At 36.0% G+C, this 72,089-nt stretch overlaps 1 protein-coding gene and 1 pseudogene across 5 annotated transcripts; both read left to right on the plus strand.

Annotated features, from left to right (window-relative positions):
- Window positions 1-14,877: 14,877 nt before the first annotated feature.
- Window positions 14,878-38,291, plus strand: LOC149841032 (ABC transporter F family member 5-like). 5 transcript variants are annotated; one of them, XM_090003544.1, is made up of 10 exons: window positions 14,878-14,957; window positions 16,006-16,622; window positions 17,957-18,298; window positions 20,520-20,657; window positions 20,760-20,939; window positions 32,328-32,483; window positions 36,651-36,752; window positions 36,867-36,995; window positions 37,909-38,013; window positions 38,089-38,291. In XM_090003544.1, exons 1-10 carry the CDS (start codon window positions 14,942-14,944, stop codon window positions 38,182-38,184), a joined length of 1,881 nt encoding a protein of 626 aa, XP_089859670.1. In that variant the 5' UTR covers window positions 14,878-14,941; the 3' UTR covers window positions 38,185-38,291. The 5 variants fall into 5 exon arrangements, with proteins under 5 accessions (XP_089859670.1, XP_089859667.1, XP_089859669.1 ...); XM_090003541.1 differs by lacking the exon at window positions 14,878-14,957 and adding an exon at window positions 15,202-15,528 and having other exon boundaries at window positions 15,631-16,622; XM_090003543.1 differs by lacking the exon at window positions 14,878-14,957 and adding an exon at window positions 15,202-15,528 and having other exon boundaries at window positions 15,631-16,622; window positions 37,919-38,013.
- Window positions 38,292-38,781: 490 nt separating this feature from the next.
- LOC149841033 (cytochrome P450 78A1-like) lies at window positions 38,782-55,015 on the plus strand (annotated as a pseudogene).
- The last annotated feature ends 17,074 nt before the right edge of the window (window positions 55,016-72,089 follow it).

A 72,089-nucleotide genomic window follows, 5' to 3' on the forward strand; every position in this document is an offset into this window, starting at 1 on the left:
TGGTAGGTGCTCTCTCTCTCTCTCTCTCTCTATATATATATATATATATATATATATATATATATATATGAGAGAGAGAGAGAATTGAACATATTAGGCCATCTTTTCTCATTTTACCCTAGGCCCTATAGTTTTAAATGTTTTATGATAGATCTGAACCATTAAATGTGTTTAGAATGCTCGATTTAGTGAGAATCTACTTTTAGATCATGTTTTTTCAACAAAAAAATATATTTTTATGAGTAGGAAAAAATTGATGCCTTCAAGGCATTAATTTTGGATCACCTAAAAACCATGTTAGGTCACATTCCAGTAATCCAAAAGCCGGTTCCACTAAACAAAACCTAAAGCTCACATCTATAGTGTTAGATGTGAGAAAAATACAAAAAATTATGCTTTTTTAAGGGTCCTAATAGGGACAGAACAAGAAAACAAGGTAGAATGAGCGCATTACTCCTATATATATATAAATAAATAAATAAATATATATATATAAGAAAAAGTGGTAGCTGTCTACTATGAGCAAACATGTGTTTTTGAATTATTTTTTACAAATATGACCTTGAAGATGTGTTACACATGAAAAACAAAACTTGGAACATGTTTTATGATAAAAAATATGTTTTTTTTTATATTTATGAAAGTCTTAGACCATCAATTTTAAAATTATTTAAAAACCTACATCTATGTTGCAAACTGATGACCCAAGAGTCAATTCCTATAAAATCAAGCATATAAAACATATCTATACGCTCAGATTTAAGGAAAAACATGAAAAAATCTTTCAAAAAGCTCGGTAAGCTTAAGGTAGGACATAAAAGTAGTAGGCAGCTATCACCTACTTGTATATATGGTAACTCAAATATGTTTAATGATATCAACCAAGATTTTCATTGGCTTTTTATTTTTTATTTTTGAAAATTTCATTATATGGATGTGATCTAGCTACCTGGTTTTATAGAAAAAGACTCTTGGGTCATCCAATTATGATGTATAAGAAGGATCTTTTAAGAGTTGAAAATCAATGGCTTAGAATTTTTATAAATATTCATGCATAAAAAATTGCATTTCTTGATCTAATTACGATGATCCAACATTCGATTCCTAACAAATTGACCACATCGAATAAATCTACATGGTAAAATTTGTGAAATAACCTATGAAAATCTTGATTCATACCAGCAAACATATTTGGTTGGTTTATATTCCAATTTCCCTATATATATATATATATATATATATATATATATATATATATATAGCTCCCTACTACTTTTTTGGTTTACAAAGCTTTTAAAGTTTTTATTTACTTGTTTTCCTTTAATTTGACACGTGTTTTACATGCTTGATTTTATAGGAATAAACTCTTTAATCATATGATTCGAACACCCAAATAGGTTTTTAAAATATTTAAAAATCAGCGATCTAAAGATTTCATAAATATTCAAGGCTTAAAAAATCATGTTTTTTTTTTATCTAAGAAACATGATCCAAGTGTTATTTTCTAGCAAATCAACCATGTTGAACATATTTGCAAGACCAAATTTGTGAAAACAATATGAAAATGGTCATTCACTCACAATAGGCTGACTATAGGCCAAAAAACTGGTACAAAACTATCACTTTTCATATATATATTAGTAATGATAGGGTGCTCCTTGAGTACCTACTCCCACCTAATCAAAGCTTTAGATTTTCAAATTTCTTGAACTTGTTTGTTAATCAGACCCTATAGATATGATCTACAAGCATTATTTAGTAGAAAACAAGTTTTGGATCATGTGATTATAGCATACAAGTAGGTCTTTTAAGATTTTTAAAAATCATGATTTACAATGTATCAAAATTTTATGACTTAAAAAATCCTAATTTTATATCTAAAAAACATGATATGAAACTTTGTTGAATACATCTATAAGGTCTGATTGAGAAGATGCAACCTACAACTATTATTTCTAGTATATGAGAGTAGGTACTCCCGGAGCATCGTAGCATTGCTCTCTCTCTCTCTCTCTCTCTCTATATATATATATATATATATATATATATATATGGGTAAATATTGGCTACTAATAAATCACTTTTTTCTTCAAAATGTTCTAAATTTTTATACATCAAATGTGATAGATGTTGGTTGAACTTTTTGCAATAGTATTTTTAAAAGATATTTTTAATAAAATATTTACAAAATCATCAACCAAAAATAATAAAAACCAACTTTTCATTTTCGTGGCGAGTACGGGTCGAATCCTCAGGGAACAGAAGAATATTCAAATTAATTCTAACAAATTTCAATTCATTAATATCATAAAAGTTTATAACTAAATTAAAACAGCTACAGTTAAGTTACAAAATAAAATTTAAACAAAACAAATCTTAAACTAAGTTGATCAAGCTTCTCCAGATCGCCAGGAGCATTTCTGTCAATTCACCACACATGCATTCACACTCTCATTCTGAATACACCTTTTGACCTGTTGTAAACTTATCAACCTAAAACAAAATAAAATACAAAGTTAGTAAGTAATTACGATAATTGAATCTAAAAATTACACTAGAACTAATTCTAAAATCAATTACTAAAATTAAATTACAATTAAAAGTAAAAATAACTAAAATACAATTTCTAATTAAACTAACTAATTAAATGAAATCTAACTAAGCTATCTACTGCAAATATACTAACTAATATTATGTAGAAAAATAGAAAAAACTATTGAAAATCAACTAATTATGAAATGTCTGTTTTACCCTCGATGTAGTGCAAAATTGAAATCTGATAAGTTTTCTAAAATAGACTGTCTGGATACCCAAACAGAGTCCAAATTTGATAATTTTTCTTCTGTTCTCTTTCTGACAGATTCAAGAATCTATCAGATTTTATGGATTTCAAAAATTCATCTGGGAGCTCCAAATATAAGCGTTTCAAGTTAAAAAAAAAATTAAAACATGCATGTCCCGAAATTAGAATTTCTAAAAAATCGGTTTTTGCAAAATGCTAAAAAATCAGACCAAATCAACTCCAATTAAGCTGATTTTTTGTCTGATGAAAGTTAACACTCCAATAAAGAGAATAGAGCAAAATTTTTAGAAAACACAAAAAAATGCACATAAAATGATGAGTGCAAAATGCGGTAAAATATGATTTTGAAATTAAGTGCACTATTCACTTTCACTAATTCAATTCATGAACTAATAGATTAGGCACATGCAATAACAGTCATTATTAACCCTAAGACTAATTAAATAATAAGAAATAATATTAATTATGTGAAGGGAATGAAATCAACAATAACTACCTACGTTACTTAAAAGAATACCAATTAATTCTACAATAAAATATTAATCTACATGCAATTGCTACACTAACTTGAAATAGAATGCAACTATGAACTAAAATAGCTAAATCAATGAAGTATCTAATCCTAATACAATTAACCTAATGTAAACTAACTAATGAACTTGAAAAATAAAAAATAAATTTAAAACTAACTTTAAATTAAGGTTAAAAACTAACTAAACCTAACTAGCATTAGTTAATATAATTAGGACACTAAGGGGGACGGTTTTAAATTTGAATTTGACCTAGGCATTCATGCCCCCCTAGGTGGACCCCACTAGGCCTAACTACTCATTAATAAAACAACCAAAAGAGAAAATAATTGAAACCCACCAACTAATACATTGCCAAAATTAATTTAACGAAATAATAAATATGTAAATAAGAAAAGAAGGAAAACGTCTATCTATCCAAGATTGCCTAAATTAATTACTAAAAACAATCACCTATTCTAATCAAAGCACGTCAAATAAAATATGGAAAGCCCAAAATTCAAATTAAGAACTTATCTAAGCCTAACGCACGGTTTTTACAAAATCTAAGCAAGTCAAATGTTACTAAAGAAAATATGCAAAGACAAACTAGCTACCATTTTTAACCTATCACGTTGGATACTTATTAAAAACAAAAATGAAAGAATCAAAAGGTAATTAATCTACCATTCAAACATATAAAATCTACCTAAGGCTAAAGACAACCATTAAAAAAAACCTACCTAAGACCACACGACACGATTTTGGAACTCTAATGCCAAGTCAAAACATACTAAAAAAATATATATGCAAAATTACCTATGCTATTCTACCAAAAGCTAACATTTACCAAACTTAGTACCAAGACTCAAATGCTAATTTACTTAAAGGCTGAACAAAGAATTCAAAACTACCTAAAATATAATTCATGATTTTGAAATTCATATCTAAATAAAAGTCAAAGCCTACACCTCTAATTACCAATGAAATCCTACCAAAAGTGAGTGTTTACTAAAATTACACAAAGACTTAAAATTTAGAAGTCAACCTAGCACTTTTAATTTATGAAAATTACCTAAAGCTACACAATACAATTAAAGGGCTTACCTAAAATATATTACACAAGTTTTACAAACCCTATGCAAAAAGCCAAATTGCTAAAAACAAAAGATACTACTTTTATATGCCAACCTAATGAGTACTTGATTAAAATACACTACCTACCTCTAGCTACTTATCCCAATTTAATATATAAATTTTACCTAAGCTACGTAAGAGATTCAAAGACTTACTTAAAATATTCACGATTTTGAAAAGTTCTAGTCTATTCAACGTCAAAACAAATTTTCAACGAATTTCACTAAAATCTCTATTCTAACCTAATATATTACTTGATAAAAAGTATATTGCTCTAAGTCTAACCTAATTAGATGACATACAAATCATTGACACAACAAAAAAAATATAATAAAAATTATACTACTTGGCTAAAAAAATGATCAATGAAATCTTAATGCACTACTTATTTTTTCTCTACTTAACTTAAATATTCAACAAAAAAACTACTTAATCAACCTAATGTTAGTTCACCATTAACAACTATAAAAAAAACAGAACTAAAGTTAATATACTGAAAATTTAAACCTAATGAATTAATATTAACCTAATCGACTATGTCTAGATTAACGAATATACATCACTACACTAACTAATTAATTTCAATTACTTCCAAAACTCAAACAAACTAAAAGGTTAATTAACCTGCTGTTAAAATGGCTATTAAGATCAGAATTTATAGAATAAAATTAGTAATGACTACAAATGATTAATCACTAACATAACAACTATCTAATATGATACACGCTAGTCGGCTGATATGAACGTGGAACATTGAATTCAAGATCCACTCTTGCTTTAAAAAGGGTTTGATCTTGACAGAGTTTTTAAACATTAGATACATAGATGTTGGACTGACACGACACACTAGGGATTGACATATGACTGGACCAAGAACTTGACATTTGGGTTGACTCGATCTATACTAGAAGAAAGGGGTAAGAGGGAAGACCAACCTCTAAGGCGATTCGACGAGGGAGGGGGTAAGGTAGAGCAATTGATGGAGATTGGATTCACGCCTAGCACAACCTTGAACGTCTATGCACTGGATCCTTGCTATTGCACCCGTCCGGAAGGCGATTCAAGAGACTTAGAAAAAGAAGAAGAAGGCCGCGTGGGAGAGAGTATCAGCCACTCCTCATGGATGTAGATGACACACTGACAGAGAAAACCTCCTTAGGTCTGCACTACCTGCAAGTACACAACATAAACACACAAGAAAGAATGACAAAACACAGTGGAGGAAAGAAAAGGAGGGAGAAGGAAAATATGATGAAAAGAAAAAGAAAATCAAGTCTCTAGACTTAGCGTATAAACACAAAAGCCTCTTTAGGGCCGCAATTGGAATATCGTAGCTCAAGTCTCTATGTCTTACCATATAAACATGAGAAGCCTCTTTCAGACCGCGGTTGGAAACAACATAGCTCAAGTCTCCACGACTTAGCGTATCGGTAGCCCATGAATCAAAGCAAGATCTCCTTGAGCTTAGCTTAGCCATGTAGATACAACTTGGGTCCTTTGCTCGATCGGTCCAACAGTGTACCGATATCAATACCTTTCACAAAGTTATACATGAATAATAATAACATATTCATTCATTCATTCATTTATTCATTGCTGAACCTATAACTAATGCATTATTTCGACATTTACTCGTTCACCCCTCTAGCACACAAGAGAGCTTAGCTTCGACGTTAAATGAAGTCATTTGGAGGTTTATTATGTTATGTATTTTGTATACTCCAAAGGCCTGAGTGACCCTATTCGTAGTGGGGCAACAATTTTCATGTCGGGAGACTCTCACCAGGCCATTTTGGATGCATCCTTCTACTGTTGTAGCGGGGTTCAATCCCTAGATCTTAAGGATAACTTGACCTCCTAACCCCCAAGTGATAGTAGATCACCTGAACTCTTTGGTCGATAACATCATGCAAGACACTCGAGGTGGTATCATCACCATCATGCCACGATGAGCATAAGTCCTAAAGGAGTTCAATGACATAATCTTTCTTATTAGAATGTCGAGTGCCACATAGGCAATCCAATGCATTCAATACCAAGGGAACATGTACTCCAAACCCTACTCAGATTTCTAAAACACGGGTCAGTTCCTATGTAGTCAAAGGACTACCATTATGATTTATTCATATGTATGCAAGACCTCGCTCTCAGCATCTACGACATTCATGAGTGCTTCACCCTTTGTGGGTGGACAACCAACTCTAGCACAATGACCCTTATGAGTCTTGTTGTAGACCAGTGTTTCACGTGGGCATGCATAGACAACGATCTCTTTGGATCGACTGCTCAGCGTATGTAACCGCAATGAGCACTGGCCTAATCAAGGCACTACAACTACTTTAGCGCATTGGCCCTTACGAGTATAGTGCTCGTTAAGGCAAAAATGGAATGAGCCATCCAGGCAAAGTTCTGACAATGGGGGTATCATCATGCCATTCATACTAGCTCAGGCAAGTATTTTGGCAGAAATCTCGACAACATTTTCTCTCTTTGATGAAGAAAGCATGACATTCCTTTTTACTATGAAAGTTAACTTGTCAAAAATTTTGGTCGCACCTCTTCTATTTGACGGAGAAAGCGCTATGCTCTTTTAAGCTCATTGATCATGTTTTTATAAAATTTGGTAGCACCTCCTCCCTTTGACAGAGAAAGAATTACTTTCTGGGGTAGATGCGCACTCTTGTGTGTACTTTGCATCTACCATGATTTATTGAAAACTCATGCTTTAGTTAGGCCATACGCTAGTGACTTAGATGTTTACGTAAAAGCAGTTCTGCACAAATTGAGAAACCTTTTCAATAGGATTTTTTTTTGCCAAACATCTTGAACAGGAAAGGGTATTTGGAATCACTTTGGCAACAAAGAGTAGTCTTCGTTTGTACTTTTATTTATGAGTAGCTATATTTAGTAAAAGTGGGAGCCTATGCACATAACATCACGACAATAATATTAAAAGCATATGTAAGGCCCGACAGGTGAAACCAAATTAAATAACTTGCAAAAAGCAGAAGCCTTGGCACTATTCGGTGCAAGGGCAATACTAAATGCATATGCAAAGTACATATATATTTCAAAAAGCGGAAGTCTTGGCACCATTCGGCATGACAACAATACAAAATTCATAAGCAAAGTACATATATATTACAGAGTAGGAGTCTTGAAACCGTTCAGCGTGATGATAATACAAAATGCATAAGCAAAGTACATATATATTATGAAAAGCATGAACCTTGACACCATATAACATGACAATAAGAGAAAATGCATAAGAAAAGCATCTATCAAGAAAAGCCAGAGTCTTGGCATAGTTCGGTGTGCAAACTTACCAAGGATTGGCAGTGGTGGCTCAACGAGGCATTAAGGCTCTTCTAAGTCATGGCTAACACATCCTTTACATTCGGTACAATCACAACCAAGAGTGTCTCTTGCAGAAGTCAACAGTGCGGTAAAACAATGAGGTTTAGACCAAAACTAAATTGGACCTAGTTTAGGTCCAACTAGGTTCGAACCTACCTCAAGTGATCTAGGCTTGGTCAGATGGGTTAGACCTAGTCAAGAAAATGTTAGAGGAGATCAAGCAATCAGGGATAAGGGGTTTTGTCCCAACTAGGTTCGGTCTAGGTCAGGTGGGTACAAGCTCACCTTAAGTAGGCTCAGTCTAGGTCAAGTGAGCTTGACCTAGGCTAAGATCAAGATAAGGAAAGTGAGAGAAAAGCTAGCCTAGTAGGTCAAGTTGACTTGACCCAACTAGCCTCAACCTAGGCTAGGCAGGTCCAAGCTCATTGTAAGTGGGCTTGGTCTAGGCTAAAACCAAGAGAGAGGAGAGAAGGGAGAGAGGCTAGAGAGAGAAAGAGGAGAGAGAGGGGGGATGATTTCTAAGAGGGGTCATCTCTTATTTATAGGCAAAAATATGGATCTTGGATCCATATGGGGGTTGAGTCTGATCCAGATGGCTCGCCTGATTTAAGATCCAAACTTAGTAACAAAGTAAATAAATGACATCTATGTACCTATGGGGCCCACTTAATAATTTCATGAGATATTTATGTGGGGCCCACAAGATATTTTTGGTGAGATATTTTTGTGGGGCATATATGATATTTTTTTGGACCTCGCATATTTTCGAGGTTTTGCCAATATTTTTTGCGAAAAGATATGAGTATACCATTTTCTTTTTATCGATGAGATAAAGCAGATTGGCTCGTTGAAATCTTCTAATTTTCTCTAGGGAGCGAGTTATGGCTCCTCGACAGTTTGAGCATATATCTCCGAAGATATATATGTCATAAGTGTAATTAGCTCATTGAAATTCGTTTGTTTTCCATTCTGGGTTAATATGATAGTTTTACATAAAATACCTCTTAGTTTTATTCAAAAATTTTACTAAAAATCTATGGGTCTTCTAAATTCAGTAATGAATATTGGTAGTATGACAATCCACAATTTATATTTATGCAACTTCCATAAGGGTAATGTGTGTGTGTTGGCCTTGTGTCAGTGCCATAGTGGTATGATGTGGGTTGGCGTTATGCTGATGCCGTGACAGTACGTTGATATTTGGCTTTATACTGGTGTTAGTGTGGTATAATGCAAGTTTGACTTCACATCAAAGCTGTGATGGTATGTTGTATTTTAGCTTGATGTTAGTACCTAGTGAGTCACATTGTATGTTGGTTGGATGTCAGTACCATGAGGGTACATTGTGTTGTGAAAAGAAGCATTGTGGTTTAACTTAGGAGTTTATTGAGGCTCGACCCTAGGAGGACAGGGTCAACACCTCTTGTGATCTTGTTGATCTACATTGGGGCCTTTTTGTTAAGTGTTGTTGTGTGTACCATATCTTGGCCTAGACCTAAGTACCATGGTGGTACCTTATGGTGTTTTTGTTGTTCGTACCTAAGAGTACGTGAATGTTCTTGTAGCTAATACCTAAGGGGTACTGTGAGCTTTGGTGTAGGGTGCCAGTACATAGAGTTATACCATTATGTTGGCTGTATGCCATTTTTTTGTAGCGATAGTTGTTTCTTGGCCAAGATACTAGTATCATGATGATACGATATGTGAAGAGTTAGCTCGGGTTCCCTTAACCACAAGAATATGATGCATGGATGGATGTTATGCTATAGTTGTAAGCTTATGATGATTGAATTGCACCACCCGATATCAATGACCCTTAGTTGGATCTTCTTCTCTTGGATTGAGATGATTTGTACTCGCTTATATATGGCTTGAGTTTGGAAGTCTACGCTAATATTATCTTGAAGTTTATCCTTTGAAATAAAGATTGTTGGAGCTGGGGTTAACACCATTATGTGAGAGTCGACTCCTAGCTTGTGCTGTGTAGTCTGCGGGTCGACCTCTGTGCTGGGAGGGTTGACTCCTGTGTGTTATAGTTTGTGGTTTAGACCTGAAGGTTGACTCCTGAGAGTGAAATGATTGACTCTTCCATTGTTAGGATTTGAGTTTTGGCCTTAGGGGATTTTCAACCGTAGATACTTGTTATGCTAGTCTTGTGATTCGTGTTAAGTATTGAATTATGCTGAGATGCATATAGTCTCACCCTACTAAAATTAATTTTTAGGGTGCTGTAACAGGTGAGCAGATGGTTCAACATGGAGGACTCAATGGTTTCTATGACATTGTACATGAGACTGCTTCTAGAAGTTGGTTTTGTTTTTGCACTATGTTGTGTTCAGTAAACTCATACATTGTGAAATGAATGAAAAGTATTTTTTGTATCAAAACCATGTGTATTAAATTTGAAATGTTTTGGGTGTTGACTCGATGCCGGAATGGTACGTTAGGATTTAGTTTAAGGTCGGTGCCGTAATGGTACGTAGAGAACATAATGATGTATTTTATAAAAAAGTTTTGGGTTTTGATCCAGTGATGGAATGGTATGTTAGGATTAACTTAAGGTCTGTGACAAAATGGTACATGTGAACATGGTAATGTTGACCTATAGCTGGTGCCGTAATGGTACGTAAAAAAAATTGTGATTTTTGCAAAAATATGCAAAGTATTTAAATATTTAAGGTCCTTGTTTTGAACCCATATTCAAAAAAAGGTTTTGAAAAATGAATAGTTTTATGTTGTGTTGTCCTTTAAAAAAAAAAAGAATTTCAAAATGAGTGTTCAAAAATGGAAAAAAATTTGGGCATCATATAAGGTCCGCAAATCAAGAAACAAAGTTAGCATCGAGTTTGAAATCAAGATCACCAAACTTACCTCCTCTCCTTCTCATGGTTTTCAAGATCCCCATATTCCCTTCAAAGAGCGTGTATTCATGGCCCTATAGACCCCCTTCAATTTAGAACACTTTATAATGTCCTACCATGGTCACGCGATGGACCAATAAAGCAAAGGTGCAAAATCCAAGAAGACTGAGGCCATGACCTCTTGGCCTCGCACCTACTGTAGCCATGAGAAGGTTCCTTGGACCCATCATAGATGGTTAATGATACGAAGTGGGCAATGAGAACATCAATGCCCCCTGTGAAGCAATATTGAAAGAAAATACCTTCACTTGGATAGAAGGAGTTGAGCTCACTTTTAAAGAACTTAAATGAGCCATATGAATGACTCTCTTGCTCACCATGCCCGAAGTTTCCAAGGTGCTCATTGCAGAGTCCAATGGTTGTGACATCGGAAGAAGAGCCCAATTAAAGCTTGAGGGTCACCCAATGGCTTTCAAAAACCTCGCTAATCATGCCAAAGTCCTTTGATGAACATGAAGAAATTAATTGTCTATGAGCTAGCACATGAGGAAAGAAGACCATATTCTCATGAGAGGCATTACATGAGCTTCTAAGGTGTCGTGGATTGATGTGCCTCAACCTCACCCTAGTTAAAATGGTTAATCAAATTATCAGAATACTATCATAAATTTTGATGCAAAAAGGGCTTTAAAATTCGTAACACCCACACCTTCCCCTAGTGAGCTGTGAAGCCCAATTTGAAAATATTTCTTGTAAATTGTAATTTGAAATACAAAAATGTAAGAGGAGCTATAGAGAAAATTTTGAGAGAAAGAAGACCACTGAGAAGGGTCAAAAAGCTCATCCCCACTGTCAAGTATTGGGTGAAGAGGTCATCTAAGATTCTTACTTTCTGCTGAGTTCGAGATCACGATCTCTTCTACCAATCATTCCTTTGGAATGATTTCAAAGTGGGTCTCAAGGCCTTACAAAGACCCATGGGCGAGTTGAACTATCCCGAGATGAAGTTGTTATGGGTCATTGATCCCTCCTATAATTGTCTTGAGATGGATAAGGTTGAGGACTTATCTCAATCCGATCCTCAGAGGGGGTCTTGTGATAGAAACGACATCCAAAGCTACAAGAAGCTTGAAAGAAATGAGGATCGTTGTGAAGAGTAATTCAAAGATACCAAAAATTGTGAGGATGGTTTAACCATGGCCTCACTCCTCCATGAGGGTGAGCACATATCAAGGCTCAAGCTCGTATCTCAATGAAAGCATCGACAACGAGGAAGACAACTTGAGGGTGTGACTCATACTGTTTGGATTAAACCCATTCACTATTTTTATCCCCGATGAAATTCACAAATGGATCCACCAGCAGTGAAGTGAGCTTTCCCCTCTAGAGACTTATAAATGTAGATAACTTGTATGTTGGAAGGACACACGGGTTCTATGCGATATTCAAGGCTGGAAGACGGTCTATCAAAGAATATGAAGTGGTGTACAAACCTTCATGTTCGACTTCAGAATAGATCATTGCCTAGTGGACTAAGCAATTTTCAAGGGAGAGAAGATGATACAGTTTGAATTTTGACATACCCCACTATGGATCCATTGCCCTAGACAATCAAAGCAAATCTCAGTGTGGAAGACCTCAACCCACATCCATTGGCCCAAATGGATCAAAGTATGACTTATTCTGATCTAGGTCCATATTTATTAAACTAAGGGAGTTAGATGGATCCAATGCTCCAGATCTAAGCTCCAACCAAGCTACCTCAGCTAAGTGGGACCCAAGCCAAGTGTGGAAGGTGGCTGAACCCTTCTGTACCAACCTGCATCCAAATAATCCCCCTAATCTGCAGCTATGTAGTAGAACTCTCCAAGAGTGTTTAATAGGTCCCTGTAAGTTAAACCAATGCTCACCTTAGCTCAAACCCATTTGACCCAAACTGATTCTAAGAAACCAAATAGATCCTGCTTGCTGTGAACTGCAAAATTTGACCTGACTTCCTTGAGTCATATATCTCTAATCAAACCTAATCTAAGCCTGAGATTTTAACCATATCCCTAAAAAATCACTCTTAGACCCCAACCCAGTAGATATCTGTTTTTTCTACTTAATTCTACCGGACACAAAACACAGTCCAAACCCAGTCTGAACCTAATTTCCTGAAACCTGGTCTTAAGCTCATAAATCCCGAACCAAGTGAAGTTTGACCCTGATATTTTAATAGGACCTACTTCTACGTGTCCTAAAATTCTTTGTAAATTTTCAGCTTTTTATCTGTTGCAATTTGGGCATACTAAACTTTTTACCAAAACCTGTTAGAATCCAAACAGAACCTGAGCTTGTTTTTAACCTCGCCAACCTACCTAGATACCCTTGAACCTAGACCTACCTCGTGGCCCCAAAAAACGTAACACTAACTATCTCATTTTGGTTTAGGTTAGTCCACTTGTGTCAAGATAATCTTTATCCTTCAGCCGGGTCAAACACAAGCTGGGTTGTGAAACTCATCTTCGAGGATGCAAATGGTTCAGGTTCAAATTAGACATCTGACCAGACCTGAATCCATTTGGTCAGATTTGGTAGCAAAAGTGGTATCTGGTTGATAATATATCAGATCTGAATTGGGATGTTACATCTGAATACAAACCCAAATTCATGTAAATGTTACATCAGATTAGCTATTTAAGACAGAGTTCCAGATTGTGTTTTAACCTTTTCCATCCAAATCAGAATATGAAAATTCTCATTAAATGAGATTCTACAATACCTAGATCCGAAACGAATCCAGCCCCTTTACATCTTTGTAACCACAGTCACACATGCTAAGCTGCATCAAATTGGTTGGTTCCATTGGGCTCATCTGACACCCATGAGGACATCATTGCCTATCTGATGAGTATGCATGCAGTATTGTCAAAAACTAGCTGCAGAATTGCTTATAGCCTCACATTTTTGGGTCCACTGAAGGGGTCCAAGTAGCTGATACAATCTCTTTTCCTATTTCATCACCACAATTTATTTATCTACAATATTGTGCAAATTGGATGGTTGCTTAGATGCCCTTTCTAACCACAACTACAAAACTGCCATTATCCAACAGCCCACTTCTTATATACCATTTCGTTGTGCGACAGATTGAATATGTGACACCTATGTCCTTAGCAGCAGCACTTGTTGGCTATTATTGCTTTCCACCTGCGTCACAGTCTTTCTCCAATTTACCTTCTTGTGTCTCCCCTTATATACTACTACTACTAATGAGGATCACAATTCAGAAATGATGTGTCGTGTCCTTTTAGGTGTGTACATGTGACATAACACTTACAGTGGTTTTATTAAGCTTAATAAAGGAACTGAACTGTGATGGTTGTTATCAGTCGTCTTGTGTTAACCACGCCATATCACAAGGATACTGATTACTCGTACGTCATGCCCTCTTGTGTTCTCGTTTTAGTGTGATATCATAGAAAAACTAGATATTTAACGGCCCGTCCATGTATGGCCGGGCCTATATAAATCGTTTATATTAATTTTTATGGTAAATAATATATATATATATATATATTATATTATAACTTATTTTTAAAATATACAAGTAAATAACTAAAAAACATAAATACTTTTTATATAGCTTATACATATTTAAATTAAAATGGCCTATCCATATTGATAGACGTAAATTATGCTAATTTTTTTTATGATAAATAAGATGAATAAATACATAAAAAATGTATGCATTTTGAACACATTTTGTTTTGAAAACGTTATGCGTGGAGCTCGCCAACCCTATGCATGAGTTTGTTTTTTTTATGACTGAAGAGAAATGAGGGGGGAGTGATTTATGGATATATTTTAAGACAGAGTTCTCATCACTTACAATTGAGAGAGAGTGAGGGACTTTTTATTTTTTTATAAAGAGAATTTTATATGACAATTAGGAGAAAGAGAGAGAGTTACATATCTTAACTCTGAGTTTTTGAAACATTAGAAGATACCATGTAAGTAAGATTATTTTTTTCAGCCAATAAAAAAAGTCTTTCTTTTAAAAAATTATGTAAAGACTGTTAAGAACAAAACGCAGCAACAAGACCGTTGCATAAAAGTTAATCCCTAAATTCAACAATCAATACTCAATAATTCAATATATTGACTGCACAAAACCTTTAACAATTTCTGAATCTTTTTACAAAGACGCTGGTGGAGCGAGTGGGTGGATGCCGTGATGCACATTGAGCTCTCTTCTTCTTCTTTCCTCAAGTGTGGCTCTGGCCCGTTCAATGCCCCTCAAGGAAGGTTTCATTTTTTTCCTTTTTTATTAATGATTTTAGATGGAAAAGGCGAAAACGAATAGAGTTAGTCTCAGATTAGTATGTTCTTATGTTTTGGTCAGCGATCTTTATGTAACATATTATAATGACTGCCACCACCAAACGATGAAACCAGGTTTGATAATGGTTTCAATTGTACACGACACCCTTTTCCTGCGTGATTGGAAATGAGCCTCTTATATAATGGAAACGGTTTCTTTTGTTTATGAGATGAAAAATTGATGCTTCTAAAACCAGTTTCATACCAGTACCTGATACTGGTACGCCTGAAGCGGGGAAGGAATGGATAGAAGGAGTTTCTGTGCAACTGTGGTTGATATTTGTGCACAGGGGGCAATGAGATCAAGGACATTCAAGACAATTTAGGCAACCTAACCCGCAGCAGGATCATATCATATGCCAGCAAGGTGGCATGCCTATAATTTTCATTGTTTACGAGGGTACTGCACCAGCACCTTGTCTTTTCGAACGTTGATACGTCGACAGACTCGAGATATAAGAGCGAAAGTGAGTGAGTGGCGTCGTGGCGGTGCGAGGTACCGAGTCTCTCTGCAACTCAACCCTGGGTATTGCCCCTCCAAAACCTAGAATTTCTTCACTAAAACCCTAATTCTCAATTGGGTATCCTCCATTTTCAGCAATAATTCGCCCTTCTTCCTTCCTCTCCAGCGTTTTCTTCAGCGCAACTCGTGGTGACGTTCTGCGGAATTTGGAGGGAAGGACAATGATGGACATCGTCTCTTCCTCCAAATTGGCGTGCATTGATCTCAAATCTTCATTTTGCCCCAACCCCAAGTTGTTAGAATGCCGGAAAATCTCACCTAACCATCGGTTTTCTAACAATCGTCGCCTTGTTTTGGCTCAAGCTAGGTTGAAATTCCACGATGGTGGTGTTGTTAGGAGCTCTAAATTCTCCATCAAAGCGAGAAGTCCTAGATTTTCGGCGGTTGCGGTGGAGATAGCTACAACAACCGTGGATGAAGAGCTTACGGATATCGAATCGTTGTTTTCAGGCAATTCGAAGAGCGAAATGCCAACGAAGAAGAGTAATAAGCAGTTGGGTAGTAGTGGGGCTTCTAGCGTTTCTTCCGGGGTTAGATTGGAAAATATAAGCAAGAGTTTTAAGGGTGCTACTGTGCTGAAAGATGTGAGTTGGGAGGTGAAGAAGAGGGAGAAAGTTGGGCTGGTGGGTGTTAATGGTGCCGGGAAGACGACCCAACTGAAGATTATCTCCGGAGAAGAGGAACCGGATTCGGGGAATTTGATTAAGGCAAAGCCCAATATGAAGATTGCATTTTTGACGCAGGAATTCGAGGTCTCGCCCACTAGAACGGTGAAGGAAGAGTTTATGAGCGCATTGAAGGAAGAAATGGAGATCGCTGAGAGGATAGAGAAAGTTCAGAGAGCGTTGGAGAAGTCGGTGGACGATTTGGTGTTGATGGGCAGGCTTTTGGATGAATTGGACTTGCTTCAGAGGCGGGCGGATGCAGTTGATCTTGATGAGGTCGAGGTGAAGATTAATAAGATGATGCCAGAGCTTGGGTTCTCTTCGGAAGATGCTGATCGGTTAGTTGCGTCATTTAGTAGTGGTTGGCAGATGAGGATGTCGCTCGGGAAAATTCTTCTCCAGGTATTTTTCATGGACATTCCTTCTGAATATCTAAGTTCAATTTTGTGGCATCAATGCTCTTGGTAACATAGCTTCAAACTTCACGCTAAAGAAGATATGTATACAGTATAGCTTCAAACTTCACGCTAAAGAAGATATGTATGCAGTAGTTCTTTTTGGCGTAGCATATGCATGCTCCATGTCTCAGGCATATGAATGTAGTCAAAAGTATTTTACTTTACATGAAAGGTATTATAACGGATTGTCTTATATACGTGAAACTTATAATATATTCATCAAATTTGTCTCTTATTGTTGCATACTTTGAACAATTGGGCTGGAGACCCAGTAACACAGTCTGTGATTAGATATTGTGTTTATTTGGGGCCACATTTAATTTCTTGGTTCAGTAAGCAACAAAGAACTGTTGCACGCTTATGAACTGAGGCACACTATAGAGTTATGGCTGCTGGTGCATTTGAAGTATCTTGGATTTGGCACTTCACTCCATCAGAAACATAACTGGTCAATCCCATAGTGTGACAATCATAGTGCCATTGTCATTGTCGCTAATCCAGTTGAGCATTGAAAACTAAAGATATTAATCAACACTTTGTTCGTGAAAAGGTCGAAGACGAAGTGATCCTTGGTTTATGGCAAGTAATCTTCAAGTGCAGATTTATTTACAAACATATTGACTGCTTCACGATATTGGATGCTGAATAGTTAACCATGCATAGTTTGAGGGGGCATGTGAAAGATGTTATCACTTAAGCACCATATTTGTCTTTTATTAGTTGTGGCTGAGCTGTTTTATATGCAGCATAATCAAGAGTATGTACTTGGTCACTGGAGGCTCTCAGCTGTGTGAAGGGTTTGGCTAGCCCATGATTCTATGGTCTTGGTTTTCATATGACCTGTTTGACTTCACTTTGAAGGGTTAATCCTTAGTTTTTATACCATTCTAGGTAGAATTCGGGGAAAACGAGACAATGAAGCTCATGGTTGTTAAAGAAGGTTGATTTGTCGGCACTTAAACTGAATATTTTAAAATTTTATAATGGATTTTATGCTTCTGTTATGGTTATCGGCTGCTAATTTTCGGTGCAGTTTCTTATGTTTTTGCCAAAATGTATATTTTCATGTTGAAAAATAGTAAAATACTAATAACCACTGTTTGTTTGGTTCACATTTTCTTTTTCTTTTTCATGCATCGTCATAATGTAGGTGCTGAAGTACATGCATAACAATGGGACATAAATGAAATAAACAGCTCTCACTCTCCACACCTTAGTTCTTCAAAATCATATTTACAATTTATCTTTGAAATCACATATAACCTTTTCATGCTTCAGGAGCCTGATTTGCTTCTTTTGGATGAACCCACAAATCACCTTGATCTGGACGCAATAGAGTGGCTGGAAGGTTACCTTAATAAGCAAGATGTACCAATGGTTATCATCTCACATGACAGAGCTTTTCTTGATCAGCTATGCACAAAAATTGTGGAGACAGATATGGGTGTTTCTAAGACATATGAAGGAAATTATTCTCAGTATGTCTTGGCAAAAAATGCATGGATGGAAGCTCAGTATGCAGCATGGGAGAAGCAGCAGAAACAAATTGAAAACACAAAGGACATTATTCATCGCCTGAGTGCTGGAGCTAATTCTGGTCGTGCATCAACTGCAGAGAAGGTACTTGCATCTGTTTAAGCTTTAACATCTTCTAGTTGTCTGTTATTTAATATTGGTAGGTTGGTAATGCTTTTTGTTGCTGCTTGCTGCTAGTAATTGAGTGATTGCAACTTCATTCGAAAACTCTTCATAAGCACTTCTACAACATATTGTGTGCTTGATGTTACCTAACCAGTGTTGAGAAATGATGACTTGATGTGCAGTTGTGTATGTCGACCAATTTCGATAGCTATTCAAGTCTAAGGTTGGTGTAGCTCACATGCAAGTGTCTAACTTGTATAACTTGGAATAATTTGGAATTTGGGATGATTGACTGAATCATGCTATGTATAGCGGACCATTCTCTTCAAGTTAAATGATTGCCACCATCTAAGTTGATGTCAATCTCAGAGCAAGAGATCGGGATCCAAACTGGTCCTCATTCATCAACCCTCCTTGAGCCTGTGGAAGAGCACACATAAAACATGATATCTCATGGGTTTCTGAAAGTATCTGAATAGCATATAGTACATAATGCCTATACATGGTCCCCATAATGTCTTCAGATATACTTCCACACACTCCTTAAATTCATGTTCAGATGAACAAAGCAGATTATGGCTGATGAGATAGTAAGATGAAGATAATTCAAGTTAAGAAATTTGATAACGAAAGCCCTAAGGTTTGTATGAGTGCTGTGTTATTTTCATCTGTTAGTGTGTCCTTGCTTGCTGATTTCTTTGCGTTCATGAAAGTATTTTCATATTCAATATATGGATGTAATTCTCAAAAACAAAAAGCTAGCATGGTGGTGGCTGGTAAAAGAGCTGATTCGCTGAATGAACCGAACAGGGGATGCTCGTGACTCAGCTCATTTAATGGTGGATTGAGCTCGTGTTTGTATTTAGCGAGGCCGAGCTTGAACTCGGCCAAACACGATTGGGCCCGTGTAAAAACATTTCATGTTATTTATACAGGGAATATATATATATATATAACACTTAATAAGTCATATTTTATGTATATATTTTCTATGCATCCTTCTCTTTATATATATTTTTTATCTATTCTTCTTTTTATATATTACACTTAAAATATATATTATACATAAAAAATATATATTTTATCTATACAAATTCTCTGAACACCCTGTGCCCGGGCTTGACTCGTTTGAGCTAAACTAGCTGCTCATTCCTCGGTCACCATCTATACAAACCGATCATGAATGAGTTCATGACGAGCTGAACTGAGGTGAGTCACGAGCTGCTCGGTTTGTTTACCAGCCCTAGTGGTATGCAAATGTTTGTGGGAAAGAGAGTATTATGTGTTCTTTTGGAAACTTGAATGAGGAGAAGACAATATAAATGCAAAAGACTTATTCAGGTATACGAAGTATCACATTCGTGAAAGTATTTTTGGATGCAATTTTCTATAATAACAGGCTAGGGTGTTTATACTTAAGTGTTATGTGAAATGAGAAAATGTGACCTGTTCTTTTGAAACCCCAAAGTTGTTTGCATAAGTTATAATTGCCATTAGAGGTTCAGAGGAAGCTACTTTCGAAGCTCTTAACCATAGTTTAAAAACTCGCCGGGTCAACCCGCTGACTCGGTTGACCCAGCCCGGATCACCCAATCACTGGGTCAAAAACGAGTACAAACTTGTTTTGAACAAAACCCGGCCGAGTCATAGACGAGTCAGCCGAGTCATGCATATATATTCGTATATAATATATTATATATAATTACATATATTATATGAAATATAATATAAATATTATGTATATTATATATAAAAATATGATTATACATATATTAATAAAATTATACATTAAATATATTATAAAAATATCATATAATGTATATTATATATAATATATTGATAAAATATTATAATATATACATATATTTATATTTTTTATATAAAATATAAAGTTAACATGACCCGGCCGAGTCACCGAGTTGACCCGGCCGAGTCACAGGTCATTCAAGGACAAGCTGAGTGACGAGTCAATGAGTTTTAAAACCATGCTCTTAACCTATGCCAAATAAGTTTGTTATTCTCCTTTCGGTTTGCAACTTTGCATAAACTTTTATGATGGTGATGGTTTATTACATAATTCCACATGCAAGCTTTTCTATTTTCACTGCTAACCTCTATCGTGTCAGTATTACTGAACCATTACCTGCTATAATAAGCCTCGGTTTTTTGTTTTCCCTCACAATTTTTATATTTGTGACAGAAACTAGAGAAGTTACAAGAAGAACATATTGAGAAGCCATTCCATCGCAAACAAATAAGGATCAGGTTTCCTGAACGTGGGAGAAGTGGGAGGTCAGTGTTAATGGTCAAAGGCCTAGAGTTTGGCTATGATGATAAGGTCAACATATGACTTGCAATACAAACTTACCATGTTGAGTTCTGTTTTAACTTTATTTAGCTTTACTTACTGTTACTCATCCACTGTCTTTCCGTGGTTTAGCTTCTTTTTGACAAAGCAAATCTTTTCATTGAGAGAGGTGAGAAAATTGCCATTATTGGTCCAAATGGATGCGGGAAAAGTACACTGCTGAAACTTATTGTGGGTTATGAGAAGCCAGAGGATGGTGAAATTTCGATTGGGGAGCATAATGTTTTACCAAATTATTTTGAGCAGAACCAGGTATATAGAATGTGAAGAAACTCTGAAACTTTACTTTCATCATGTATGACATTTGTGAATGGTTCAAGATTTTTATTACTGTTTGTCTTGCAGTTGGATTTATGTGCCTTGTCTACTAGGCTCATGTTTATCTACCATCAGATTGTAATAAGATGAGCTCCTATATCACCACCAATGAATACTTCAAAGAGCTCCAACCAAAGTATTGAAAATGGACACTTACAAGAACCAAGAAAGGTTTATACACAAATACCCAAAAAAGGGTATTCAACAAGAGAAAAAATGAATATTATTGATTATGAACCTCACAAAAACTACACATTTTAGAGGGGGCAATGCCCCATATTTATATACAATAGAGGGCAAGAAGGAGAGAGTTGTTGGACTCCCAACGGCTTGGCAAGGAGAGAGTCTTTGAGCCATTGGTAGCCCAACGGCTCTATGAATTTGACTTTAGTTAAACATTGACTAGTCAAATACAACCTAAAAAAGTCCTAAAAAGTAAGAATAAAAAAAGAAAAAATGCTTATACAAATAATACTAAAAGAAAAAATAAGAAAATAGACAACCTTATAATACATTATTTAACACTCCCCCTCAAACTTACTGTTGAATAACCAAAAGTTTGTCTAAGAGAAGAAAAATCTAGGAGTTGCGAGAGGTTTGGTAAAGAAATCTGTCAATTGATATTATGAAGAAACATAAGGAAGATCAATAATGCCGTGTAGAAATTTCTCTCGCACATAGTGACAATCCATCTCAATGTGCTTGATTCGTTCGTGGAATGTTCGATTATTGGCAATGTAACAACAACAAACAACAACAACTACGCCTTCATCCCAAAACAATTGGGGTCAGCGATATGAACCAAAAAAGAAATTCATTTTGGGTCTTCCACATGAATCCTTTTCCTCCAATCATTTCTATCCAACGCCATGTCCTCGGTGAGGTTCAAAGCATTCATATCCTTTCCTATCATCTCCATCCAAGTCTTCCTAGGCCTACCCCGACCTCTTTTAACTAATATATTTTCCCATTTCTCCAACCTTCTAACTGGAGCATCATTAGGCCTTCGCCGAATATGTCCAAACCACCGTAAACGATTCTCTCGCATCTTATTTTCAATGGGTGCAACACCTACCTTCTTACGTATCTCTTCGTTCTGAATCTTATCTTTTATTGTATTTCCACACATCCATCTAAGCATCCGCATCTCAGCTACACTCATTTTTTGAATATGATGTCTCTTGGCAGCCCAACATTCCGTACCATATAGTAAAGCGGGTCTAATAGTCGTCCTATAAAACTTTCCCTTCAACCGCAATGGCATTCTACGATCGCACAGCACTCCAGTAGCACTTTTCCATTTCATCCACCCAACCTTTATCCTATGATTTACATCTCCATCAATTTCTCCATACTTTTGAATGATGGATCCCAAATATTTGAAATAATCATTCACCGGTATATCTTGCTCACCAAGCTTCACTACACTCCCATCACTACTTCGTTGCTTACTAAACCGACATTCCATATATTCAGTCTTACTCTTACTCAACTTAAAACCTCTAGCTTCCAATGTCTGTCTCCATAATTCTAACTTAGCATTAACCCCAGCTCTAGACTCATCAATCAAAACAATATCATCAGCAAACAACATACACCACGGTACATTTTCTTGAATTGATCTCGTAAGCTCATCCATCACTATCGCAAATAGGAAAGGACTTAAAGCAGATCCTTGATGTAACCCAACCGTTATCGGAAAATTGGTTGTCACCCCTCCACAAGTGCGGACATTGGTTACTACTCCTTCATACATATCTTTAATTATACTAATGTACTTGAGAGAAACACCTTTCTTCATCATTGTCCACCAGAGAACGTCCCTAGGTACTCTATCGTATGCCTTCTCTAAATCAATAAAAACCATATGCAAATCTTTGTTCCTCTCTCTATATCTTTCAATAAGTTGTCTAAGAAGATGTATAGCTTCCATAGTTGATCTTCCAGGCATAAAACCAAATTGATTCTCCGATATCATGACAACCTTCCTCAACCTAGACTCAATCACCCTCTCCCAAAGTTTCATAGTATGACTCATGAGTTTTATACCACGATAGTTTGTGCAATCTTGTATATCACCCTTATTCTTATATAAAGGCACCAAAGTACTCTTCCTCCACTCATTAGGCATCTTATTTGTTCGCCAAATCAAGTTAAAAAGATTTGTCAACCATTCTAAACCTTTCTCTCCCAAGCATTTCCAAGCCTCGATAGGTATACCATCTGGGCCAACTGCCCTTCTTGATTTCATTTTCTTCAAAGCCTCTGCAATTTCTTTCTTTTGAATCTTGCGCATGAAGTCACGATTTATCTCATGAAAAGGAATGGAGAAGTCTCCAAGATCTTGAGCATGACTATCATTAAATAGCTTATCAAAATAATCTTTCCATCTCTCCTTAATCTCCTAATCTTTGACTAAAACCCTTTGCGTTTCATCTTTGATACATCTAACCATACCCAAATCCTTCGATTTCCTATCTCTCATCTTTGCAAGCCTATAAATATCCTTCTCGCCTTCTTTGGTATCCAACTTGTCATAAACCTCCTTATATACCTTAGCCCTCGCGTTTCGAACAACTTTTTTAGCTTCCTTCTTTGCTATCATATACTTCTCCAAATTCTCATTATCACGACTCTTACTTAGATTTCTATAACACTCTCTTTTAACCTTAATAGCTAATTTGACATCCTCGTTCCACCATGATGTATCCTTACCTAGTGGTGCACCGCCTTTAGACTCACCCAATACCTCTTTAGCTACTTTTCTCATACCACCCGCTATCTTATTCCACATTGATTCTGAATCCTCCTCGAGACACCAATCAACTTCCTTAACTACCTGCTCTACAAACATTCTTTGTTTAGCTCCTTTCAGTGCCCACCACTTAATTCTAGGATCTATCTTATGTCTATCCCTTTTGCGGCATTGTCTAATTCTAAGATCTAAAATTAAGACTCTATGTTGTGTAGCTACACTTTCTCCTGGTATAACCTTACAATCGATGCAACAACCCCTATCTCTCTTTCTAAGTAGGAAAAAATCTATCTGACTCGTATTAACCCCACTTTTAAATGTTACTAGGTGAGACTCCCTCTTCCTAAACCAAGTGTTTGCTAAGATCATATCATAGGACAAACAAAAATCTAAAATCCTTTCTCCACTTTCATTTCTTTCTCCTATACCATAGCCTCCATGGATATTCTCAAATCCATCCCTACTAATGCCTACATGTCCATTAAGGTCACCGCCGATGAAAAGCTTTTCTCCATAAGATGTCTCTTGTACTACTCCATCTAAATCTTCCCAAAATTGATGCTTAATGGAATCATCTAAACCTACTTGAGGTGCATAAACACTAATAATATTAATAATATCCGTACCTAATACTAATTTAATAAGTAAAATTCTATCACCCTTCCTACGGACCTCAACTACATTATCTATAAACTAACGACTCATAGCAATCCCTACTCCATTCCTATTCCTATTTATTCCTGTATACCAAATCTTATATCCCCAAGGTTCTATCACTTTAGCTTTCTCACCTACCCATTTGGTCTCTTGAAGACATAAAATATCAATCTTTCTCCTACACATAACATCTACTAACTCTACCAACTTACCAGTTAAAGACCCTATGTTCCAAGTGGCTAACCTAATTTTATGGTCTTGGACTAACTTCTTTACCCCCACCCGTCCAACAAAGTGAGGGAACCCTTGCCTATTTGACACCACACCCGGGCGCCGGTGTGACGCGTCGCTTCTGGGCGACGACCTAGCAACCCTTGCACATTTATCACTGCCTCCGGCCTAGAGAGTACAGCGCGTCACTCAGTAGGGAACGCCCCAACGAAATTCTCATATTGGTTCATTTTCATAGGATATGACAAAGTTTTTATGCTAGCTGTCACAGGCCTACCGCAACCCTCCTCCTTTATCCGGGCTTGGGACCGGCAGTGTATAACTACACAGGCGGAGTTGATTATTGGCAATGTAAATATAATTTTTATTGTCGCAGCATAGTTGTGATGCCCCTGTACTCTGAACACCCATGTTATGCAACATCTTCCTTAGTCAAAGTACTTTCATATTGGTTGTAGTCATGACTCTGTATTCTGTTTGAGTTGATGAGAGAGAGACTTTCTGTTGCTTCTTGCACTTCCAAGAAATTAATGATTCACCTAAAAATACATAGAAACCAGTAGTTGAGTGTCGGTTATTTGGATCTCCTCTTCAATTTGCATCAGTATAAGCAATTAAATCTAAGGAGGAAGAAACAAACGAGAAAAGTCCTCGAAAAACAGAGGTTTTAATATATCTAATAATACATAAAACAACTCACATATGAACAGTGGTATGAGCATACTGAAATTGGCTTGCTGTGTGAACGACATGTGCAATGTCAGGTCTTGTAATTGAGAGATAAGACAATGTCCCGACAAGTTGTCTGTAAGGTGTTGGATTTTCAAGTAGTTATTCATCATCAATCTTCATTTTGACATTTATAACTTCGGGAGTGTCGACTTTTTTCTCATTGGAGATATCAGACCTGTCAACAATATCTACAACAAACTTAGACTGAGTCCGCAAATAACCTCTAGAAAACTAAGCAACTTCTATACTAAGATTTTTTTTTTTAAAAACCCAAATCACTCATTTCAAAGTGTATTTTGAGAAGTTTTTTAATATTTTCAACTCTCTGCTTATCACTTCCAATGATGATCATGTCGTCTACATTAGAGGACAAAGATAATAATACTTGCATCCAAAATCTTAACAAACAAAGTTGTATTAATAAGAAAAGATTGAAAACCAAAATCGAGCATAACTTGACTAAATTTGTCATTACCAAGCTTTGGTGGCTTGTTTAAGACCATACAGAACCTTATTTAAACGAAGAGCCTTTCCTTTAAGAATATTAATGCCAGGTGGCAGTTTCATATACACTTCTTCAACTAAGCTTTGAGAAACACATTTTTGACATCCATTTGATATATAAGCCATTTCTTTACAGAGGCAAGAGCTACTAAGGTCCTAACTGTTGTCATTCTACCAACTGGAGCAAAAGTCTCTTTATAGTCTATTCCATACTATTGAGAATAGCCCTTGACAACTAATCTGGCCTTATACCTTTCAGGAGTTCTGTCACTCTTGGTTTTAACTTTGTACACCCATCGACAACCTATAGGCTTTTTGCCTGGTGGAATATCTTGAATAGTCCAGGTATTCACCTTTTTTAAGACATTTAATTCGGCTGTCATTGCTTCTATCCATTCAAAATGTTCCTTTGCTGCAGCATAGTTAGAAGGTTCTATGTAGGAATATATTAATACGATGTAGGCTTGATACTTAGGTGAAAAATACTCATAAGAAACAAAAATTTTATGAACTTTTGACACTCTAAATGACTTTTTTGTTTATATTTCTTCTTGTTCTTCATTACTAGTATATTTTTTGAGAGCACATGGTTGTTCTAAATTACCCCACCTAGAGTATTGAATACAATCTTGATTATCATGAAATGACTCTGTACTTATTATGCCATTTTTATCTTCTTGGCTTTCATCAATATCACACTCATCAACCTTTGTAACTAAATCTAATAAAAAAGAATACTCATTTATTTCCTTAGAGTTCGCACTTTTAAAAAAATTTCATTTTTCAAAAAAGATATATTTCTTGACACATATAACTTTTTAGTTTTAAAATTAAAACATCTGTAGCCTTTTTGATAATTTACGTATCCTAGAAAAACACAAGAAATAACACGAGAGAATTTGTCATTTTTGTCAGAAAAAATAAAACACTTGCATCCAAAACCTAGAATAATATGGAATTTGTTTGAAAAGTTTTCCAGCAGGAGATATATTTTTCAAAGAAGAAGATGGCATTCTGTTAATAAGATAAATTGCAGTTAGAGTGGCTTCAGCCCAAAAAACTTTAGGTACTTGATTTGTAATAAGTAGAGTTTTTGTTGTTTCTATAATATGTTTATGCTTTTTTTCAGCTAAACCATTTTGTTGAGGGGTATAGGGACATGATCTTTGATGTGTGATACCATATAAATTTAGATAATCTTTAAATTCTTATGAAAAAAACTCTCTCCCCTGAATCAATACAAAAGATAAAAATATCATTCTTAAATTAATTTTTGACTAGATTATGAAATATTTAAAAGTGTGGGAAAACTTCAGATTTATGCTTAAGAAAATAGATCCAAGTATGTCTTGTAAAATCGTCTACAAAAATTAAATAATACATAAAATCACCTTTTGATATAACAGGTGCTGACTGACGATTCTGCACTCGACAACCACGAGAGGAGAAGGAAACATTACATCCATAGTTAGATAATTAAGAAACAAACAAAAGATTTAGGTTAAGTTTATGAATATATCTAATTTGTGGAATACAAAATCTTTTTGAGTTTTGAGAAATATTTTCAAAACTTCTTATTCTTTTTATCTCAAGAGATGTTTCATCAGCAGTAAAAACATTTGACCCACTTGAGTTATGACATTCAGATAACATATCAATATTTGGCCTCATATGAAAAGAGGCACCTGAGATTTACCAAGATCGGAGATGCCGAAAGAAGAGACTGCAACTCCAATGGATGAAGATGCTCATTTAAGTAGAGGTTGAAGTGCTTTCACTAATTGAGTTAAGGACATGCTTCCAATGAATGGTTCTCTCGATTCTTGTGGAGGTCCCACAGAGGCAACCTTCTTCTCATAGGGCTTCTTTAATTTCGGATAATATGTTTTCACATGTCCCAGTTCATGGCAATAGTAACAAATGACTTTCTTTTTTTCAAACTCATTTTCTTGTTTCTCATCATTTGTCTTCCCATAGTGTGGAGGTTTGTAGGTACAAACATAATTTTTCGGTCTAAATACGACTAGGACCGAGTCATCATCACACTTGAAGATTTTCTTTTTAAGCCTATTTTCCTCCATGTTTAATTCTTCTATCGTGTCTTCTATTGAAGGCACTTTCTCTCGATGAAGGAGAACAAATTTACTTGATTCAAACTTCAATCTCAATCCATTAATAAATTAGAAAAAATACTCTGTATTTATTTGATTTTAACGAAGTTCTATGTCTTCCGAACAATGTCATTTTGGTTTAAGAAGAGCCAACTCTTCCCATAATTCGGACAAGCTATTATATAGTATTATCTAATGCTCTTGTCCCCTTGAATCATATTTCGTACTTTATCTTATAAATTGCACACATGTGCAATATCTTTAAGAGAGTACATTCTCTTAAGATAGTCTCATGCATTGTTTGCATGTTCAAATTTCGCGAGACTTGAACACTTTTTGATATCAACACTACTAATGAGCCAAGACATGATCTTGGCATGTCTCATTCTCCATGCCTTTCACTTTTTTTCGTAAGAGATGATGACCTTATTTTTCTCAACCTCCGTAAGAGGTATATATTTTTTTCACCTTCTACCTTTGTAAGGATTAGTTTGGGTTTCGGATTGGTTCCATCTACTAATCTCCACAATCCCTTTCCCCATATAAGGTGCTTCATAATTGAAGCCCATGTTACATAGTTGGAATCATTGAGCTTAATAGGTTTAATGGTGACATTATCATTGTCATCTATTTTACAAGGTTTGAGAAGGGAAAAAGAAAATAAGAAGAGTGGAGAAGAAGAAGAAAAGAGAATAAAGTGAAGAGAACGAGTACTCCACCACCAGTAAAAGGTATGAACACTTCTTCAATCTTTTACACGACCGCGATCTCACACGCACTTGAATAGGAATTGCAAAAGAGCTTCACATTTTTTTCAAATTTTGAATGGCATGTTTCCCGATGTACTAAAAGCAAAACCTAGCTTGATCACCAAGCTTTGATACCATGTAAGAAGATGAGCTCCTAGATCATCACACCAACAAATACTTCAAAGAGCTCCAACCAAAGTATCGAAAATGGACACTCTCAAGAACCAATAAAGGTTCATACACAAATACCTAAAAAAGAGTATTCAACAACAAGAGAAAAAATGAATATTATTGATTATGAACCACACAAAAACTACACATTTTAGATGGGGCAATGTCCCATATTTATATACAATAGAGGGCAAGAAGGAGAGAGTCGTAGAGCCATTAGGAGCCCAACGACTCTATGTATTTGACTTTAGTCAAACATTGGCTAGTCAAATACAGCCTAAAAAAGTCCTAAAAAGTAAGAATAAAAAAAGGAAAAATACCTATACAAATAATACTAAAAGAAAAAATAAGAAAATAGCTAGCCTTATAATACATTATTTAACACAGATTACACACTCACTATATCAATTAACCTTATCTATCTACGACATTGTTCCTCACTAGATATGCGTTTGGTCTATTTGGATGTGCCAATATGAGTTTACTTGTACTGTGTTTAAATTTATTAGCTTTTGGTTCTGGGTTTGTCTCCAAGCAAATCATGAAGGATATTTTAAATATGTATGTTTTGTGTTTGTACACCTGGCATTTTATCACTTACTCTTGTGCATTAAATTTTATTTTTTTTCATTTATTTAAGAGCTGTTTATTCAGTTAATGTCTCTTTTCAGTAATTTGTCTTACATTATTTGCAGTCCTAGTTTAGCTTATGTATGAAATATCATGTATTTACTATCTTTTGGCATGGCTTGAAGAATCTGGTAAGCAATTCTGGAAACGATAATGTCTTTACATTTTGGGATCTATTGGTTGATGTTCATGTCTCCTATTTAATTTTATTTTGATTTTAAGGGTGTAAAAATGCTACATATATCTTTAAAAAGTCAGTCTCCTAAACAATGAAAGTTATGCTGTCATTCAGACTTCTGCATTTGGATATAAATGAGACATGTCTGCTTATTAGAGTATCATTATTTTCATTATGTCTTTTGATATGTATGATGGGGCATTAGGTGCGTGCACATGTAATGTTTCTTTTATTGAAAACACTGTATGACAAAAATCAGTCCATATATCAGAAAAAATAATTTATTCTATTTTGTATGACCATTTTATTCAGTTTAAACAAGACTATGAGCTATTTGAATGACATATATGGATAATTCTTTCTTCATCATGTTTCTATTTTTTGAGTTGGAGGGTATGTTGTCCCTTGGTCACCATTCATCATGTTATTCGACATTAAGGTCTTTGTTTTCCCTTAGTAATGTAATCCAGGCCCTAGATATGATATGATAGTTGGAATCTAACAAGGGTATAAGCCAAGGTGGCATATGTTTAATGGCTGGCTTTTGTCATGTCTAATGCCTTTAAATAAGACAATATAAACATGGTAAATGATGGAGAAATTGATGGAGATGTAAACCATAGGATAAAGGTTGGGTGGATGAAATGGAAAAGTGCAACTGATCGTAGAATGCCATTGCGGTTGAAGGGAAAGTTTTATAGGACGACAATTAGGCCCGCTTTATTATATGGTACGGAATGCTGGGCGGCCAAGAGACATCATATTCAAAAAATGAATGTAGCTGAGATGCGTATGCTTCGATGGATGTGTGGAAATACAATACGTAAGAAGGTAGGCATTCCATCCATTGAAAATAAGATGAGAGAAAATCATTTACGGTGGTTTGGACATATTCGGCGAAGGCCTAATGATGCTCCAGTTAGAAGGTTGGACAAATGAAAAAATATATTAGTCAAAAGAGGTCTAGGTAGGCCGAAGAAGACTTGGATGGAGATGATAGGAAAGGATATGAATGCTTTGAACCTCACCGAGGACATGGCATTGAATAAAAATGATTGGAGGAGAAGGATTCATGTGGAGGACCCAGAATGGTTTTCTTTTTTGGTTCATATCGCCGACCCCAATTGCTTTGGGATGAAGGTGTAGTTGTTGTTGTTGTTGTTGCTGTTGTAAACATGGTAAATGGAAGACATCAATCTATCAAATTTGGTGTTTGTGCCATGTGAACTTGCAAGTTTCCATCATTGTGGTTTCAGGAAAACTTATGGTTAAAACTTAAAACCATACCAATAAGTAGTATTTATGAGTGGTCTTGCTTGTTGTGGAGCAGTCAAGCAGACTAGACGAGTTTTTTTTGGAGAAAGCAAAAAAAGATCTGAGAACTTGTACTTTCTAATCACTGATTATTTTTCTGCATAAATGGTAGTGTAGTGAAATCTTGACTTAGTATGTGATAGACGAGACTTACTCATACAGGTTGCCTAGGTGTAGGGTGTGGACTTGGCAAGGGCTGGGCATCGCAATCTACAAATATCACAGAAATTGAACATAAGAAAGCCTTAAAAAATTATGATTTAATGAGAATATGATCATACATTGACATGGAACCATCTAAAGATCAAATAGATAGATTTGTCCCTTTTGTCTAGGGGAGATATGCAAACTAGGCAAGCTGAGTAAATATAACCTTGATATTATCGACATAGGAGAGAGATAGGCGAACTTGGCTGGTTGAGTAGTCTACCAAGGATCCAAACAACTAGGCATTCCCTAATTTTGCATTTGGTGGCATTGCTGATCTGATTCCTTTTCTGGTGAGATTTTACATGTACATCTATAGATTTTAAGATTGTGTTTTTTTTTAAAAAAATTATTCAAAATGTCAAGAACTTTCCATGTTTAATTTGTTTGGGCGTTCGCTGTTGACATCATTCTTTCCTTTTTATTCTGTAACTACTTTTACACAAGTAAAACTGAACTTTTCATGAAATTTTATTATTATTTCACATGATATTGGGTTCAAGCAAACATAATTCATCTAGTAGTCCTAGTTTCAGTGCTTTCTGACACTTAGTGATACATGTATTTAGCTGTTCCTCCCACATTGATCCATAGGCAAAATCACTATTTGTACCTTCACACATCTTTCATACTTTATCGTAAATGTTCCAGAGGATTGATATATAAGGATTGGAATACAGCAGGAGAGAAGAAACATGTACTAAACCCACCCTGTCCCTTACCTGATCACACACCACACATACATACTCACATATGCAACGTTTACATGTGTCAACAGTTATATATTTATATGTTATATATTTATTTATATTTATATTTATATTTATATTTATATTTATATTTATATTTACTTATATGTTTATCTCAGGCATTATCGTATGCATTTCTTGTCAGCATCCAAGATATTATGTTCTCATTCTGTTGGAGTTCTCTGAGATGCATTTGTTACATTTACATAATTGATTTCTGCTTTTAAATTGTCTATTAACATGCTTGGTCTTATCATAGGTTGCATTATAGTTGCAATCAACTTTTCATGGCATCATTCATGGTTTAGTTAATCTTCTTGCACATCTTCATCAGGCAGAAGCTCTAGACTTGGAAAAAACAGTGCTTGAGACTGTAGAAGAAGTTGCTGAAGACTGGAGAATTGATGACATAAAGGGACTCCTCGGTCGATGCAATTTCAAATCAGACATGCTTGATAGAAAAGTCTCATTTTTGAGTGGTGGTGAGAAGGTAAAAGGATTGTTTCAGCATGATATTCCATTTTCTTGGAGTGTCATTTATGTTTCTTTTAGCACAGGTTTTACTACATTACTGGTAGTTTGGAAATCACTAATAGTTGATCCTTCTTCTTCTTGAGTCTTGTCTTTTCTTTTCTCTTGAAAATGAGGGAAGAATTATCTTAGTGCTTAGCACCTATTATTAATGTGCTTTGCATATGTTTTGCTATGGACATTCTAAAATTTCAAACTTTAAGTATTAGTTTTTTCTCCTAAAAAATCAAACACTGCTGTGGCGTGCCTAAATTTAAGCGAAGCATAGAAATTCTGAAATTTTTTTACCACTATGATGCTCTTCTAAAATTGGATTATTTTTCTTGACCTTTTCCATCATCATCGAAGGCCACCAATAGTGTTTCCTTCACTCCTCATGCTGCATGCATTTCAGTTGCAGTGGAGATGTGAGGTCTTGGTTTTCTTTCACTTAAAATGCACCTGAGTAACATACCCCATACCCATATCCATGTGATGTAAAGAGAAACAGTGGGTCTTGTATTCTGGAAACCTGAAATAAGTTGAAATCTTGGATTTGTATATTATATAAAAGAAACACTTCTAACTCTTGCTCTTATGATTTTTAGCTTCAGGAAATGTAAAATTTAGAGCAGGAAGCACTCATCTCATATATTTCTATGATAGATTTGTCAATTGGAATTTGGGACTACTGGAATATGAATATGACATGTTTCATCTCATCTAGCTTTATCCTGACTTGATAGTAACTGGAGTTGTACCAATCTGAATCTGCCTCATAAGCTTAATCAATTCAGCTAGGCATGGTTGAAGTGCTAGTCAGAGCCATAGTCATAGATTTGGGCGATATTTTCAGAATATCATGATAATATCACCGTAAAATCAGCAATCAATGCTGAAGGTAAAATATAACGACATTTTGAAAATATTGGAAATTTAAATATATTGTGATATTCTCATGATAATATTGTGATATTCTCGTGATAATATCATGATATTATCTGTTATTTTTACTTTTTATTTTTATTTTCTACATCTTAGATATGTTTTTCTTCTCTTTTACATTTTATTTATTTCTTTTATTATGTGTATTTTATTATCTAAACATATTATTTTTTTATATATTTTTAATTTTTTAAGCCTCAAGATTTTCCCAAGATTTATTAACCTAACCTATATTACCTTCAGAAATGTCTAAATTGGAAGGTTCTCCTATGTGCACTTCTTCATTTAAATTTCCATTAATAAAAACATTTTTTACGTCCACTTAGTAAACGAGCTAGTTTTTATTATAGGCTATAACTAATAAGGTTCTAACAGTAGTCTTGCGAGCTATTGAGTCTGAGGTTTCTTCATAATCTATTATTCCCTACTCCTGTGAATATCCTTTGCAACTAACCTAGCTTTCTTTCTTTCAAGTTGGTCCATGGAAATCTAGGATTTTGGCAGGTCGTGAGGCCCACAACAACCTTCTCAGATGGTCAATTTATCTCTGGACAACACTATATTGGATAAGGATCAAGTCTAACAACAACATGATCCAAATGATAATTGGATCTAGATCAGGTCCATGATCTAAATAATAATTGGATCTAGATTGGATCCATAATCCAAATGACAATTGGATCCAGATCAGGTCCAAGCGACCATTCAGGTCTGATCTGGATCTGGAAACGGATGTGAGGGGAAACGATTTGAGAAGTGAGTGGGAAGTGTGTTTTCCCCACGCTTCAAAAGTGTGCTTCCCCCCTTATGAAGGAGCTTCACCTGCACATACAGACACTATTGTAATATTATTTAATAACTTTTTAATAGTTTTAATGATATTTTAACAAAACACTTTTTAGATGTTAAAATATAAAAAATTTGTTTTCTGTTGATTAAAAACTTAAAAATCCATATCCTCTTGTCTTATTTTAAAAAAATGCTTTGAACTTGTGTATAAAAAAAGATTTTTTTATTGATTAAAAACTTAAAAAATCCATGTTCTCATGTCTTATTTTACTGAATCTTTTGAACTTTATGTAGAAATTGTGTTGTTATAATACATCCTTGACTATGGTCATTGAATGTATTATATAATAATCTATATTTAAATTCAGGTGAAGAATAAAACATATTTTTGTGCTTTTATAGAGTTTAAAATGAAATTAACTCTCAATATATCCTGACTATGGCCATTGGTATATATTTTGAGCCAATTTTAAGTTAAACTCTAATAAAAGAAAGAAATATTTGAAAATATGATGATTTTTGAAAAGAATCCAGTGTGGATCCAGTGTTATTTTATAAAAGATAAAAATACTAAGTCTTGTTTACATCCCGACTATGGCCGTTGATGTAAATCATCAACTTAGGATTAATTTACCTCTTACGAAATGATGCACGTGCCATTCGTGTTTCACCATTATGAGATTTTGAAAAAATAAAGGTAAAAAGCATGAAAACAAGCAATTTATGACATTTACAATGTTCATTCATTCTAATCTAATAGCTGGAAATATAGAGATTTTCATTATATCTAGCTATTACAAGTTTTGAAATTGAAATTAAGAAGGAATTTTAACATTTTACATAGGTTTCTTGCAAAAGACAGAGTTAGCAAAAAATGGAGAACTTAGAGATATTATACCTAAGCTCATTGCATAGAGTTCACTATGATGAAGATGTGGGTTGATGAACTAACTGAATGCTCCTGTAAGAATGATAGTGGATATATATGAAGAAGAGAGAAATGAAACATTGCTAGAACATAACCCTGTGTGGATGTTATTAACCTACACCACTATTTACTTAGGTATTGACTAACGAAAGTTATTATCTACAAGATGCAATAATGAATTACAAACATCACAAATCCATAATTACATGTATATTATATAGAAAATATAGACAAAAGAAGCTTAACAGGGATATGCTCTGGAATGCGCAGGTGGCTGATGCATTTAAGAATACAGCTTAGTGCAAGTGTGGGTAAGTATGGAGATGTTGTAGTGGTAGCCATAACTGCCATGGTTGTTGGGGTTATGCTGAATGCAGTGAAGCTGTTATAAAAACAAATGATGTGCAAACTTAAAGCTTAGAGGAAAACATGAAAGTGTTGTGGGGTGTAGCTGTTGGTGGTATACTGTAAAAGGAAACCTTCAGTGATGTACTGTAGGAAGGTGTGAGTATTAGTATGAGTATTAGTATTAGTATTATAACAATGTAGCAATTTTAAACAGTTTGCTTATTATATAAATGATAAAAATACAATATGTAAAATCAGATTGATGAAAAACTCAATCACTAGAGAAGGAATGCTGTCAATTATCATCAATTCTAGGTTTTGAACTTTTCTTTAGACGGTCACCCTATATATATAGAGAGAGAAAGAAAGAAATTGGTAGCTTCTGACACGTTGGGTGCGAAATGATACGTGCTAAATGGGTTTTTCTACCTTTTTAGTGTTTTATTTCGCATTTTTTACCCCATGAATGTGTTGGGCATTGTTGATTTACAAGAAATCTATACCGGCATCATGTGTTTTCGATGGAAAAATGATATTTAGAGCCTAAAAAAATTACAAAGATTTTGGACCATTGATTTTTTGAACCTTATAAAAACCCAACCATGTCTCAGAGTCGAACACTTCAAGAGCTTATCCCTATAAAATCAAATACATAGATCACATTTATATTGTCAAAATTTTAAAATAAAATAAGAAAAGGTTAAAATACTTATTTAACATGTTCATTTTGCACCTAAGAGCAGCTACAAATCACTCGTATAGATAAATTGGTAGCTGCTGACATGTTAGTATTGGCTACTAATGAAGGTACACAACTAATAAGCTATAAATCATAGTATCAACTCGATTTTACCACATAGATGTGTTCAACATGGTTTGTTTAGGTCAACAAAGAGATTCAAGTTCAGCATTTTTCTTAACAGTCAAACTTGCTTTTAGGAAAACCTGAGTTTCAAACACAGAAAGGAAAGCCAGTTGCTTTTAGGGCTGAATTTAGAATTTTCACCTGTCCATATCATGATCTGCTTGTTCCTTGGAATAATAGCTTATATCTGTCTTTACTTTTTGGAAGGTATTCTTGGATCTTCTTCCGTTTCCCATATTCTGCATTCTCTGATTCTTGCCTTTGTTTTTTAGGCACGACTTGCTTTTTGTAAATTTATGGTAAAGCCATCAACTTTGCTTGTCTTGGATGAACCAACCAACCATCTTGACATACCGTCAAAAGAGATGCTTGAGGTAAAGTTTATCACATCTTTTCACATGGATTGTCTGTTTTTTATCATCTTCCAAGTTTTGGATATAAATCAGCTTAACTTAAATTTTTTTTTGGTGCTTCCTTGATTCCTATAGGAGGCAATAATGGAATACAAGGGCACTGTGATTACAGTTTCCCATGACCGATATTTTATAAAGCAGATAGTTAATAGAGTAATAGAGGTCAATGACAGAAAACTGCAAGACTATGCAGGGGATTACAATGTAAGTGCATTCTGTCACCTGTTGGCTTTGCCTCTTTCTGGCTTATCATCCATGACTGTCAATAATATGTTTTGCTTTTTCTATTGCAGACCTTTTGTGTAAAAAATGTATTATAATCATGTTACATTGGTGACATGTAGGGTGTGTTTGTGTGGCACAGAAAAGGTGTCATTCCCGTGGTAAATGATACCTTTCTGTGGCATCCATATACCTACAATGTGTTTTTTCTCAGGGAAAGGAACCAACCTACCCCAATTAAAATATTTGCTCAGCCACCAGTTTTCAGTGGAAACAAAGTCTGATGGTTGGGTAGGTTGGTTTTGAATGCGTTCAAACCGTTTCTATGTTAATACTTTGGCTGCGATAGCATAATTCGCCGTGTTACCGGCATCATGCAATAGCACTGAATTAAAGGCTACATTCTTTTTTCAAGATATGAAGCCTCGCTAATATTTTTTTTGTAGTTTGTACCTAAATTTATTTCCCCATGATGAAAAGGTATAGAGCTTGTTCTTCCTAGACAAACTATATGGAGAAGAATCGGAGTCATCAATTGTGCACAAGCTTTTACAACTAAGTTTCGTTTGACGTCAGGATATTGCGACCATGTTAGGACTCTGTAAAATAGTGGAAGAAACCCATGGAGTTGTCAAAATTGGATTACCATTTGAATTCGGATGCTCTTCTACAGAACCCTGTTCCAGAAACAAATGTACCTATGGATTGCAGAACATGAGATCTGGATGAAGAAATTTGAAAGATTGTAGTTCCAGACAAAACTGAAAAAGAAAAGGGCCAATTTATTTCTCGGCACCTTTTAGGCCTTCATTAGATCACATTTTTGCATGGTGCATATTTTCAGCTGATCTAACATGTTCATTAACATAAACTGATTTTGTACTCGTCATTGCAGTATTATCTAGAAAAAAACCTTGAGGCCAGAGAACGGGAACTTACACGCCAATCCGAGCTGGAGGAGAAGGCGCCTAAGGTGAAGGCAACATCTAAGATGTCCAAGGTACATTTGCTGGCCACAGCCTGCCTGAGAATAAATGTGTATGCAATGTTTAACATATGACATGAAAAACTGCAGGCTGAAAAGGAAGCGAGGAAGAAACAGAGAATGCTGGCGTTTCAGCAGGCAAAAGCGAAATCAAAGGGACTTAAGAATGCAAAACGGTGGAACTAGACACACTATCTGATGCAATACTCGATTCTTTCTTTTGTAATTATCACTTCCCTGTATATACGTGTTGTAAAGTTGCATCAATGGCAAAATTGGAAAGTAATTTTTTTTTGGGGATCCTTTTAGGACGTGGATATTTGGTTGTCCACATTAATGCTTGACAATTGTTACATTTAGTTGTTAACCACATGTTAGATTTACTAGCTGTGGCCAAGCCATGACTATTCAAGTAACTCCATGGGATTCGAACTTGAGAGCCAGCGGTGCAGACAGAATTGGATATAGTCGGCCAGCATATTATTTTTGGATTCAGATCCTAAGATCTGAATTTGCATTCTTGTCGGAGATTGGCTTAATTGGCTACGCTATCCCTGCCTTCCCGGGCACCAAAACCCTGGAATTGTGTAATGGGTGGGCTCTGTTATCACTGCTGGGTGGTGTCATGGTGGCTTACTGACAGGGGCACCGCCTGGAGGAACGGCCGGAACTCTCGTGCAGCCGTTCCCATCCCGGGGCCCAGGGGACTGCCCGTCATAGGCAGCCTCCATGCCCTCAGCCGCGGTTTGGCTCACCTCATGCGAGGTGACAGAGTTGAGGGAAATGGTGCGCGAGGGATTCGATCTGATGGGTGCTTTCAACTGGCCGGATTTCCTCCCTTGGCTCGGCTACTTCTATGACCCTCACTGCATCCTCTCCCATTGTGCTGCTCTCGTCCCTCGCGTCCGCAACTTCATTCGCGGCATCATCGGTGAGCACAAGATGAAAAGGGCTGATGGCTCTAACCTAGGGGATGATGCAGACTTCGTGGACGTTCTGCTCTCCCTTAAGGGAGAAGAGAAGCTCAGAGAGGACGACATGATTGTTGTCCTTTGGGTATCTTACCTATCATCTCTTCCCATCCCATCAAGTATTTTCTTTACTAATTTTTTTGGTTGCTAGATTCCATTAGATATGAGCACCGTGAGAGGGTGTTGTGTGTTCTCCCTCGAAGATGCACAGTTTTCTACCGTGCGTGTTCGGGGGTCCGAATGAGCGCCATGTATATAAGCATATGGGGTTCGTATCTCCGTGTGTGTCAGCATCACTTAGCATTGGAGTCTGGTGCGGTTGTAAAGACTTAAGTACCCTTTTTTCCATCATTCTCGCCATGAAACGACGGTTCGAGAAAAGGATAAAAATGTCCTTCATCCAGAAAAGAGAGTTCTGATCTTAACTCTTCTAAAAGTCCAAACGTTATGTTTCCGCCCTAAGCAGTAAACTCCTATGCTGCCAGTGGATCACTCTTTGACGATGCACCATCTGCTGTAACATGAGCTCTCTTTGATGATGCACCCTTTATTGTCGTCGGAGCACCCTTTGTCGTTGTCTGCTGCCGCCGGAGCACCCTTTGTCGTTGTTTTGAGTCCAGGTTCTCACCTTGGTTTTTAGCTTGTGTTACAACACATTGCCGCCTTTTCGTTCGTGCCTTGTGTTACAAAACATTCCCGGGTTCGTTCCTACCTCGTGGAGATAACTATAAATTGATCGACTAGTTCGATCATTGGTGGTCATCATAGGGGCATTTGTCGGCCATCTCTTTTTACAGTCTTCTCTTCTTCTTCATTTTTGTTTGGCAGAATAGAAAAAAGCAATGACACACAAACATTCCAAAAAATGACTAAGGCGTTGTGAGTACCTTTTCATGTCATCATGCTATTGTTGAAGAACGTATGTCGTCACGAGTGTCATTAAGGCATTGTTTTGTTATTGCAGGTGGATGTATTTTCGACAGTTGGAAAATTAAAGATATTTATAGGGTTGTGGGACCTGTTGACAAGAATGCTTGTTTATAGAAGTGAGGAAGGGCCTCTACCCCATCCGATATCGTCCATTCACTCAGTATATGCAATGTACCGCAAATCGCGATTGTAGTAACATAATACCGATTTGTGAGATATTATATTGTTTGTTAATATTGATTTGTAAGCTACTATATTGAATTTTCATATCGATTTGTAATATATTATATGATATGTATATCGATTTGTAAGATATTATGTGTTTTGTAGTATCGATTTGTAAGCCATTATGCTGAATTGCCGTATTGAATTGTAATATCTTTCAAAATTACAGATGATGATCACGCAATTACGACTGTAGTGTCTCTTGTACGGCCAGATGCACATCATTGCCTTTGTTTATGGCATATCTTTCAAAATGCAACAAAAAACATATGACACATATTTAATCAGAAGACAGGGTTTGATAAAAAGTTTATAAGGTGTATACTTGAGAGCGTAGACGAGGTGTCACCTTTATGTCTGATTTTGAGGAAATGATTTAGATGTACGACCTTGAAGACTGTGTATGGTTAAAAAATTTATATGCAGACAAAGAGAAGTAGGCATTAGCATATGGATGCAAATAATATCAATCCATCTGGTGTTGATGAAAAGTGCCACATAGCCTCCCGTTACCAACAACTATGTAGGGCACTTATGCATATTATAGATTTGGCATCGAAAAGTGTCAAGAGACTCACTTGAAAATGTGCAGTTAATTCACCATTAGTCTGTTGCAGCTCATAAAGAGCATTCTAAGAAAATGGAAGCGAACAACAAAGGTGAAAATCATGTTTTACCTAACCTACATGAGAAGTTGCGCCGAACCGTAAACATCATCTTCAATAAATCAGGAGTCAATGTTGTAGATTATGATAGAAATATTCACCTAGTGAAGGATATTAAAAGGAAACCTACCTCTGATCGCAGTCGTTGGAGGATAAATGGTACACTAGAATTGGTTGGCAAGAAAAGGTCTAAGAAACAACCAACCCCTAAGCAAAAGCAACCAAGCCCTTCGCATGAACAGATATGTAATACATTATTATATTACTTTCTAAGTATTTTGCATTACGTGCATCTTATCAATATCTAACTTGTGTAATTTCCAACATGCAGCAATACGCTACAGACATGCACTCAAACGTTGTGGCCTTCAATCCTCCCGACCAGTTTCAGTGTAACAAAGACATCAGTTTTACAAGTCTTTTGGTATGTAATCAATGTTGGAAGGATGTTTGCATTTCTTGTTAAACTCAATATAGTGTCTTATATTGTTTTGTTTCATGATAGACTCGGTTCAATTCAAATGTGAGCAATGTAACATAAGAATCACGTGTGAATTCTTCAGCTACATAATTGTATTTGATTGTCTTTTTTGCATGTTCGATCGTTGTAATATGTATCCTTCACATGTATAAATCATAAAAGCAAATCGTGATAGGACAAAAACTGTTATTCTATGAAACTTAAAGAATTTTGGTTGTAAGTCGATTTGTATTTATCGAGTTACCTAGATTTGTAATTTATCAATAAACATCATCGCAATTTGTTTTTTCTTCCTCTTTTTCATCTTTTATGAGTCATTGTGTAAATCGCGATACAAATCTTTTCCGCTTTATGGTCGTGGTTGTACAAATGGTTACAGTGAAATCGATTTGCAACTGTTACTTAAACCGGTATCAAGTTGTAAATCGATTTGTAGTTTACCAATAAACATCGCGTCGATTTATTTTTCCTTCTTTTTCGTCTTTTATCAGTCATTGTGTAAATTGCTATATAACATATCGTTGACATAAACAAAGCCTGTAAAAGCAAATCGCGATAGGATAAATCTTTTCTGCTTTATGTCCGTGGCTGTATAAATCGTTACAGTGAAATCAATTTGCAATTGTTACTTAAACCGGTATCAAGTTGTAAATTGATTTATAGTTTACTAATAAACATCATGTCGATTCGTTTTTCCTTCCTTTTTTTTGTCTTTTATCAGTCATTGTGTAAATTGCTATATAACATATCGTTGACATAAATAAATCCTGTAAAAGCAAATCGCAATAGGACAAAAATGTTTTAGCCTTTTATCAATGTTTGTGCAAATCGTTTCATCCTTTTATCAGTCATTGTGTAAATTATAATGGTACAAATTGTTTCGGACATAAGAAGAAGAATAAAAAAGTAGGAGAAGAAAAAAGAACGACCCGTGCGTAAAACCCTAATCTATGTAAAACCCTAATATAGATCTCTGTAAAACCTTGTTCTATGTAAAACCGTACCCTACCCTACCCGACCCGTTCTCCAGGTCTAAAACCCTAATCTGTTTAACCTCTCTTGCTCTTTTTTGCGGTGGTGCAGCTTCTTCTTCTTCAATCCTTTTTTTCTCCTCCGTCTTTATCTTCTTCTTCTTCTTCTTCTCTCTTGTATTTTTCTTTCTTTATGCTTTTGTGTTCCTTTTACCTATACTGATATCCTAGTTGTTTCACGTCGTGGGGAAAGATCTAGATAATATCCTTCGCAGTTGGTGGTTAGCTGATTATGGTGGTTACCTTTTTTGTATATATCCTTCGCAGTTGAAAAAAATATCTGCCTAATTGTTAATATACTTCATGACAAATATGCTACAGTTGTGTGAATTCATCTTCTCTGCATGTTGGCATCAATACCTTATGCAGCTTTGTCAGCTCTGCCTCCATACTTCTCTATAAAGTAGTACACAAGAGTGGTGAGGAAAATGGTGTAGTGGGCTGCAATTACTAATAAGCTTGTTTGCTTGCAGAGAATGTATCATCAGTTGTACATAGAATCGCTTTGTAGCAAGAAATGAACTCGACGATGAACGTGGGTTTCATACTGATGATGAACGTGGGTTGCAATACTAATATTTTTTATAAGTGAATGTGGTTGTAAATCATGTGGATTTGTAGTTATGAAGTTACCGCGACAACGATATGTCTTTGTTTGTGTTTGTGAACGAAATTGATTTGTATTTAAGAAGTTAACTCGATTTGTATCGTTGAACTTATCTCAATTTATACTTTACTAATACGTCAGTTTGTACCATTGAATCAGTCATTGTGTAAGTTATTGTAGAACATATCATACAAATTGCTATAGCACGTAGCCTTCATACGATAAAATTGATTCAGCCATTTATCAAATTTTATGCAAATCGCAACAGGAAGACCGTAAAAGCAATCACGGACATTACAACAATTTGTTCACTGGACAGAACGCTAATCACTTTTAGGATTTTCATTTTCAAAGGGCAAACATTACAATAATTTGTTCACTGTACACAACGCTAATCGCTTTTAGGATTTTCATTTACGAAGGGAGAACATTACAATGCTTTGTTCACTGTATACAACGGTAATCACTTTTACGATTTTCATTTATGAAGGGTGAACATTACAACGATTTGTTCATAGTATACAACACTTATCGCTTTACAATTTTCATTTACGAAGGGTGAATATTACAACAATTTGTTAATAGTACACAACGCTAATCACTTTTGCAATTTTCATTTACGAAGGGAGAACATTACAATGATTTGTTCACATAGACAAAGTTCGCAAAAACAAATCGTGATAGGACAAATACTATTTGCAAAATGACGTCTATGTCGAAGACAATGATTTGCCTTTGCTATAAATAAGAGTCCAACTTATTCCCGTGTTTAGTAAAATTGAAATTTTATTTTAACCCAGAGAGATTTACATAATTTGTATACAGTCTTACAAAATTTGTATACAAAATTTGCATACACAGTCTACAAAATCTATTAGAAATCTCTATACATCATATTACTTCTGGGGGGTCGCGTCGCTCATTGTCTTGTAAGTATTCTTGCCGGTTGAGTTTTTTTCTCTTCCGCAATTAGAAACTCCGTCAATTTTTTGCATAGTTCTGTGCGAAATCCAGGTATATCATCCTGCAACAAAAAGGTAATGTCACACCAATATATAAATTGAGTCCCCAATAATAGAGGATAATAAAACATGTTTAAGTGTAGAGCATACAACGACGAAATCAGGTTCTTGTTCATTGTATATTGCTTTAATATACTTTATTACAAATACGCCACAATCGACGCCATTATTTTGTAAAGGAGTATGGTGTGCACAACGCAAGCTCCACTCACCAATGCCGACATCCAAAACGTCTTTGATGAATCCATTTTGTGGTTAATGCAGAATCAAGTAAATTTCAGGCCACCATACAAGATACGATACACTTATAGATAGAAACTCACCAAATGCATGTTGTCACGTTGTACACCAGTGTGAAAGTCCAATGAGTTGTAGCACCATAATTGTTTTTCCCATAAATTCATCACGTATAAGACTCAATGCTCAGCAGTTTGTCAGAGTGTAGGAATCAGTATCTGCAAATCAATACAATATCTTACAAATCGATAGTACAAATCATGTTAGGACTGTTAGGCCTAAACCTTGGATAAGACGTTTCTTCACTTACCTTTTCACTTGACCAAAAGTCTCCGCAATTATCATCGTTACCCCAACATGGTAGTGCATCTTGAAATCCAATAGAGTATGGCTTTCGGTGAACGTAAGTCTATTGAACGAAATAGTGATAATAGTAAGGTTAAAACATGAAGCAACAAGAGTAAATCAAAAAAGAAAATAAACAAATAAGAGAACCCATATACCATGAAATAAGGGGTGACGATGCGTCTAGTATTGCTTATTGTGTTGCTTTTAATATACATGACAAAATCGGATATAGTCTGTTTGCAATAAATATGAACTTGTTAACATAGATACCCATGGCATACGTAAATATATAACTAATAATGGTTTCATACGTACAAAATTACTGATAGTGTTCTCTTCTGCAAATTCATATTGCAGCCAATTGATGTTCTCTTGAAGCTCTTTGCAGAGTTTTCGGGTACCTTTTTTTGTGAATGTTCCACTGACATGAGCAGAATATTCAATAAACGATATTGAAATTTCTTTCTACAGTACACAACACAAATCAAATATACGCCATAAAAGAGGCAAATGTTGAAGAAACTCGTCATGAGGTTTAGACAATATATGCCTGAATCACCATTGTTGGTCGTGTAGCTGTCGCCATCTCCTTTGTCGCCATCGCTGGCCGTGTAGCTATCGCCATCTTCTTCATCACCATTGCTAGCCATATAGCTGTCGTCGTCTCCTTCTTCGACATCGATACCCCCTTTGCGACGAAGCAAGTCATATGTTTGATTCACGAACGCGTCGTTTATAAAGGAAACACTGGTTCATATGTTCCTTAATCATGAAGCAAAGCAAAGTGACATCCTCCTGAACTTGTGCGACGTGTCATTCATATATAAAAGAAACATCATTTCACCTATCGCTCGTTTTAAAAAATCACACGCAAATTAATTGCATTGCACATTAATTAAATAAAAAAATGTCATTTCATTTGCCTTTTACAAAACTAGTCAACGTGATAGGACGTATCAAGTAAATCGCGATAACACTTATCGTTACAGTGAAATCTATTTGCAACTAAGTCTCCATTTGTAGTTCACTAAGTCTAAATATTGTGTCGATTTGTTTATTTTTTTTCTTTTCTACATTTTATGAATCTGTAATTGTGTAAACATGATAAGATAATCGTTAACATAGACAAAGTTCATCAACGCAAATCAGGATAGCATAAATCGATTCACAACTGTTACTTAAATTTGTATCAAGTTGTAAAATGATTTGTATTTATGAAGTTACCTTGATTTTACTTTATCTAGTCTGAATATCGTCTCGATTTGTTTTTCTTTTCCGCTATTTATGAATCAGTCATTATGTAAATCATGATAAGACATATCGTTCACATTGACAAAGCTCATAACAGCAAATCGCAATAGGATAGATATTATTAAATTCTGAAACTTAAAGTATTTTGGTTGTAAGTCGATTTGTATTTATTAAGTTACCTAGATTTGTAGTTTACCAATAAACATCATGGCAATTTGTAAATCGATTTATATTTATGAAGTTACCTCGATTTTTACTTTATCTAGTCTGAATAATGTTTCGATTTGTGTGATGGGTTTAGGTGGGGGAGTGATTGAATTGGGTTGTTTTTGAGACCCATTTAGCTATCATGAAATCCAAACCCAATCTAGATCCTAAACCTTAAAACCCTAAACTATAAACCCTAAACCCTAAACCCTACAACATAAAACCCTAAACCCTACAACATAAAACCCTAAATCCTAAACCCTAAACCTTAAAACCTTACAACATAAAACCCTACAACCCTAAACCCTAAACACAAAAACCTACAACCTACAACCCTAAACCCTAAAACCCTAAACCCTACAACATAAAACCTTATAACATAAAACCCTAAATCCTAAACCCTAAACCCTAAACCCTAAAACCCTACAACATAAAACCCTAAAACCCTAAACACAAAAACCTACAACCCTAAACCCTAAACCCTAAAACCCTAAACCCCAAAACCCTACAACATACAACCCTACAACCCTAAACCCTAAACTTCAAAACCTACAACCCTAAAACCCTAAACCCTAAACCCTACAACCTAAAACCCTAAACCCTAAAACCCTACAACATAAAACCCTAAATCCTAAACCTTAAACCTATATCCTAAACCCTAAACATCAAGCAAATCATGTTAGTACGTAGTCTTTATACGTACAAATTGTTTCACTCTTTTATCAATGTTTGTGTAAATCGCAATAGGAAGACCGTTAAAGCAAATATCATAATTTACGCAATGACGTCTATGTCCGCCACAATGATTTGCCTTTGTTACTATAATATTGTTAAATCGATGTTGTTGTAAGTTGATTTATATTTATCAAGTTACCTCGATTTGTTCTTTACCAATAAACATTGTGTCAAGTTATTTTTTTTTCTCCTTTTGCCTTTTATCAGTCATTGTGTAAATCGCAATAGTACAAATCATTACGGACATAAGAAGGAGAAGAATAAAGAAGAAGGAGAAGAAAAAAGAAAGACATAAGAAAAAGAAGAAGAAGAGGTACACATGCGTAAAACCCTAATATAGATCTGTTTTATATCCTGTTCTATGTAAAACCCTACCTGACCCAACCTGACCCGTTCTCTAGGTCTAAAACCCTAATCTATTTAATCTCTCTTGCTCGTTTCTGCGGCAGTGCAACTTCTTCTTCTTCAATCCCTTTTTTCTCCTCTGCCTTTATCTTCTTCTTCTTCTTCTTCTTCTTCTTCTTCTTCTTCTCTTATATTTTTCTTTCTTCTTTGTTCTTCTGTGTTCATTCTACTTGTGCTGATATCCTAGTTGTTTCATGCCATGAGGAAAGATCTGAATAATCTTCGATGATGATTATAATGGTTATCTTCTGTGTATACATCGATATATTCATGGCATATACGACTCTGACGTATTTATCGTGAAGTAAATCAAAGTTTATGCAGAATATAACGACCATAATCATCCTCAATCATTGTCACCATACTGAAGCAACCACAGATATTCTGCATGATATATCGAGGTAGATGCTGATGACCATCTATTTGATTTATTCCTATTGTCGGACCCTCCATCGTTCGCAACCCATCCTTTGTAGTTGAAAAAATATTTGCTTAATCTTCGATATACTTCATGACAAATATGTTGATGATTATGTCTATTTTCTTTGATGATGATGGTCATGTATTGTATCTAAGTCAAACCATTCCTCATGATGTATTCTAGACTAATACTCAATTTTTTTAAATGAATGTTGTTGTAAATCACATCGATTTGTAGTTTTGAACTTACTGCGACAACGCTATGTCTTTGTGAACGAAATCAATATTTTATTTATAAAGTTTCCTTCACTGTATGGTTGAGGTTACCTCAATTTGTATGTTACTAAGTCTAAACATCGTGTCAATATGTTTATTATTTTTCTTTTCTGCCTTTAATGAATCAGTCTTCGTATAAATCATGATCTGTTATAGAAATAATTATATAATTATAGAATGTCATGTTACAACAAATAATTATAATTGGTTGCATGATAATCAGTATCAAGCAAATAGTGATAGCACATAGCCTTCATACGTACAAATTATTTCAGCCTTTTATTGATTATTATGTAAATCGCTAAACGCGATTGGAAAGCTCGTAAAAATAAATCATAATTTCTACAGTACACAACGCTAAACGATTCTTCAATTTTTATTTATGAAGGCAGAACATATTGTGACCGCATTTGTCTCCCCATATTCTGCACATGCTCGTAAAAGCAAATTGCGATAGGACAATTTGTTTCTGCTTTATGTCCTTAGTTGTATAAATCATGTCAGAACACTTCTTCTAAAAAAACAAATCGCTATCTGTTATAGAATGTTTCGTTACTGCTACCAAGTCAATTTGTATCAAGCAAATAGTTGTACATGTACTATATCTGAATTGTTATACCAGATATTGTCCCAGAGTGATTTACACAATGGCATCTGTATTGTTAATGTTAACTCAATTTGTACTTTACTAAGTCTAAACATCATGTTGATTTATTTATTTTTCTTTTCTGTTATTTTTTAATGTCATTAAGTAAACTGTGATAGAACATATCGTTCGCTAGGACAAAGCTCATAAAGGAAAATTGCAATAGGATATTCAAACAGATTTGGTTCGATTACTTAATGGGTTTAGGTGGGATGGATGTACAGATCGTGATAAAACACCTTCTATAAAAAACAAATCGTGATCTCTTATACAACTGGTTGCAAGCCAATCGCGATCTCTTATAAAAAACAAATTGCAATCACTTTTATTTATGAAGGTCGAACATTACAATGATCTATTTAGTGGCACTTGTGTGTTACACTTATTAAAAAAAGAATTAAACAATTAAAGAATGCCACATTACAAAAAAAAATTATAGAATTACAACAAAGAATTATAGAATTACAACAAAGAATTATCGAGATAAAAAGAATCGTTATCGTTTATTCAGTGGTACTTGACAACTCAGATGGACTATGACATACAAATCGTCTCTTTCTTTTTCTTGGTGGGCTCTCTATCCTCGGTGGCCTCTTGGTTCCCTCGATCTTATTATAAATAATGGTCATCATGTCTACCAATGTATCATATTGTGACCGCATTTGTCTCCCCAAATTTCTCACCAGCTTCTGTAAGTCCTTATTCTCCCTCTCCAACATCTCTAACCTTGTGACGGAGACTACCTTCTCTTTTGTGAGTTGTGTTCTCTCCTCATCGTGTACTGCAACTGAGGTAATCGTTGTTGTGGTCAGAGGGAGACGATGAATGTGTTTTCTATGTTGGGAGATGACATGATGGATGATAGGAGGGAGGCATGGGTTCCCAATATTCTCAATCTCCAGATTTCGATGCATGGGTTCCCAATATTTTTGGAAATAGTTGGGATCATATTGTTGTTATTTATAATCATACGCTATGGCACAAACACCTCTTTTGTTCTAGCTATCCAATTATTCCTTGTAGAATTCGTGCCAATTCACGTTCCTGACCCCACTACTATTCATCTTCCTTCTTACTTCAACAGGCTTCTTTAGGGTAGACTGTCCTAAGCTAGATTATAGGAGAACTCGACTACTATGCTGCAACTTGGCTTCATAATTATTAAACACCCAAATATCGCAGTCAGACAGTCGTGTAGCCTCAGCAACAACCTCTTGGTCCTTGTCCTCCCCATCTCCATACGGTCTCTACACAACTTGTATATTAGAGATTATGGTTTAGGTATAGACAATTATTCATGCTAATAAATGCTAAATATTTAAATAATTTATAATAATGAGTGCTAAATATATTACAATGAGTGTTACTAATAATGCTAACGGTTACAATGACTTACACTAACGAAAGTTAAATGCTCAAGGGATAACGATTTGTATTAAGGAATACAAAATCCTGTAATGATAATTACTTAAGAATGCAAATGATTACAACGATTTACACTAATAAAAGTTAAATGCTAAAGTGATAACGATTTATACTACGGAATAAAAAATCTTACAATGATCATTACTTAAGAATGCAAACGATTACAACGATTTACACTAATGAAAGTTAAATGTTAAAGCAATAACGATTTGTACTAAGGAATATAAAATCCTGCAACAATCATTACTTAAGAATGCAAACGATTATAACAATTTACAGTACTGAAAGTTAAATGCTAAAGCGATAACGATTTGTACTAAGGAATACAAAATTATGCAATGATTATTACTTAAGAATGCAAACGATTACAACGATTTACAGTACTGAAAGTTAAATGTTAAAGCAATAACGATTTGTACTGAGGAATACAAAATCCTGCAACGATCATTACTTATGAATGCAAACGATTACAACAATATACAATATTGAAAGTTAAATGCTTAAGCGATAATGATTTGTACTAAGGAATACAAAATCCTATAATGATCATTACTTAAGAATGCAAGCGATTACAACAATTTACAGTACTAAAAGTTAAATGCTAAAGCGATAGCGATTTATACTAACGAAAACAAAATCCTGCAGTGATGATTACTTAAGAATGCTAAACATTTCAACGATTTATACTAATGAATGATAAATACTGAAATGATTGTAAACGATTTTAAACCATTTACCTCATTTAATTGCAGACCATCTAAAATGAACTTAGCATTATCTTCCTTGACATTTATTCTAGCCCACCGACCGATCTTTGGAAAACCATAAATCGCAGGGCCACACTAAGGACGCAACGCGACAATATGCTCCCACGCCTAGGCCTACAAAATCAATATATTATTAAGACTATAACCTTCAACGATTTTAGTCTACAACTACCAAATATGTAACAAACAATTACCTGGACAAATGACCAAAACCCAGCGATGGTTTTTGTACCCTTACTCGCACGATAAAGTTGATTGTACAAGTGTGCGAGCATAGCAGCACCTCATGTATAGTTGTCAACTTCATCAAAGTCTTCCAAGAACTACAACCACAAGTAACTTAACATCGAACCAGACAAATCCGAAAATAAAGTAAGTCCAAAAAAATAAAGAAGGAAGTTGTGCAACTCTTAGTCAGCTCTTTCAGATGCACATGTAGCAGACCGACCTTCCCATTTATTATAGAAAGAAAAAACTTTTAGCGATGTAGAATTGCTTCCACCAGAAACTCCAATCCTCTATCAGCATTCCTAGAAGGGCCGTGCACTTGTCTCTTGCGTTATAGTTTGAATCCCATAATAGAACAACACTTCCATGGCACTTAAGATTCGTAATCTGCATCATATCATCTAGGGTCACGATAATCTCAAAAGAATCAAACTGGAATGTGTTCATCTTATGATTCCACTTATTTACTAGGTGGGTCATAGTGTTCCAGCATATTTCAAAATAATGTTGGTTCAGAAGGCCGTCGAAGTGCATATTTCGCAATCAATCCTTTTGATATTCACTCAGTTGTCCATACTACAACAGAACTACAGGCCACTGACACCACCCTCTGAGCTTTTCACCTGGTGCTCTACTTCTCTTCTGACCTTCCTGTAACATAAAATAACATATTATTTGTATCAATTGTAAATTAGTCTCATTTGTACTTTTATACGTCATTGTACATAATAATCGTTATAAATAATAATTGTTGCACATACGCTATCACAATAATCGCTATATATAGTAATCACTATCATAGTAATCGCTATGTATAGTAATTGCTATCACAGTAATCGCTATACATAATAATACCTATCACAGTAAATCGTACACAGTAATCGCTATCACATTAATTGCTATATATAGTAATTGTTATCACAATAATACCTATTACAGTAAATCATGACAGACATGATCAATTTACGTACCTTGATCACACTTTTCTCATCTTCATCCCCTCCCTCTATCCTCTGCCTTTCTTGTTGCTCTGCCACTTCCCTTTGCTTTTTTACTTCTTCCTTTTTTCTCTCCTTCGCCTCCCTCCTCTGCTTTTCAATTTATTCCTTCCTTTCCATTTCCTTTTCTTCCTCCTCCTGCTTTTTTCTTTCACTTTCCTTCTCTTCCTCTTGCTTCTTCCTTTTTCTTTCTTATCTTCTTCGTCCTCTTTCTCCTTCATTTGCCTTTCTTTCTCTTCCTCATCCTCTTTCTCCTTCCTTTGCCTTTTCTTCTCTTCCTCATCCTGATGCTTCTTTCTTTATCGTTCCTCTTCCATCTTTATCATTTGTCTTTCCTTCTCTTTCTCCTGTTTCTTCTTCTTCAATTGCATTTCCCCCTCCTCATTCTTTTTTTGCCTTTTCCACTCCTCCTCCTTCATTTGCCTTTTCTTCCTTTGCTTTTTAAAATATTTATGCTTCATCATTTATCTTTCTCTCTCCTCCTCCTCCTTCTTCCTTTGCCTTTTCCTCTCCTCCGCCTTCCTCCTTTGCCTTTGCCTTTGCCTTTGCCTTTGCCTCTCCTCCTCCTCCTCCTTCTCCTTCTTTATTTGTCTTTGTTTTTCATTCTCCTCCTCCTTATTCCTTTGTTTTTCCTTCTCTTCGTCATCCTTCTTTTTCTTATTCTTCATCTTTAGTTTTTCCTCATTCTTCCTTTGCTCTTCAGCCTCAATATATGATGAATAATCGTCCGCATAATACAATTCTAACGCTTTGTCCCTATATTTATCATTCTCAATCTTTATTATATTTTGGTACCTTTCATAACGCTCATATAGATGGGACTGGCGGATAACTTCTCTAATAGTCATCCCATAGAACGGCGGAGGATTTCTTGTTTGACGAGCTTTAGACATTGTTAACCTGCACAACACATAAATTTAATTGCATCATTATATGTTACAACTGCCTTCCTAAGTATATAGCAATATAAATTATCCCATTCATTAAACAATCACCAACATTACAAATCATCGCAATATTTGGTTTCATAAGTAAACATCGTTGTAAGATTTAGCAAACTTAAGTACAAATCGTGGTAACTTTATAAATATACATCCCTATTGCTTTAAATGTATAAATCGTTACTGCTTCAAACTTATAAATCATTGTATAAATCACAACCTTCATAAGTAAATATTGTTATAACGTTTGGACTTCATACGTAAACATTGTTGTACGATTTATCAAACTTAAGCATAAATCATGGTAGTTTCATTATATCGTTATTGCTTCAAACGTATGAATCGTTGTTGCATTGAATGTACAAATCGTTATTGATTTAAATATATAAATCGTCCATGCTTCAAAGATACAAATTATTGTAGAAATTTAGCCTTCATAAGTACATATCGTTGAAATGTTTGACCTTCATAAGAACAAATCACGCTAACTGTTTTTTGATGCCCAGAAGGTCGATAGGTACAAATCAATTTGTTTCAGTATGAAAATAGGTGTTATTTAGCATTTAGATTTACAAATCGATTTATTTGCATAATGAAACCTTGGTAATCCGACAGTGGAGGAAAAACACCTAGAAGGTAGGCACAGTCGATGGTGGCAACGATGCTACCACTGCGCAAATGATGGCAAAGGTTGCTCAGGCGGCAGCAGATGATGGCAAAGAGTGCTCCGACGATAGCAGACGACGGTAAAGGGTGTTCCAACAGCAACAGACGATAACAAAGGGTGCCCCGGCGGCATCAGACGATGACAAAGGGTGCTCCGACATAGACGATGGCAAAGGATGCTCCAGCGGTAGCAGACGACGACAAAGGGTGCTCTGGCGACAGCATACAATGGCAAAAGGTGCTCTGGTGGAAGCAAGCGATGTCAAAGAAGGGTCTGGTGGCAACAGACGATGACAAAGGGTGTGTCGTCAAAGGGAGCTCCTGTTACAGCAGATGGTGCAAAAGTTTACTGCTTAAGGCCAAAACAGAACGTTTGGAATTTGAAGAGTTAACATCATTCTCGAACCAACGTTTCACTTTTCTAGATAGAGGATCTCAAACCGTCATTTCACTTTTCTAGATAGACATTTTTGTCCTTTTCTCGAATAGTCATTTCATGACAAGAATGGCGATAAAGGGTACTTAAGTCTTTGCAACCACACTGAATTCTGATGCTAAGTGATGCCGACACACATGGGGATACGAGACCCATGAGCTTTTATACGTGGCACTCATTCGGACCCCCGAACACGCACTGTAGTTAACGATCGTCTTTGAGGGGAACATATAACCTGCTTCGGAGCACCGTGTATCAAAATTCTGGCTTGTTGCTATTATTGGTTGTTTCATTTACTTCCCCTTAGTCTTTGGCTTTTTTTTTAAGTTACAGTTTGGGCTTAGGGATGATTTTAATGAGCAGTAGTAGTGCAGTATTGTGTGTGCCTTATTGGGAGTATGTTGCTAGCTTTGGTTTCTTAATTATCATTTGATGCAAATTAATTCTCTTTTTTCTTTGCATGTGGTTGCAGGAAATGATCTTCCGTGGCACTAACATGATAGCCCTGTTAACTGAGTGGGTGATGGCAGAGTTGGTGTTGAACCCTCAAATTCAGGCCAAGCTTCAAAGGGAGCTTGATGAGGTCGTGGGGAAGGAGAGGAGTGTCACTGATACTGATGTTTCCAAGCTATCCTACCTACAGATGGTGGTGAAGGAGATGTTGAGGGTGCACCCACCTAACCTGCTGCTGTCGTGGGCATGCCTTATGACAAGTGGCGTGCATCTCAACAATAGGATGGTGGTGTCGGCCAAGACGATGGTCATGGTGAACATATGGGCCATCACCCACGACTCTAAGGTGTGGAAAGATGCCTTGGTGTTTAAGCCGGAGAGGTTCATGGTTGAGGAAGGTGGGGAGTGCATGGACGCGAGGGGAAATGACTTGAGGTTGGCTTTGTTCGGTGTGGGCAGAAGGGTGTGGCTGGGCAAAAACCTTGGGCTCATTACTGTGAGCCTATGGGTCACCAAGTTGGTGCACCATTTCACCTGGGTGCAGGCTCAGTGAAAGGAGGTTGATCTGAGTGAGGTGCTTAAGTTGTCCTGCGAGATGAAGTACCCTCTCTATGTTGTGGCGGTCCCTCATGATGTTGCTTTCTAGGGCCTCTATTTAAAGGGATTTTTTTGCTTTGCTGATGGTTGCCAGTTTTGGTCATGTTGGTCCTAGAATTTTGAAACGACCAACCAATACTATCAAATATTAGTTTGAGTTGTGTCCTTGCTATTCATCAAATATTATCAGAATGCAGCCATATAGTTTTATAGTAATGTAATGCATTTAGCGGGATTATGTAGTTTGAAAGGTTACACCGAGCTAAGAAGTGTTATCGTGATAAGAGCATGATCATCTCCTAATATCACAGAGTTTGATTCTTGATATATTCACCTTCTATTATTAGTTTATTTCTTCCTCCTTTTGTATTGCTGAAAAGTTGTTATAATGTTTATCCAGCTATACTTCTTATATATATGCTCGTTGAAGGCATGAATGAACAATAGACAATTGGGGGTGGTCTTCTCCGTGGATGTAGGCACGTATGTGCTAAACCACGTTACATAGTGTTTCTTGTGGTTTTATGCTTTTTATAACATGGTATCAGAGCCCTTTGCTTTGTTCTTGTCGTGTTGATCCTTAACGTCTGCAATTATGGGTGCTCGTGTTGGTGTGCATCATAACGAAAAACAATAAATCATCAGTGTCTTAGAATCCTTCGAAAGCAGTTGTTCAAGAGTCAAATCCTATTATGAAGATCACCACCACCCTATTCAATGATACCAACTACTTGAGTTGGTTGAAGGCCGCCAATTTTTTTCTGAGTGGTAAATCCAAGCTTGGGTATGTTACGAGCAAGATTAAATCACCTGAAAAAACCAATCTCATGTATGATGAGTGGGAGTCAGAAAATCATCTTGTGATGTCTTGATTTCTCAACTCCATGGAGCCAACTATTGCCAAAAGTTTCCTCTTCCTGAAAATGGTGCAAGAAATTTGGGAAGTTGTTCACGAAGTCTATGGAGAACAGCAAAATCTAATGCGAGTCTATGAACTTCAGCAAGACATTACCAAGTTCACCCGCGGCAACATGCCTTTTAATATTTACATCAACACTCTTCGAGGTATGTATGATGGACTTTTGCAATACAGACATCCTACTGCCGACCTCCTAGTTAGTCAGCAACGCTTTGAGGAAGACAAAATCTTCAAGGCATTGGCTGGTCTAAACCAAGATTATGATGCTCTTAAAAGCCAATTTCTTATGACAAATCCACTGCCCTCCTTCAATGTCGTGTGTGCCATCATCCAGCAAGAAGACGCACGATGAAAGGTGACGAATTTGGTTACCAAAAGTGGATATGAGCAACTGGACAAAATGGTGTTTTGTGCTGCCTCTAAACCCGTGATTGAAACCAATGAACAACAGAATACCAATCAGCAAGACAAATCCAAGAACCGGCCCAAGATGAGATGTACCCACTGTAGGAAGTTGGGTCATACCCGCGAGTAGTGTTGGGATCTTATTGGTCGTCCAACCAAAGACAAGTAGAATCGACCTAAACCTGTTGCGGCAAACTATGTCACCAAGGAAGACCTGGCTCAATTTTTCCAACAGATGGCAAAGACAAACTTTACCACCAATCAGCTAATGGCAGAGACCAGTAAATCTGAAGGTAAATTTTGTGCCTATATTTCTCATAATTTTGGATGTGAATGAGTAGTTGACTCCAGGGTGACTCGTCATATGGCCAATGCTTTCTTTAAATCAAACAAGTGTGACAAAATCTACTATAACTCAGTCTTTACTGCCGATGAGTCTCCCATGCAAGTTAAAGGGTCCAAAAAAATGCAGTTTTTAAATCAAGACATAGAGTCGAAAGTTTGGCATGTCCCTAAAATTTCTGCTAACCTATTGTCCATAAGCAAATTAACCAAGATTTACAATTGCTTGGCTATTTTTTCCCCTACGAAGGTGATTTTCTAGGACATGTTGACGAAGAGGGAGATTGGTAGAGGGATAGAACACGATGGGTTGTATATGCTCCAAAGTCATGATCGTTCTCTGCTTAGTCATGGTCATCAAAATACACCCTTCGACTTGTGGCGTTCCAGACTCGGACATGCTTCCAACCACGTATTGAAGTTGTTAATTCCTAACCTGAGTTCTTCTAATCTGGCGTGTGATGCATGCGAGTTTTTCAAAGCCACTCGACTACCTTTTCATGTCTCAGACAGTAGATCAGATGTTTTATTTGAACTCGTTCATTCTGATGTATGGGGACCAACCCCTATTGATTCTCTATTTAGATATAGATATTATGTCACTTTTGTTGAAGATAAATCTCATGTTACTTGGATATTTTTTCTCAAACATAAAAGTGAAGTTACCTCAGTTTTCAGAAAAATTTATAACATGGTACTTACTCAATATGGTGTTCAAATTAAGTACCTCGGGTTAGATAATGGGGAAGAGTATATAAATGACATCTTGGGGAACTTTATGGCTCAAAAAGGCATTCTTCCCTAAATTACTTGTGTCGGAACACCCCAACAAAATGGGGTAGCTGAATGCAAGAATAGACACCTCCTAAATGTTGCTAGATCTTTGATATTTCATATGTACATGCCTCAAAGTTATTGGGTAGACACTATTTTCGTTGCTTGCTATATTATAAACCGTATTCTCAGTGCCAATTTCAATGATAAAATTCCCATGAAAATTTTGATGAAAAAGTCAGTTTCTTTACAACACCTAAAAGTATTTGGGTGTAAGTGTTATGTTCATATTCAAGAAAAATTTCGATCTAAACTTGATAAGCAGGTTGTCAAGTATGTTTTTCTTGGGTATTCAACATCAAAAGGGGGATACAAATGCTTTGATCCTAAAACAAGAAAATCATATGTTTCTCGGGATGTGAAGTTTTTTTAAAAAAGAGTCATGTTTTCCAAGTTGGCAATTGGATGGTTAGCATGAGGGGGAGATTCAATATGATCAGAGTCATGGTCCCATCCTTCCCATTCTCAAAATGGGTAATAGTGGCATCCCTCCTCAAAATCCAAACCCAAACCTAACCTCCTCTTCAGATATTTTAAATCAAACCTCCTCTTCAGATATTTCCAGCTCCATGAACTTAGACTTCGTGAATCCTAATCAAAGTCATGTTCCTAATACCTCTTCAAACTCTACTATCCAAACAGAGCCTCCAAATCAAAATGACCAACGAGATCCCGAGTCAAGCTCTACTTTACCAAACTCAGAGTCAAATCCACCAGTTAGAAAATCAACTCGGGTTACTAGACTACCAAGCTGACTTAGTGATTATTATACCTATTGTACATCTCATACTATTCATCACCCAATTGATCAAACCCTTAACCTTGAAATCCTGACCCCCTCATACCTGACCTATCTCATGAAAATTTATGCGTATCATGAACCCTCAAACTTCCAAGAAGCCAACAATGACTCAAAATGGAAGGCTGCCATGGATGAGGAACTGAAAGCCCTTGATAAAAATAAAACATGGGAAATGGTTCCTCTCCCTCAATAAAAGAAAATTGTTGGGTGTCGATGGATATACAAAATAAAATACAATAGTGATGGAATGATCGAAAGGTTCAAAGCTAGGCTTATTGCCAAGGGGTATACTCAGAAGGAAGGAATTGATTTTACTGAAACCTTTGCCTCAGATGCTAAAATGAATTAAATACAAATTCTTTTGCCTATAGCTGCTAATAAGAACTGAGAGACTCTTCAGCTGGATGTAAAAAATGTTTTTTTGCATGGTAACCTAGAAGAAGTGTATATGGATCCACCTCCAAAAAGTAAAAATTTGAAATGTCTAGTTTGTAGACTAAGAAAATCCATTTATGATCTTAAACAATCCCCCTGTGCATGGTTTTTAAAACTTAGTGATGCTCTTGTCGACATTGGCTTTCAAAGGAGCACAGTCGATTATAATATATGTTTGTCTGTTGAAAGTCGTATGGCACTATTATACTCCTAGTATATGTTGATGATATCATCATGACTGGTGATGACTACAAGTTGATGGAAAAGTTGAAAGCGTTTTTGCATAAACGTTTTGAAATCAAAGATTTGTGGAAACTCGGGTATTTTCTGAGAATAGAGGTGGCTCATTCAAACAAAAGAATTTTTCTTAGTTAAAGAAAATATACCCTAGATTTACTCAAAGAAACAAGTACCCTGAGATCAAAGGCCACTGATACTCCTCTAGAAGTAAATTGTAAGTTAAAGAAAAATGAAGGAGAGATGGTAAGCATCATTGAAAGCTTCCAAAGATTAGTAGGAAAGTTAATTTATTTAACTATCACTCGGCCCGATATTTCTTATGCAGTTCATGCACAAACCTAGATCTACTCATGTTAAAGCCACCCACAAAATTCTTGGATATTTGAAAGGCAATCCAGGTGAAGGTGTTTTAATGAAAAGAAATAACAGGTTGGATGTTACAGGATATGCAGATGCAGACTGGGCTGGGGATCCTAATGATAGAAGATCTGCTACTAGTCTTTGTACCTTTGTTGGAGGAAATTTGACAATAAGAAAAAGTAAAAAACAGAATGTGGTGGCTCGATCTAGTGTCGGGGCTAAATACCAGGCAATGGCGTTATGCGCATGTGAATTAATCTGGGTCAAAGCTCTTCTGCAGGATATGAGAATAAAAGTGGTTCTGCCTATGTATCTTAAAGGTGACAATATAGCCACTATCTATATTGGGAACACACAAAACATATTGAAGTTGATTGTCACTTCATTCATGAAAAAATACAAAATCGGACAATTCAAACTCCTCATGTTAGAAGCAATGATCAACTAGCGGATGTGTTTACAAAACCATTGGGCAAAGAAAAACATCATCAACTCATTAGCAAGTTGGGTCAGATAGACATCTGTGCACCAACTTGAGGGAGAGATTGTTACTGTGATAGGAGCGTGACTAATATCATGGAGTCTGATTTTTGATATATTCACTTATGTTATTAGTTTATTTATTTCTCCTTTTGTATTGCTGGAAAGTTTTTATCCAGCTATACTCCTTATATATACGCATATTATAACTCATTGAAGGCATGAAGGAACAATAGACACATGGGGTGGTCTTCTCCGTGGATATAGGCACGTATGTAATGAACCACGTTACATGATGTTTTTTGTGGTTTTGTGCTTTTTATAACAAGTAGAACAACAGGTGATCTGCCAAATCACTTTCATCCTCACCTTCAACAAATTGCATAGATACCGTGGGATTCTGGTGGGATAAAGCAATGGATGGTGAAGATCTCAAATCACTTTCTTAAAATGATTTGACGGATCACCTGATCTCCTCTGATTAATTAAAAAGAGTAGCATCCCAGCCGATGAGACAATGTTACGGTCTCACGATTGCGCCCCACTTTTGGCTGGTGCAGGACATCCAAACCGTAACCACAACCTCTATATTGGGATGGACAGGGTCTGCTTTCCCCCCACTAAATTAATGGATCAGTATTGAGAAAGAGGGGTCGATGGTGTCACCCCGCAAGCGTTACAGAACAGTGACACTGTGTTCCACCTCACACCTCCGTGCTTGAACAAGGTAGGTGTAGGTCCCCTCTGTCAAGGCAGACAGTCGACACAGTAGGATGAGATATCAGTTCATCCTTAGAAAACTTACCAATGCTCATGTATCCTAACACGGTAATGGATATCCAGAGAGAGAGAGAGAAAGAGAGAGGTGAAAACCGAGTAGCCGTCAATGAGAGGGTATCCTGTCAAACTTTGGGTAAGATTAGCATTCTCACCCACCGTTTACAACCACAAACCCCACCCCCACAAGGTTTGTGGTTGCAGCGTTTGACAGGATCCACTCTCGCCGCTAATCATAAATCCGAATTCTCTGCCGAGCACGCAATACGGTGATGACCATAATGGGAAAATAATAGGCGTGGTGATGTGGGCAAAGGCATAGGCTGCATCTGCAACCGCCTTGCTCTCTTTAGATAAAGGAAAAAGCTACTCACGCACATTAACAATCTGCATGGGACATGGCTATATTTCTCAAATCCATAGATTTTGCTGTATGGAAAATTGTTGAGCATCCATACACATCTCCATCCGCAGACTATAACTTATGGTCTGATAAAGAAAAGAAAATGGCAAACCTAAATGCAAAGGCTATGAATGCCTTATATTGTGCCATTGATCAGAACGAATTCAATAGAATATTTATATGTGAATCTGCATATGATATTTGGCATTCTTTGGAGGTTATTCGTGAAGGAACAAACAAAGTGAAAGAAGTCAAAATCTCATCTCTTGTTAGAAAATATGAGTTGTTCAAAATGAACAAAGATGAACCCATCACAGAGATGTTTACCAAATTCACCAACATCACCAACGATCTGAAATCTCTGGGTGTAACATATTCCCAGACAGAAAAGGTGAAGAAAATCTTGAGATCTCTCACAACTGATTGGGAGAAAAAGACTACAGCTATTGAAGAAGCTCAAGATTTATCTAAGCTTACTTTGGACGACTTAATAGGCAATCTTATGGCCTATGAAGTCCACATGAAAGAAAGAAGGGAAGAAGAGCAGCCAATAAAGAAAACTCTAGCTTTCCCAGCTCTATCTGAGAATGAAGACTCAGATAAAGAATCAGAAATTGCGCTACTAACCAAAAAATTCCAGCGCTTTATAAGAAGGAACCGGCTTCCAAACAAGCACAAGGAAAGAAAAGATCCTAAGGAAGATCCCATGTGCTATCAGTGTAATAAGCCAGGTCACTTAAGGAGTGACTGTCCCCTTCTCAAAAGAAAACATAAAAACCCTACCTTTTATTGAAAAAACATGTTTCTTGATGGATGAACGGATCTTTTTGCTCGATCCCATCAATTAGCTCCTTTTTCCAGTAAGGTGGGGACCTTAGATCACCTCCCCACACCCCTTGAAGTCTGGATCTTGCACTCAAGAATCAAAAGATACCCTAAAGAAAAAGGGAAAAGGGAAGGGAAAGAGAGGGGAAAGAGAAGAGGGTTTTGGGGGGAGAGAGAAAGAGCTCTAAAATTTTTTAGCCCAAAATGAGAAGGGTGTGAGCTATGAGAAGGTTTTATAACCCCTCTTGAGTTAGGTAATGAGCTGGAATTAATTTCAACCCTTGATCAATATAAGGAAAGTCATTTGGATCCCTTGATCTCTACTTTGACTATTCAAGCTTTAAATAAGCTTGAATTTCACCATTTCTTTATTTTCAAAATAAAACTTGAAGTAAGATGCCACATAGGATGGGACGACCCACCTATGGACTCCTACTAAACTAACAAAATGGGTTTAATTTATAACAAAAATCTATTTTATTAAACTATAATTAAATAACCATAAAATTCCAATAAAAATCATTTTTATTTTATATAACCACAAATCATGTAAAAATGTAAAGACATTAAGTATCAACTAATTCCAACTTATTAAGCATATTAATATGTATATGTTCACAATCTACTTTTGTTAATTCACATTATTTAAATAAATTTACTTAAAGAAAAATCAACATTTTCTTTTTAAGAGAGACATTTTCAATTAGACATCACTTAGAATTTCCTCTAATATCCAAAACGTGTAAGGTTTATATTTACTACATTTTAACCTAATTAAACCCCTTAAGCTTTACGAATATATTCAAACATTCACTTTTAAAGAAATCATGATTGTATATTGGCACAAAATTGAAGAATTTCACAATATTATAGAAAAATAACTTAGAAATTTTCGGATATTACATCCAACCCCCCTTAAGAAAATTTTGTCCTTGAAATTTGGTTATCATTACGTACCAAACAAATGTAGATATTTAGCTCTCATATCGGCCTCGGGCTCCCAAGAACACTCCTCAAGCCCGTGGTGCTGTCATCGTACTTTAACAAGTGGAATTGACTTATGTCGCAACACTTATTCTCGTCGATCCACTATTTCTACCGGGCATTCCTCAAACATGAGATCTCTCTGAACCTCGACCTCGTCATACTGAATAACATGAGTGGTATCTGGTACATACTTCCTCAACATTGACACATGAAAAACATCATGAATATTAGAGAACTGAAGGGGAAGTGCCAATCTATACGCGGTACCTCCAATCATTTCAAGGATGAGGAACAGTCCTACATACCTCGAACTCAATTTTCCTCTCTTGCCGAATCGAAATACGCTCTTTGTTGGCGATACCTTGACAAAAACATGGTTACCAACCTCGAAAGGAACCTCTCTCCTCTTAGGATCTGCATAACTCTTCTGACGGCTCTACGTTGTAAAAAGCTTCTTACGAATCAACTATACTTGATCCGTATAATGCTGCAAAACTATGGGTGATTCGATAGCTCGATCACCTACCTCGCTCCAACAAACAAGGGACCTACAAGGTCGCCCGTACAATGCCTCGTACAGGGCCATGTTGATACTCGAATGATAACTATTATTATAGGTGAACTCAGCTAGCTTTAGGTGCTTACTCTAATTGCCTTTCCACTCCAAAGCACACGCTCACAACATATCCTCGAGTGTCTGAATAGTCCTCTCTGACTGACCATCCGTCTGGGGGTAAAAAGTTGTACTAAACTTAAGCTTCGTCCCCAAAGCTTTCTGAAGTTTCCCCCAAAACTTAGATGTGAATCTAAGGTCTCTATCTGAGATAATTGAAACGGGTACCCCATGTAACCTGACGATCTCGTCGACGTACAAATCAGCCAAACTCTCCAAGGTCTGATTCACCCTGTTTGGCAAGAAGTGTGCCAACTTTGCAAGGCGATCCACAATCACCCAAATGGTGTCATACTGCTGGCGTGTCTTGGGTAGACCTACCACAAAATCCATGGTAATGTCTTCCCACTTCCACTGCAGAATCTCAATCGACTGCATCATACCGCCTGGTCTCTGGTGCTCTATCTTGACATGTTGGCAGATTAAGCATCTCGACACGTACCCAGTGACGTCTCTTTTCATGCTGAGCCACCAATAATTCCTTTGAAGATCCTTATACATCTTGGTGCTTCCGGGATGTATAGTAAATCTGGTACGATGTGCCTCATCCAATAACTCTTTCCTCAACTGGGGCTCTGCGGGCACTCAGAGCCTCTAACCATACCAGATGCTTCCATCCTCCTCTAAGTGCAATGATGGCTGATCTTGCTTGCACGCTGCAATCATCTTATTGAATTTGGGGTCATCCTTCTGTTGAGTGATGATCTGGTCCATGAGTTTTGTCCGTATTGTTGTACTAGCGATCTAAATCTGACCCGATTCTGCTTCAAAAGGCTTCTAATCTATCCGGTCTTCGAGTGATTTTCACTCACTGCTGATAAAACTTGCAAGGCTCCCAGCCATTCTACTCAAAGCATCGAACACTATATTGGCTTTGCCTAGATGATAAGAAATGGAGAAGTCGTAATCTTTTAGAAATTCTAACCATCGTCTTTGCCTCATGTTCAAATCCTTCTGTGAGAACATATATTTGAGGCTCTTATGATCTGAGAAGACCTCAAACTGCTCACCATATAAATAATGTCGCCATACCTTCAATGCAAAAACTACTGCAGCAAGATCCAAGCCGTGAGTGGGGTAGTTTCGCTCATGCACCTTCAATTGACGCGATGCATAAGTGATCACCTTGCTGTGTTGCATCAAAACACATTCCAACCCAGTACCTAATGCATCACTATAAATCACAAAGCCTCCTTGCCCAGAAGGCAATGTGAGTACGGGGCTGTAGTAAGCCTCTTCTTTAGATCCTGGAAGCTTTCTTCGCACTGCTGAGTCCAGACAAACTTAATTCTTTTGCAAAGTAGCTTTGTCATAGGTGAAGTGATCTTCGAAAAGTCCTGAATGAAACGATGATAATAGCCTACAAGCCCGCGAAAACTGCATATATCTGATACACTCTTAGGCTGTCTCCAATCCATGACTGCTTCCACCTTGGCAGGGTCGACTGACACCTCATCTTTAGAGATTATGTGACCCAAGAACATAACATAATTAAGCCAAAACTCGTTCTTCGAGAACTTAGCATATAGCCGATGTTGTCGAAGTGTCTCAAGGATAATCCTCAGATGCTCCCTATGATCTGTTGAGAAACTCTGTTTTGATGTCACATGATATGATACACTATCGTATTTGATTTTATGATAATATGTCCTCTTGAAAAATGTTATATTATGACTGAATATGTTTTGCCATAAATCTAACGAGTATTTGATGCAAGGATATCTCACCTAAAAAGGATGGAGACTTCATGTTCAAGTACAACTAGTGCAATCATACTCCTTGAAGAAAAAGCTTGATGAGCCATGCATTCCTAAAGATCAACTGAAGAGATCGGCTACCTCAAGATGAAGATTTTTTCTTCTTTAGAGTCATATGTAACAGAACCTTCAGGAACATGCATATTGCATATTACATACTCATTCATAAAAACTATATCATAAAAGTATACGATAGTTTCAAAAAGCTCCTTTTTGAAAACTAATAATTGTACCTTCTTACAACCATTTATGAAAAAGGTATTTTGACATGATTTCAAAATGTAATAATTGTACCTTACATCATATACAAGACAACATGAAAAGAAATATAGGAAAAAGACAAAACTTGAAATCGGCTACATAAAGAAAAACAAATATAATATGTTTTTGAAAAGACTCTAATTACCTTCTTTAAAGAAATGATTTTAAATATGGGTAAAAGACAAAACATGAAATCGGCTACATAAAGAAAAACAAATATAATATGTTTTTGAAAAGACTCTAATTACCTTCTTTAAAGAAATGATTTTAAATATGGGTAAAAGACAAAACATGAAATCGGCTACATAAAGAAAAACAAATATAATAAAGGTTTTGATAAAGACTCTAGTTACCTTTCTATAAACCCATAGAATGTCGACTTACTTGAAGTCATCATTCTCTCTGTACAAGCATTAAATACATCCTGTAAGAAATCATTGTTAAATATCCTTCTCAAGAATGTCGACCTTCTTGTAGTCCTCATTCTCTCTGAAAACTTTGAAAAACACAACATAAAGAAAACACTTGACATGACTATGTACAAATAAATATCTCAAAGCACTCATTGTACTTACACTCATTTAAAGTAAAGAAGTACTTATGTACCTCAAATCATTAATTAGAATAAAGACAAAACTACAATCCAACGTTCAATGTACTATTGTAAGAAATAGACTTTTTACATAAAATATTACAACGACTAGTGTACCCTATATTTTACTTTTATGGAAAAAGGCATTCTCAAATTTCTCTAAAAGATATTTTTGAAATGACATAACATTTCACATTTCAAAAAGGCTACAATTTCAAAATGTAACGACTACTTTTTTAAAAGCTATATAAACACACTCAAATAAACTATTCAACATGGAATGGAATAGACGTGTGAGCTTACAACGAGAAAAATTCTATTCATTATTTGAAAAGAGAGCCTTGAAAAAGAAAGAAAAAAAGAAAAGAAAGAAAAGAGAAAAAGTCAAGTCCAGTTCTTTGACAAAGAGTATCCTCTGAGTGACAAACAGAACATTCTGAGAATCCTTCATTCGTGCATTCATATCATTCTGAAGGTTCTATAAGAAGTATTGTAACTCTGTTATTCACTGTATTCCTTCTTTGTTGAAAGAAGTAGACCTCTGTGTAAGAGGGTGTGCCCTTCTCTGTTGAGAGAAGAAGACCTCTGTAAAAGAGGGTGTTGTCCTTCTCTGTTGAGAGAAGAAGACCTCTGTGGAAGAGGGTGTGCCCCTTCTCTGTTGAGAGAAGAAGACCTCTGAGGAAGAGGGTGTTGTACTATTTATCCGGTGACTCGGATGTTATAGTGGAAAGCTCAAGTGGTTTGCTTGGGGACTGGATGTAGGTCTGGGTATTGACCGAACCAGTATAAATTCTGTGTTTTATATGTTGTGCCTTATTGCCTGAATTTTTTATTTTATCGATCTTTATCATATTTCACTATTCACCCCCTCTAGTGGAATTTCATTTGGTATCAGAGCAGGTCTGCTGGTTTCGACATAACAAGTCTTCCAGCACAAATGACATCTACCTCTTATGCTTGTGATATTGAAGGTCAACACGCATCTCATCCTCCTTTCTTCAATGGCTCCAACTATGGATACTGAAAGTGCAGATTAGGGGTGTCAACGGATCGGGTTTGGTTTAGACCTAAGTGGAAATAGACTTGGATCAGATTTTCGAGTATAGTATCAGGTCTAGACTTGGGTTTAATCGGGTTCACTATAATAAAAACCATACCTGGATCCAATAAGAACTACATGAACCAAACCCGAACCATACCTAGTAAAGCCATATTTTTTATCATTTTTACATTGAAAATTCCAGGTCTTAATCAGAACTCGGATCGGGTTCGGGTCTGGCATAATTATTATACTCGGGTCCATGTATTAATTGGACCTTCGGATTCGAACCCAGGTCTTAATCGGAACTCGGGTCGGGCCCGGATCTATTATAAAAATTCACAAAGTATACCCAGGTCCATGTATTAATTGGACCTTTGGGTCTGGATCTGGGTCTTAATCGGGTTTTCTTATTTATCACCACACCCGGACCCTATAGGGTTTGATTGGGGTCGGGTCTGGGTAAACCAGGCCCGTTCATACCCCTGGATGAGATGGACGAGTGTCAAACTCACAACTATCACTAATGAAAGCCATGTGACCGGCCAAATATTCTCCCAAACCAAGTGCCGAGATAACCCAAAAATGCCCCTAATACTGAGGTTCAGGGCAGGATGGGCAGTGCTTACCCTGACCCAGGTCGGGTCAGCGTGGGCACCACCCAGACCTGACTTTTTTTTACTGCTCAACCCCGACTCCTCTCTCTCTCTCTCTCTCTCTCTCTCTCTCTCTCTCTCTCTCTCTCTCTGGACCCATACGGGAAGCATATGTATTGAACTTTTTGTTGAAATATGAGAATTCTTTGAATTTTTTTCCCTCTTATCACAAAGGGAAAGATATTTTTTAACGTGGAGAGTTTTTTTCTAACCTAGATTCGATGAAGTGTGAGCGCCTTGCACGTTTTAATAACTTCATGAAGTAAATTAGTTTGACTCCTTCATAGGTCTAGATGCATTACCTACACATCACAAGCTGTAACTGCTGGTTTTGTAATGAATAGGAGGATAGTAAAATCTCTCAAAACATTGACTTGATGCATATCTCCTATAATTGAAGTGTAAGATTCATAATTATCAGGGAAATGAAATAGCATGTCCTAGTGGATAAGGATGTTAACTAAAAAATGGAATTCGGAATTTAGTTCACATTTTTTCATTTTCCAGAGAAAACAATATCAAATGAAATTGGTGATATTTTAAAAATCATTATTACTTATAGAACTGGTTTGCGATTTGTGGTCATAGGATCACCAGGCTAGTGATCTTCAAACCTTTCAACGACGATACATCTTGACTGCATTTAGTAGGTTGACTTGTTTAAAAATAAATTTTTTAGGTGAATGAAGAATGGTTTATAGCAATGTTGTCAAAATTGTATAATCGAATCGTTTGGCCAACTTTCTTTTTTGTGCTCCTTATTCTTGAGCCTTAGTCCTGGAGAAAACACCCTTTCTCTCTCTCCTCTTTCATGTTTTCCTCAGCAGAAGTCTATCAAGAAGAATTGATATTCTCTTTCTACCATGTTGTTGACCCTATCTGAGAAAGAGCCTATTCATATAGAGAACATATTTCTCTCTTTCTCGGCATTTTTTTGTGTCAGAACCTTCTTGAAGCCGAATTTGTAGAAACTGTTTTCTAACATCTACTGTAATATCTGAAAATTTCTAAGTTCTTTTCTATAGCATTGTGAAATGTCTTGAATTTCGTGCCAATATAGAACCCTAATTTCTTTAAAAATTAATGTTCGAGTATATTTGTAAGGCTTAGGGGGTTTAATAAGGTTGAATTATAGTAAATATAAATCCTACACGGTTTGAATAATTGAGAAAACCCTAAGTGATGCCTAATTGAAAATGTCTCTCTTAAAAAGAAAATGTTGAATTTTCTTTAAGTAAAGTTAATTAAATAATGTGAATTAACAAAAGTAGGTTGTGAACATATACATATTAATATGCTTAATAAGTTGTAATTAGTGGATAATTAATGTCTTTACATTTTATATGATTTGTGGTTGTATAAAACAAAAACGATTTTTGTTGGAATTATATGGTTATTTAATTATAGTTTAATAAAATAGTTTTTTGTTATAAATTAAACCCATTTTATTAGTTTAGTAGGAGCCAATAGGTGGGTTGTCCCATCCTATATGGCATCTTACTTTAAATTTATTTTGAAATTTAAAAGTCTAGTGAATTTTAAGTTTATTTAAAACTTGAAAATCAAAGTGGAGATCAAGGGCTCCAAATTGAGTTTCATTAAAGTGATCAAGGGCGGGAATTAATTCCAACCCATAACCTAACTTAGAGAGGGTTATAAAACCCTCCCATAGCCCACGCCCCCCTCATTTTGGGCTGGAAAAATTTAAGAGCTTCTCTCTCCCCCAAAAACCCTCTTCTCTCTCTCCTCTCTTTCCCTTCCCTATTTTCTTCTTTTTAGGGTTTCTTTTGGTTCTTGAGTGCAAGATCCAGACCTCAAGGGGTGTGGAGAGGGATCTAAGGTCCTCACCTTGCTGGAAGGAGGAGTTGATCGATGGATCGAGCAAAAAGAGTCGTTCATCCATCAAGAAATACATTTTTTTCAACAAAAGGTAGGGTTTCTATGCTTTTCTTGCAAGAACGGAGTTCTTGGCATGGATTTTGATGCTTTTCCATGAGTTTAGATCATGATCAAACCCTCCTAACCGTGGGTTTGACTCAGATCTAATGATCCATGGAAAAAACACGTTTTCCCCTAAAGAAAACCATTTTTGAAATCGGGTTTATCATAAAAATTGGTTTCTTAGAAATAGATTTGTAAAATATATTTGTATTTGATTTATTCCATGATTTTTATGCAAATATTAGTTTGCATTGATAGATTATGAATTGTTCCATCTACTATGTATATTTTAGAATTTTTGGAATTTTATTTCATGCGTATTTCCTATTTCTTTTAATTTTTCTTGGGATTCGGGTGACTCGGTTTGATTCACCCAAATGCAAATCTCAAAATTTCAGGTTTTCCACTTGACCTCCGTTCAGTAAAATGGTTGTTTCTCCCTCGTTCGAAGAAGTTTTGACAAACGGATTATTGTATTAGAAAGCTAACTCCATTGTGCATCTACTGTAGAAATTTGGGCTATGTTCATGGACCGAGCACGTCTCTGTGATAGTCGAAACAAAAATTGATAGGTTTGTAGTAAAACATGCATAACTCCCTCATACAGAAGAGTTTTTACGAATGGTTTGCGGCTATGAATAGCTGACAACAATTCCTATATATTGTAAAAATTTCAACTCTTTTCATGAAGCCAAAAATTTTCTGTGAGCTCTGTACCAGTCGGACAGAGTTAAGAAATTGGAAAAAAATTAGGGCAAATTCATAAATCAAGGCTCAAAGGGTGCATAGTATATATGTTTTTATTCAATTTCTTTATAGAGTTAGTATGCATTATGTGAATAATTATGCAGGTCTGATTTTATGCAATCTTATATGGTTATGGCATGAATTGTAAATGGAAGGTTACACATTAAAGATTTAGAATCAAAAGGTCCAATGAATACAAGTTTATGTTTTAAATTCTAAAAATGTGTTGACTACATGTATGTTCATGATATCGTGATGATATGATTGTTTTATTGATATGAATGTTCATATATATTCTTCTTGTTTCATTGGCCATGTACATGCATATGCCTTATGATGTGTGAAAATGAATAAGAAATTTATGTTACGCACGTGTTCAAGTGTCTGTTACAAGTTTAATTAAGTGATTTTGTCCAATGCTTTATAAGAATGCATCCATGACCATAAAGTGGTTTAAGTTTAATGTTGCATAAAAGTATGACTGTAATCAAGTAATCATGTGACATTAAAACCCAAGATATTTGCTGGGAGAGTAGCAAATGATACAAAACTTCGTGGGACAAGTTTGTTATGGGCACGGAAGGTTGCTCCTCCCCTCCCACGATTTTAGGGAGAAAACTTCTGCAGCGTAGAGGTTATTGTACTCATGAGGAAAAACGGATGCATCGGGTTGAAAGGTGTTGGGAATCTCTCTCGTATTAACGTCCCTCACCCCGTCTTAGTGAATGAACCTGACCAGGCTAAAGTCACCCCTGTATGTAAAACACGTCCTGTGTCATGGTCCTGATCTGAGAATGTATGCCTGTGTCGTATCAGCAGGGCTAAGAAGTGATAACTTAAATGGTGTGTGCATTAATTTGGCATCGCATGCATCATCTAATTAAGAAAATGTAACTAAAGATAAGAAAATATGCATGCATTGAAAGAGCTTCTGCATATGGTAAGTCATTCATATTATCTGTTCATGCATGGTATATTTTAAATGTATGGATTTATGTTTTTCTGTTATATATGAAAATTCTAAACATACATGAGTTGTTGTATGATTGTTTAAGTTAAATTAATTGTTAAACCATGAAATTTCTATTGAAATCTTTGTCTTGTTATTCTGTCTTACAAGTTTAGCATATTTACTCTACTGAGACATGTTGTCTGACCCTATATAGTTTAATATTTTTCAGGTAATGAGTAGTTACTTACGTGCGAAGGCGGAAGGTTGCGACGGGGACTGAGCCTACATTTCCTCTGCTTCATGAATTCTGAACTCTGATTTTTACTTTAATTCAATTCAAGGACAAATGTGATTAATTTGGATATTTGTGAAACCTAAATATTATTTCATGCATAGTTAATTAGTTGTTAAAGTTTAAATTCTATAATTGTATGGTTGCAAGTATTCATCTGAAGTAGCACGCCAAGTTTTATGCCCAATGTGTTTTCCGTTGTTAACTGCTAAAAGATTTAAATGTATTTCAAAAAAAAATTCCACCAATTTCGAGTTATAAAAATTGGGGTGTTACATCTACAACTGAAAAATATGGTATCAATATGTCCTTTGAAGAGCCTTTATTTTGGCAAGTTTGTGCTTCAAAACTCCTACAAAAGGCAATGGAGGAACCAACCTGGCAACTTTGACTCAAAATGATTT

The sequence above is a fragment of the Nuphar pumila genome, chromosome 4 (assembly GCF_984573655.1).
Source record: "Nuphar pumila chromosome 4, dmNupPumi1.hap1.1, whole genome shotgun sequence".
In the NCBI taxonomy this organism is placed as follows: Eukaryota; Viridiplantae; Streptophyta; class Magnoliopsida; order Nymphaeales; family Nymphaeaceae; genus Nuphar; species Nuphar pumila.

What these genes read in the sequence shown, in the direction of transcription:
- LOC149841032 (XM_090003541.1), top strand. Translation starts at nt 15,717, where the DNA reads ATGATGGACATCGTCTCTTCCTCCAAATTGGCGTGCATTGATCTCAAA. An exon ending in TCGGGAAAATTCTTCTCCAG is followed by an intron (nt 16,623 to 17,956) that starts GTATTTTTCATG and finishes TTCATGCTTCAG; the next exon opens with GAGCCTGATTTGCTTCTTTT. An exon ending in CGTCAAAAGAGATGCTTGAG is followed by an intron (nt 36,753 to 36,866) that starts GTAAAGTTTATC and finishes TGATTCCTATAG; the next exon opens with GAGGCAATAATGGAATACAA.